The sequence below is a fragment of the Orcinus orca genome, chromosome 11 (genome assembly GCF_937001465.1).
Source record: "Orcinus orca chromosome 11, mOrcOrc1.1, whole genome shotgun sequence".
NCBI classification, from domain to species: domain Eukaryota; kingdom Metazoa; phylum Chordata; class Mammalia; order Artiodactyla; family Delphinidae; genus Orcinus; species Orcinus orca.
In genome coordinates, this window is record NC_064569.1 from 60,924,925 (window position 1) to 60,997,013 (window position 72,089).

General features: G+C 39.0%; 2 protein-coding genes and 1 pseudogene across 5 annotated transcripts; 1 reads left to right on the forward strand and 2 right to left on the reverse strand.

The window, feature by feature from the left end:
• Nucleotides 1–3,264: 3,264 nt before the first annotated feature.
• Nucleotides 3,265–13,555, reverse strand: PHLDA1 (pleckstrin homology like domain family A member 1). Its single transcript, XM_004271565.3, has 2 exons — nucleotides 8,169–13,555; nucleotides 3,265–7,726 (listed from the first exon to the last, which is right to left on the reverse strand). Exon 1 carries the CDS (start codon nucleotides 9,332–9,334, stop codon nucleotides 8,195–8,197), a length of 1,140 nt encoding a protein of 379 aa, XP_004271613.1. The 5' UTR covers nucleotides 9,335–13,555; the 3' UTR covers nucleotides 3,265–7,726; nucleotides 8,169–8,194.
• Nucleotides 13,556–20,314: 6,759 nt separating this feature from the next.
• Nucleotides 20,315–21,235, forward strand: LOC101290382 (40S ribosomal protein S15-like; annotated as a pseudogene).
• Nucleotides 21,236–23,969: 2,734 nt separating this feature from the next.
• Nucleotides 23,970–56,530, reverse strand: NAP1L1 (nucleosome assembly protein 1 like 1). Of its 4 annotated transcripts, none has more exons than XM_049695011.1 (14): nucleotides 56,394–56,530; nucleotides 46,104–46,140; nucleotides 41,750–41,835; nucleotides 39,930–40,032; nucleotides 33,069–33,210; nucleotides 32,739–32,819; nucleotides 31,876–32,004; nucleotides 30,515–30,586; nucleotides 29,539–29,678; nucleotides 28,856–29,114; nucleotides 27,223–27,345; nucleotides 26,434–26,463; nucleotides 25,873–26,199; nucleotides 23,970–24,858 (listed from the first exon to the last, which is right to left on the reverse strand). In XM_049695011.1, exons 2-10 carry the CDS (start codon nucleotides 46,118–46,120, stop codon nucleotides 28,961–28,963), a joined length of 924 nt encoding a protein of 307 aa, XP_049550968.1. In that variant the 5' UTR covers nucleotides 46,121–46,140; nucleotides 56,394–56,530; the 3' UTR covers nucleotides 23,970–24,858; nucleotides 25,873–26,199; nucleotides 26,434–26,463; nucleotides 27,223–27,345; nucleotides 28,856–28,960. The 4 variants fall into 4 exon arrangements, with proteins under 4 accessions (XP_049550968.1, XP_049550967.1, XP_049550966.1 ...); XM_049695010.1 differs by lacking the exon at nucleotides 56,394–56,530 and having other exon boundaries at nucleotides 23,970–24,097; nucleotides 24,815–24,858; nucleotides 46,104–46,135; XM_049695009.1 differs by lacking the exon at nucleotides 56,394–56,530 and having other exon boundaries at nucleotides 23,970–24,097; nucleotides 24,787–24,858; nucleotides 46,104–46,135.
• Nucleotides 56,531–72,089: the final 15,559 nt, after the last annotated feature.

Genomic DNA, 72,089 nt, shown 5'->3' on the forward strand with positions numbered 1-72,089 from the left:
GACAGTTGTAACGTTGTATTCATATGATTCCTTCCACTTAAATACAAATATAAATTTGGCTCAAGTTCTACAAAAAACTAGGGATTACTGGATGCTATTTTTCTAGTTGTGATAACATCCTATTTCTTAAATCCAAATTATTTGGATTGGAATACACGTATGTGTTTTATACACACATACAATATCTATATCTAGATATGTAAGTATAATAAATAATATAGATATCGTATCTAACCCCTCTTAAAATGGTATCCGGATAATAGTATTTTCATTTACATAATGCTTCACTGTGAGTAAGGTGGTTAAATGGTGGCTCTAGGACTTGAACTCATGTAGATTTCACTGCCACTTCACTGTATGTCCCTGATAGCTCCCCAAGGGCAAGGCTGTTATTCTCACTTACAAATGAATAGACTAGGCTCAGAGATTAATGTCAAAAGACTAGACAAAGTCAGAACTAGAATCCAAGTCCACGTTCTTCTCAATATGATGAATGCATGAAGATATTTATTGCAGGAGTGTTGAAAACAGCATGAAAACAGAAACTCACTAGATGACAACAGGCAAATGACTGAAATAATACGTCGACTCAATGGGATATTATGCTGTCATTAAAATTACCACTTTAAATAATAATGAGGGTGATAGCTACCATGTATTGAATGCTTACTTTGTGACAGGAACAGTGACAGCTCATTATGCTAACTACCTAATTTTGGATTCACAACTCCATGAGACAGGTACAATCACTGTCTTCATTTTACTCATGAAAACTGAGGCTAAATTACATCACTTGCCCAAGGGAATTCAGCTAATAAAATCAAGACTTTTTGACTTTAAAGCAGGTTTTCTCAAGCTTGGCACTACTAACATTCTGGGTTGCGTAATTCTTTGTTATGAGGACTGTCCTGAGCATTGCTGGATATTTAACAGCATCCCTGGCCTCTACCACCAGTTATGAAAACCAGTAATGTCTCCAAACATTGTCAAAGTCTCCTGGGGGAGAAAATCGCTCCAGGTTGAGAGCAACTACTCTACAGCATAAGGTTAATCATTATGCTGTAGACCCCCTTCCAACACCACCAACCTTCCTACAGAAGCATGGTGGTGGAAATACACACACACACACACACACACACACACACACACACACACACACACACAGAGTCATAGACAAGATCCCCTGAGAAACAGGTTCTTGACACTCTGATGTTTGACTGCAGGAGGTTTTGGGGGGTGTTCCTGATAGCCTCACCTGTGAAGGAGCAAGGGAAAGAGGATTGGGCAGAGGGAGAGTTGAACTACAAGGCCACCTCCTTGTTGAGACAGGCCTCAGCCACTTCTCCAGGGAGCACTGGAGCTGGGACGGCCCTTTACAGTTGTCGGACTTGAGACAACAGGGCCTGGTCTTTAGCCACTCCCCATAGACCAATCGCACCCAAGGAGGGGGTATGTCCTAGGGCAAGGTAGCTCTCCCTGAGACAAGGCTGAGGACAATTCTAGGGAAAGGGCTAACTGACATCATGACAGCCACCAACAGTCTCATATCTGGGGACTGAGTACCCTCTCTGTCCTCAGGTGGCAATCTGGGTGGAACACCACAGCATCCTCTCCAGACGCATATATGAGTATTCTGATTGTTTCATTGTAACTCACTTAAAATACATAAGCATGTGAACGGAGACTGGAAAGTGATAAGCAAATGAAAATAGTAGTACTATAAATAATGCCTTTTTTGTCTTTTTTCAAAGTTGAAAACAAGAATGTTGCCATCATACTGTTCTTACAATTTAAAAGAAGTGCTGAGGTATCAGAAAATACAATTCATAGCTTTAAAACACCATATATTATATATTCACATGGTTACAATGATCCCCAAACCTGCTTATGTGCCCTAAAACACCGGGAGCTTCCTTTCATAGCCACACCAGGCACTGTTCTAAGCACTTTTACTAACTTATTAAATCTTCTCTATAACCAGAAGGTGGGAACCTTTATTAACTCCATTTTACAGAGAAGGAAATTGAGTTTCTAAGAAGTTAAGTAACTCAGGCTCTACATGGCCTGTAAGTGGTGGAACTGGGACTTGAACCCATGTACTCACAAATCCTGACTCTTACCAACCCTGCTTTACCGCCTGCTTCACACATTTATTTCACATTGTTCCCCTGAAATTCCCTCACAACGGCAGTAATTTGTCTTCTCAGATTTCATTTCTTCTTTAAAAACAAAACCAAACAGGGGAGGAATCAAGATGGCGGAGGAGTAGGACATGAAGCTCACCCCCTCCCACAAATACATAAAAAATACATAAAAAATACATCTACAAGGGGAAGGATCCACACAGAACATCTGCTGAACGCTGGCAGAAGACCTCAGACTTCCGAAAGGGCAAGAAAACCTCCACATAACCAAGCAGGACACATGAAAAAAGAAAACAAAACCAAACAAAAACAGTAAAGTAATAAAGCTCTCAATATAAGACTATGTTAAGAGATTTAAAAAATGCCTTCAAATTTCCTATTTTAAAGTCTTTGAAGATTTAAACACTTTTCGATGTCAATGGAAATTGTAAGTAAAGATATGGCATATTCCTTTAAAGAATCGAGTCTCGGGACTTACCCGGTGGTCCAGCGGGTGAGACTCTGTGTTCGCGCTCCCAATGCAGGGGGCCCGGGTTCATTCCCTTGACAGGGGAATTAGATCCCGCATGCATGCAGCAACTAAGAGTCTGCATGCCACAACAACTAAAGGTCCCACGTGCTGCAACTAAGACGTGGCGCATCCTAAATAAATAAATATTATTTAAAAAGAAAAAAGAATCGAGTCTCCTGCTCTCAACGCAAAACAGGAAGCTTTATAGATACCCGCTTGAAAGATGATTCTCCTAGAGTCAAGGCCTCACCCTCTCAATGGACCTAGGAGGACTCAAATCTCTCCGGAACTCAAGAAGGAATTGCCTCCAAGGTAATTCACTAGGGGCCATTTCTTTTCCTCTGGGCACTATGGAAAAATTCAACTCAAATTCATTAGCATTCAAAAAGCAATAATTATTTCACCAAATAACCTGAGTGAAATTCTATACCCTATATTCAAAATGACCAGGTAATTTTTAAAATAAATTTCCAACCTCAAAAGATCATCTTTTTCTTCCCAGAGTGGTCACGGCCTTTACAATGCCCAAGCCCTTTAGAACATTGCTCCCACAGGTACACGCAGCGCACGTGACTGGTGAACAAGGCCTTCAAAAGGTCCACAGGTCAGTCATCTTGACAGATACTTTATTTGAAATGGAATGCATTTTGAAAATACGAAAAATAAATCACATCTCTCCAAAATCATTTAAGGGACATATTTACACAAATGACGACCACTTAAGTTCACAAATGTGATAGTTTGAAAGCATTTGGTACATGGTGACGCTTGCTTTTCAAAGCTCGTATTTGCATATTCTGAAATTTTAAGCAGAAGGTTGACAGGGGAATGTAACAGACAATTGTTTTATCTTTCTTCTCAAAATAAATACAATGGTCTGGAAGGACCACCTGTTGTTAAAATCTGCTTCCCCACCACCCAGCTGATCACCAGCAGGCCAGCTTCAGAACAGGTAGTTTTTATGCAGCTGCATCTAATAGTCCAGGGCCCTTCTGCTTCCTTCATTGGACAATAATGACCTTTCTAGGAAACCCTGTTGGATCCTTTACTCCATCTGAGAGATGGAGTCCTGCCAACAAAGTCACAGATCACTTTGTCATCCAATCTTATGTAAATCTGTATTGGCTGTTCGGCACCGCAGATCAAAATTCACCCTTTAGGGCTTCCCTGGTGGCGCAGTGGTTGAGAGTCTGCCTGCCGATGCAGGGGACACGGGTTCGTGCCCCGGTCTGGGAAGATCCCACATGCCGCGGAGCGGCTGGGCCCGTGAGCCATGGCCGCTGAGCCTGCGCGTCCGGAGCCTATGCTCCGCAACGGGAGAGGCCGCGGCAGAGAGGCCCGCGTACCGCAAAAAAAAGGGGGGAAAAAAATCACCCTTTAAACTGTGTCAAGAATTTAGAAAATAGTTCTTAAAAACCCATCCAACCCAATTCCACAACTAATACATCTTAGGTTGTTTTAGGTAAATAGGTGTATTTCTCTTGAAAGAATCACTGATGGATTCATCGAGCTCTATAATTCCCAAATTTAAATTTTATTCTACTGAGGGCATTTTACTGGTAAAGCAAAAACGAATTAGTTTGACATTTACAAAAAAAAGAGGAAAACGAATGTTCACAGGCCCATCGTCATCCTACAAAGCTCTATTTTCTAGAGATTGCTCCAGTTTCATTCAAGTCTTAGATCCCTCTTGTAAACCTGCCACTGAACATGACACTGTAAACACTTGGAGCCAAGCTAAAACCAAAGCACTCTCCCTGGGGACAGAAAACAAGTGATGTGTTTGAACCCACACACTGGCAACAACTCATATAGTGTCAGACTTGAATGAAGAGTCTTTAAGAGAAATAGCGTGTTTAGAATATGAGAGCAATACAGCATTAAAACGGGCCTCTCAGCTTAAGCCAGACTTCCTAACGGTGCTAATGTGTTAAGAGGAGCTCTTCTAAGCAACAACTGGGCTTCATTCTTTTTTTTTAACCTCCATTGAAAAAAATACGTGAAATGAAGTTATAAAGTTGGTTTGATTTCTACATGATGAGAGAATCCCCCTTCCTCTGAGGGAGATGTTCATTTTGAAAGGGCCCTTTATAGCCATTTGCTCTCTGACCTCAGCACTCCCCGTAGGGCATACGCAGATCCATGTGGATCTCCACTAAGAAAGTATGTCCAAGGAGTTCCGTCAGGATGCATAGCCGGTCCCAGTGGTAGCTGTCCTCAGGGAATGGCATGAGAGCAAGTAAAGAAGGAAGCACTGTGTGAGGCCACAGAAATCACCCTCCTGGGTGCTGGGGAGTTAGACATTTTTTCCTTCTTTCATTTGTCCCAACAGATAGTCATTGAACTCACTGTGTAAGAGGCTTGGTGCCAACACAAGTTCAAAGACAAAAAGTTCAGTTTCCAGATGGGACATTCCTTTTAATTGTCCAACTTTTTACATTTTATGTTTATTTAAGGGGTGGGTTTTCTACTGGACCTCTCCTCTCCTTCTTCCCTTTCTTGGGTTGAAAGAGGAATCACTTTTCTCCATGAAGGTGATTTGTCAGGCCTCAGAATACCCTAGGTGGTTTGTATCATTTTCTTACAGGTAAAATAGAGCCACCAACACATTAAATGATTTGCATTTGTATTTTGTTTTGCTGAGTATTGTTAAGTATGCTCGTTTTTTGTTGTTGTTGTGCTGGAAAAATTATTAAGCCATAATAAGTGTTAAATAAAAACAAAATCCCATCCTACTCCTCTCCTTTCTAATTTCTGAGGTTTCACAGTTAAATGCTAAGAGGGGTTCAGACTAGAGAGTCACTAAGAGGGTCAACTCAGTATAAATATCACAGCAGAGCAAGGACTAAGGGCTGTGGAAAGATAATACAAGGAACCATGATTCCGGTGGCCACATTACAAACCAGAGCCATTGTGAGAAAGAAAAAAATTCTAGCAGCCACGAGGGAGCCTGGGCATACTTTTTTTTGACAACACTACCTAGCCGGTATGTAAGCTAACAACATACAAGTGCCTTTAAAAGTCTACAAGAATCTTAATTTTAAAAGTATTTGGTATGGATTTTAATTTTTTTATAGCATGAGAATTTGAAAGAAAAATCCTACCATCTGGGAAAAAAAAGCTGTGGGTTAATTGGGGTTACATGATCTGCATGTATTAAAATGACAGTACAATGAGGCATTATTAAAAAGCACAGCAGTGGTTCCAAAGAAATCAAACCGAACTTGACTTAAGAACTCTTGAGATCTGCTCTCTGAGATGCCCATCATATATACATTTTTTCACAACTGCAACTTAGCCTCTGCAAGTGGGAGTCCACTTAAATTCTGCTTGCCATTTGGTTGACTTTTATTTCCCCCACCACTTTTTGGATTTGAGTTATGATCTCAAATTTTCATCATTTAAATATTGCACTGAGAAGTAATTTGACCTTGAAACTCCTTTTCAGATGGAGGGAGAATAAAGATATCTCTAGCATGAAATTCTATTTTCATTTCTTGACTACAGAACTTAGCAGTGGCCCAATACTGACCATTCCAATTTGGAAGCTGGAAAAATACTGATCAAGACTTTGCAGAAAAGATGATGGAAAACAGAGACCCGTTAGTAAAGCTAGGCAGATAGGAAGTGATTTTCAGCCGTAAGAGGATTTGGTAGCATCTATGGGCTCTTTTTAAACTTAAGTAGCATCTGCCCTCGTGGACTTTGACCATCCTTTTCATTTAACACAGAAGAGGGTTTGTTCTACCTTTAAAAGCACATGCTCTTCCCCCACCTCCCCCCGCCCCACCAACAACCCCCCAGACTCCTGAACAAGTCGCTGCTAAAACAAGACTGGGGTTGTTTTCTTACTGCAAATCCAGTGTTTATCCAGTCCTTCCTTTTTCAATTTCTGAGTTTAGCTAACTTAACAACAAAACATATAACCCTTGGATTTCTCACAGAGCAATAAAAAGCAAAACAGCTGGTGTCTCTGATCAACATTATTCTCAGAATGAAAACAAAAAGCTATGACTCCTAGTCCTTTGAAATATTTACAAACTGTATTTTATTTAAACTATGAGATTCTAGATAGAATATGATTCTAGAACAAAGTAAAAGGGCCAGAAAATGTGGTTCACATCAAGTGTGCAAAGCTCTTGGAGAAGGGTAATCTCTATTGTGGCTAAGAGCACAAATGTTCTCTCAAACAAGTGGAATAATTCTTTTCCCCCACTATGTTTTTTGAAATGAAACACCTAATGCATTCATACTCAGAAATCATAGAAAACTCCTTATTAAACCCTTCACACATAGATAATCTAAGAAAGCCTTTTCCTACAGCAGACCCAGCCCTCCTTTGTATATTCAGGATATGATCATCTTGCCATCAGTTGGGTTATGTTTGAAATACTCTGAATCAGCTATCATTACTACTGATTTCCTTTTAGAAAAAGCAATTCGATTTTTATAATTACACAATTCTGAACGTTTAGCTTCTTTAAACTTCCATTCTACACAAAATATATGTCGAAGGAAAAAAAACTCAAAAGAAAAAAAAAAAGAAAGAAAACTCCACGTAGTATCACAGAGTTTAATTTCAACCACCTGGTATAACATTTAAGTATCAGACCTTCTGAAAATGAATTCTTGATGTGTTCCCCTTCACCGCCCTTTTACTTTCTTCTTTCCCAAGATTAGAACTTACTAGGGAATAGGTTTTTGAAAATAAAGTTTCTTTTTTGGAAAATGGCCTACATTCAGAAATGTCTCAGAACAAGCATTTAAAAAAAACTAATAAATAATCATAAATCAAAATACATTAAAATAACATTACAGTACATCATCGCTCCTAAAAGGTCCACCATACTGGAAGATCCTCTCAAAGGTTCATAAATAAAGCCTTCTGGACTCGAAATCATTTCCTGCATTGTGATGAAGAGTATGCAGAAAAACTAAGAGGAATCGCCAAGTTATCGGTCGTATTCTGTCCAAACTACTTGGTCTGGTGCGGGCGGGGCGATTGTTTTGTTTTCAATCCAAGTGAAGATAATAGAAAGGTGCTTGTCCCACTTCCTCAAGTCCTCACAACCTGGAAAGAAATGACAAGGATTGAAGTAGCTCGGACTCCTACAAGACCCAGTTCTCTTCGGGCCTGTCCCGTGGACAAAGCGAGCTCAGAAGGACACCGGGGTCGCTCCCTCGAGTCCCCAGACACACTCAAGTGGCGCTGGTGACAAGGAGAGAAGCTGCGGCGTCGCTGGGGAGCGCACCAGTGAACACGCGTGGGTCAGCGTGGGCGGGCGGGCGGGCGATCAGGAGAACTTCCTGCGCGGCCCGAACCCCGCACCCTCCCCTCTCTGCCCCGCCTCTCCTGGCTCCAGCTTGTTCCCTTCTTTCCGCCTCCCAGAAACCTGCATTAATTTCTCATTTTTCCACCCAAGATCCGAACCAGGGAAAAGGCTTCCTACTGCTACCACCCCCAGCCCCACTCCTCGGAACCTCCCTCGGGAGCCGAGCTGCCGGGACCTTACCTCGTCTGGCTCGGGTGCTGCCCTCTTCAGGCAGAGTTCGAGGTGCTACGGAGAAGCCGGTGGCCGTGCGGCTGCGAGAGCGGTAGTGGGTGCGGGTGCGGATGTGGGTGCGAACGCAAGTGCGGATGCGGATACGGATGGAGCGGCTGCGGCTGCGGCTGCGGCTGGGGCTTGGGTTGGGGCTGCGGCTGCGGCTGGGGCTTGGGTTGGGGCTGGGGCTGCGGCGGGGCTTGGGGGTGGGACTGGGGCTGAAGCTGCGGCTGCGGCGGCTGCTGCTGGACCAGGTGCTGCTGCTTCTGCCGCGTGGACTTGACCGCCAGGATGGCCTGACGATTCTTGTACTGCACCATCTGAAGCGTGATCTCCGCGTTCCAGCCCTGGTCCTGCGGGCACCGAAAGTCGATTTCCTTGCCCTCGGCCATCACCACAGTGAAGTACATATACTTGCCTTTGCGCTCCACGCAGTCCACGGTCTTCATGTTGGAAAAGTGCAATTCCTTCAGCTTGACGGGCGGCTCGAGGCTGCCCACAGCGGGGCCTCCGGGTTGGGATGGCTCGACCGGCCCCTGCCCGGGCTGCTGCTGCTGGTGTTGCAGCTGTTTGGGCGGGATGAGCAGCAGCCCCTCCTCAGTGAGGATACAGCACTTTTTCTTCCAGAGCTGCAGCAACCCGTCGCTGCGCTTCTCCAACACACCCTCCTTCAGCGCCTTGCAGCCGCTGCTCTCCAACATCCTCCCGGCATAGGGGGGGCCGCCGCTCGGCTCGGCCTCTCCTCTTCCAGCCGCCCGGGCCCGGGGGGGCAGCAGCAGCCGCGCGCCGTCCTCGCCCCAACGGCTCCCGCGGCCGCCCGCCCGGAGCGCGCAGAAGAGGCTAACGCGCAGGAAGCAGAGCGGCGGCGGCGGCTGCGGCGGTTCCTCGGGGTCCGAGCAGCAGGGCAGCCGCGTCCTGATGCGCCACAAGGTCCGGGAGCTGCGAGCCGCCGGGCCTCTGCCGTCCTCTTGCGAGCGCTCACTGAAGGGCTCTGGCCGGGCCCCCTCGCGGCGCTTTTGAATGGGCCATCCCCCCCACCCCCGAGTGACACCCAGCGGAAAAGGCGGCTCCTGGCGCCCGCGCCGCGGGGGAAAGCCCAGCTCCGAAAGGCACTCCGCCGCCGGCGCACGCCTCATTAACTTGGGGCCTTTCCAAAGCCGGCCGCGTCCACGCCCCCCGCGTCCCTTGCTCCGCCTCTCGCCGCCCACTCGCTTCCGCGCTCCTTCCCCGGGATGGCTGCAGGGACCCGAGCCCCGGAAACTCCTCTCCTCCGCCGGGCGCCACAGCCGAGGGCGCCCGAGATGGCCAGCAAAGGATGCCGAGGCGCAGAGGGCGCTGAGAGGCCATCCCCAGCCGTCCCGCCTCTCCTCCCGGTGGGGCTTTCTGCTAACAGCCTCGGAAAATGAGGATGGGGCTGCGAGGACGGGTACAGCTACCAGACAGTGCCTGGTACGCCAAGCTGACCCTCTGCCCTCGGGAACCCAGCCCTGGGGATTCGCGCTGCCTGGGCGAGCAAGGAGCCTGGGGTTGAGGCTCGCGAGCCGCGGAGTCCCGTGGAAGCGTGCCTCCCCCGGACACTACGTAAATATCTTAGTCCACAAAGGCCGAGAGGACACGGTGTCTTTACACTCACATTCGCTTACGGTCACTAACTAGCTCTTCTTGGAGCCGAAGGGGCGATTGTTAAAGCAACAGCGCTACCGTCTGTCCCGTTTGGAAGGGATAGAGGAAGAGGACCACTTCGGATGGCATCTCGCCTTCCTTTTCTCGAGCCAGGAGCGCAGGCACTGCCTATCTTTACCCGTGACACGAGCGCTCTAGCTTCCCTCTTGACCCATCCGTACAGCCCGCAATAGCTCACAACAGTAATTCAACTCTAACGACAAATTCAGGTAATGCCCGGTCCCAACACTTTAAGGCAGTTTAGCCTTCCAAACGGCAGGCTAGCCTCCGCGGGTCCCTCTCTTTGCAAACGCCAAACGGGTCAGATCTCTTGGAATCTCATTTATCTGCAACCTGGGGAAAGTAATGCGGTACTCGCCCCTAGCTCCCTCCTACTCCATTTAAACAATTTTTACAGAAATTCTGGGAAACAAGGCAGAATAAAGAGCCTAAGCCGAGACCAAATCTCTTGGGGGAAATGTATTAAGTAAACAGAGAACCCCAACTATGTACCGACCCTGAAAATACGAAGAATTACACAAAGAAGAAATAAAGCAGGGGTGGATAAGTCAGAGTTGGCCAAGGTAAGAGGAAAGGCTGCTACTTGAACTCAAGAAGGAAGAAGGGAGAGCTTAGCTCATCTGTAGTTTCATCAGGCTGGTACAAAGAATTCAAAGGGGCAGAAGTGAGAGACGAGCTTGGAGAGCGGAGCAAGATTCAAATTCTTTGTGTGTCACGCTTAAGAAATTCCAGGTTTATCCCAAGGTAATCGAGAACAAAGGATAACTTTTAAACACGGGAGGGTCCTGAATCTTAATATAAGGAACAATGTTTCAGCAAATGGGACAATTCCAGCACAATCCTGAGACCCACTGAATTGCACTTAGTGGGCTCTCAGGGCCTTCACATTGTTGATGGATTCGTCTTTTAAGGAGAAAGGCAAAGTCATGTAAAGATTTCTTTACATGAGTACATTTTAAGAAGGTGACTTTTTAAAAAATTCTGTATACCAATGAATGACAAACACTGCACCTAACGTCTCAGTTTTTCCCCTGCCTTTGCAGGACAAGTGAGCATTCCAGAGAATTTCCACATGACCAGCTGTTCATCTTTTTAACAGAATGCCATTCTTCAGCTCACTTAGAAAGGATACTTCCTTTAAATGTGTAATTCAGAGTCTCTGAGGGCAGGTGTAGCTGGGAAAGACATTTCATATGGAAAATTGATACTATACAAACCAAACTGGGTAAAACATTAAGATGTATTCTGGAAGCCCAAGCCATTTTCTTGAGAAACGCAACATCTTAGTCCACTGCAGTTTCTATCCTTCTGCAGTTTATCAGGACGCAACAAATGCATTCTATCTAAGCTACTTCACAATGTCTGAACAACCAGCAGCACGATTTTCAAAAGCACTTGTTATAATTAGAGACTTAAAAACTCAGAATTTCCAGTTGGGTATTTCACAACTTAGTGACTTTGTGAACAGCTCAGAAGTATACAGTTTGCCTTCTCCAACCATAGTGCAACTGATTATTGGAAATCTCAGTAGTATAATATAGGAATCTTGTAGATAGGTGACAACTTTGCTTTTAATTTCACCAGTCACCACCAACTCACAAAAATGGCCGTATTACCATTTTTAAGACAAATTCGCAGAAAATGAATTACAGGAAATAACTGCCCCCCCCCAAAAAAACCCACAACTTCAGTTGTAGATAATGAAAACCTACGAATGTCACTTAAAAATTACTAAAGTTTAGAAAGCTAGCTAACAAGTCACTAACAAGGCTTAAGTCAAAGTGTATATTATGGCCAGCTGCATCAAGTTGTCTATCAGCAGCATCTGAGAGTTGATCATCTTCTGCTCTAGGACAGTTCTTCACTGGCTTCGAGGACACCACTTAGCTTTCCTTCCACCTCCCTGGTCATTGTCTGTCTCCTCTACAGGTTCCTCCTCTTTCCAATCTTTTGAGTGCCCCAAAGCTCAGCCCTTGGTTTTTATCTACACTCACTCCCTTGATCTCATCCAGTCTTATTATTTTCAATAAGATCTATATGCCCAAGACTCCCAAATTTATATCCAACTGCTTGTTGCCAAAGAATAAAACAGACTACCAAAGTTAAAAAATAATAACACCCCCAGGCAAGGGAACACATACTGGTGAAGACATGCACTGAGTAGTTCGCTAGAGGGAGAAGTCTGAGGGGATTTTCGATCATAGAAAGCAGGGTTCATGGAGCTTTTGCGAATAAAAAATAGCATGCTGGATAGGATGGAGTCCATAGGCTTATATATGACTGGTTAAAACAAATGCCTGGGTAGAACTGGTTCAGTAAGGGTCTGAAGTCAAAGTTCATGGTTTGTTAAAGAGCCTTAGCTGGTTAGAATGGCTGTAATGAAAAATACCCTTCAGTTTTTATATATTCCAGGCCACTGTTACTGTAAATTGAATTTTTTCCTTTTCCCTTTCTCTACAGTACTATTTGGATGTCTATTAGAGAACCAGAATATATGCACTCCCAAACTTACCTCCTCACCCTGACCTGTTCTACTTACCTGCAATCCCCCTCTCAGGTGATGGCAATTCTATCTGTACAGTTGTTCAGGCCAAAACCCTTGCAGCAGTACTGCCCTTAGAACAAGACAAAAGGAGCCCTGTGCTTTGAAGAGCCAGTACTACATGCCTATCTGGAACTCATACTTGTTCTAGACTATACTCCAGGTACTCACTCCAAATACCCTGCCTAAATGACCTTGGCTATTTCAGAGTATTACATGACCATTGTGTGCACTGGTGTGTAAGGCAGGTGGACAGATTTTGAACATGCAGGCTAGGAATGTCCACACAAACGTGCAGGAGGCCCCTTGCCATACAATTCAGAGGCAGGAATGGGAAGACAAGGAAAGTGGGACACAGGCAGAGGATCAGCTTCCTCACAAGGAAGCTTCTGGCACAGGAGTTTTAAGGATCTGAATTTCAAACCTGGACCTCTAGGTACTTGTGAAGGTGTATTTGGCAGGATAGTAGTGTGGGACGTATCTTCATTGAACAAAACTTTAAAATATTTAATCACTGGCGTCTCCATTGCACTCCTACCCCAGGACGGCAAATGTTTAGAAGCATGCCTGCCTTGCAAAAATCCTTTACTCGCTTTCTAGTACCCAATCCACAAACTGAGTCAAGAAATCCCAACGGTTATGCCTTCAAACCATATCTATATTCTGTCCATTTCTCGCCACTTCATCACCACCCTGATAATCTCTCCCCTGAAATACTGCCATGGCCTCCGAACTTTGCCTCCCTGATTCTACCCTTGTTGTCTTATCATCTATATTATAATCTATATAAGACATCCCAATCACTTTCTTCAAGTCTCTGCTCAAATGTCATCTCAATGAGGGCTTTCCTAATCACTCTAAAACTGCAACCACCCAATTTCCCTTAATTTTTCCCATAGCATGTATTACCTTCTAACATAACTGAATAATTTATAATTCCTATTGCTTATTTCTGTTCCCATTACTAGAGTATGTCAGTTCTTCCAAGAGGTCAAAAATCAGTTTTGATGTGTCCTGATCACCTAATACATTTCTTGGCACACAGGAGGAGCTCAACATATGTAGAAATTTTAAGACTCAAAAGCCCACATCTGTCATAAAAAGAAAATCAATGTCTTCAAATGCTTGACAGATTTTTCATAATGCATCCTACTTTTTAAAGTTTTCAAACTGTAATAAGAATTTATGAAAAGACTTCTAAAACTTGCCATACCAATACATGTATTTGGTAATAGTTTTTTTTTTTTTTAATAAGTTTACTTTTGGCTGCGTTGGGTCCCTGTTGCCGCGGTGTGTGGGCCTCCCACTGAGGTGGCTTCTCCCGTTGCGAGCATGGGCTCTAGGAGCACGGGTTTCAGCAGCCGTGGCACTAGGGGCTCAGTTGCCGTGGCTTGCAGGCTCCAGAGCGCAAGCTCAGCAGCTGTGGCACACGGGCCCAGCTGCTCTGAGGCATGTGGGATCTTCCCAGCCCAGGGCTCAAACCCGCGTCCCCTGCATTGGCAGGCGGATTCCCAACCACTGCGCCACCAGGGAAGCCCTGGTGATAGTTTTAAAAAATTGAATTAACAACTATACATGCTAGGCCTCTCTGAACTTTAAATGCTACTATAGTCTACAAATGCTATCTAAAAATACGTCCTACAAACCTTCCTTTTCCTGAGCAGCATGCAGCTTAATATTGAGAGGTATTTATACATCATCCTATTGCTTGCTAGTAAGAGTAATCAAAAAAAAAAAAAAAAAACAACACAGTAATGGAACTGAATTGATAGAATTTTCTCTTAGTTGGCAGATACCTGCTTAGAAGTTCATTAATACTGGCTTAAAGACATTTAACAGAAGTTAGAAAGTTATAAAGTGTTTACTTTCATTTACAACTTGATTACAAGATTATAAAACTTTTAATCTATAAACTTCCTAATTTGCAATATAAAGTAGAAACTCATGAAACATATCATTATTAAAGATTTGGATAGAGTTCAAATGTCTTTAAAGAAATAGTTAAAAGCCAAGTAATCATGAAAATACAAGTCAGGTCACCTTCATTAGTGCATAAAGGTCTGTGTTCAGACTGCAATTTAGACTTCTTAGCCATTCATCTCTTCATTTTTAAAAATTCTATTCAGTAAAAATATTTTATCAAGATTCTTATTTCCAAAATGCTGAGTTGAAAAGGTTAACAACTCTTCAACTGAATACAGAACTATTTTTCTTCACAGATGCGTCCCTCTAGCTGCCTTCCTTTTCGCCTGAAGTTGATGAACTGTGCCTCCTAGTGACCAATTTGTATAACACAGCTTAGAGCAACTGAGAATTGAGAAGTGTTCAAAACACGGCTATTACAACCTGTTTACAGATCACACACTGTCAATCAGTTGTCTCTGTCCTTTCTATTGTGCCAACAGCCTAACTTTAGGTTCTCATTTCTCTCATTCATGCTCTTGTAACAGCCCAACCACTTGAATACACACTATCTAATACACTGCACTGCTACCACTTCCATTCCTAAATTATGACAGAAAATTTTCGGTTTCCTCCTATTCACATAAGAGAACATCTCAACTCCTTACTCTAGCATGAAAATCCCTCCACAGAAATGTAAAGCCCTACCTGCCCTTGCACTTTAGACGCTCCTTCCACTCAACCCTAAGTGAGATCGTCACTTATCTACTTTGTGCTGTTTTTGCTTTTCCTAAACCTCAGTAACATTTGAGCAGGCAACACTGTACTGATACTCTGACTTCCGGGCCTTCAGGGATGGCAGTAGAGAAACACCAGGTACTTCAGTGACCGACAGTGGAAGCATTGGTAAACTCATTTGCAGGTTTACTTTGAGCACTGCCCTGGCAGATTTGCACCCAAGCCTCTGCCTTCCAGTAAGAGCCCATAAACACCTAATATCCTAAATCTACTTCCACTCAAACTAGGTAAATGCTCCTGTTGCTTGCAACCCAAGTATCTGACGGATAGCCAGTGGGCAAATCTCTCCTTTTAAGGGACTAGAATACATGGGGAAACTCCCTCTTTTGCAGTCTTCTTTTACAACATAGCACACAGTCTGAGAACAGACTTCAGTTTGATCATTGACACCTGCAAAAAAATGAATAAATCAGTAAATAAGCAAAGGCCTTTTTTAGGTGGTAGAGGAGGAAAAGTAAAAGCAGTGAGTATAGAGAATTCCTTCCAAAAATTCAAGGATACAGGAAAACAGGTGGTATGATAAACTTGCTTGGGTGCTGCTGTAAATGGCAAGGTTACTTAAGAAGAGGAACTCAGGTTTCAAAGACCAAGATTGCAGGGTGGAGGGTGCATCACAGATGACAGCTGACAGAGAACCAAGGAATAAAAGAGATGGAATAAAAGAATTCTGTAGGGTGGCCAGGCCCAGAAAGATGGAGGAACACTTTTTACCAAAGATAGAACCCAGGAAACCTTTTTATGGCAACCTTCCACACTGACACTAAACCTATCAGGAAAAGCAAGGCCCCAGATTAGAGGCAACAAAATCGCCACACAACTCACGACTACAAGCTATTCAACAATCGGCATCCTTTAACAGATCAGAAACTGGAACATTTAGCAGTTCTTGCTTCTAATGAGATTCTATTTACACTTTTGCTTAAGTCATTGTCTCAACTTCACTTGTGTATGCAGGGGCTCTGGGAAAGATTATCATGTAAGGAAAAGCGAAAAACCCGGAAGATGGATAAGACTCCAATCAGAATTCATCTTCAGGTTGTATTCCTAAATCACCTTTCTGGAACTGGTTTACTTATTTCTGAAATGCAGCTGTTTGCCTCCCGTTTTCCAGGATATCCTAAACCCTTTTCTAAACCTGAAGTTCTTCAGCATGCATGGCTGATGTGGCTGTGATCCCAGCCTTTGTTCTACCCAGGGTCTACAATATTAAGCAGCCCCACTTTTGTGCTGAAAGCACAAATCGTAAGCCCATCTCTAAAGATGGTTGGATGCCAGGAGTCTTTTGCGTCCTTCAGCCCCACCTGCTGCCTAAAACCTGCAAATAATGGGTAAGAGTGGCAGCAGCCATTTCAGACAATAAAGCAACTTTAAAGGTGGAAGCCATATGTCAAGGAAAACAAAGCAGAGGATGAAGCTCTCAGAGCAGGTGCGAGCACTGACAGAGGCCAAAACAGCTGACATCAAACACTTGACTCCAACAAAGATCAGCTGGGCAGCCCTGTTATTTACCTTTTACCCTTACATGTCGAGAGGGAATAATTACCATTTTCAAACAAGTATTAAGATTAAATGAAACATTATTTCTATTACCTTAAATGGCTGAATACACATTTGGGTGTTTTTCTTTAATGCTGATTAAGATTTATAATGCAAAGTCCCACCTAGTCTGAAATACAAACAGTACAGCAATGAAGCTTTCTTCTGAACCCCAAACTATGTAATATACCCAACCTTTGAAAAGAAATATGTACTTAATGGTCATCGTATACTTACCATTTAAGGTTCTTTTACTAATCAAGCCTGACATTTTAATGATCAGAGTGAGCTAATTAGGTGTACATTTGGTAATCTCAATTGTCCAGACAAATTCAAATGGTAAGATTCCAGTATGATAAAGTAAAACATTCTTTCTCCATACACAGGCATACAATATATAATTTAACCTTTCCTGATGTTTCATTTTGGGAAACTATTGTAGCCTTTGTTTTATCAATACTATTATAGCTAACTGTATTTTCCAAAGACAAACTGTGGCCACTACAAGATTCCAGTTCCTCTCACCTTCCCCAAACTTTATCATTCTTCCAGCAAGATGCAGAGTCCTCTCCCATTAAACCCTGGTGGCTTTGACTATAACCAACAGAGTACAGAAGTGATGACTTCCCAGGGTAGGATAAAACTTTGCCTAATTCTTGGAAACCAGCCACCATGCTGTGAAACAAAGTCTAGGTGGCGCTCTAGCCACAGCCCAGCTGAAGTCTCATCCAGCACTGACCACCTGTGCATGAAGAGCGATTCTAGGCCCCATCCTTCAAAGCTGCCCCTGATGCTGCTCAGTAGAGCAGAAATGAACTACCCAAGCACAGTCGGCAAAAATAAATCTTGTTGATGCTTTAAGTGTGGGGAGTGGCTTTTTTATGCAATATTAGGAAACTGCAACAATTGATTCAACTCTCCACATTCTCATAGCCCCACTGAGTTCACAGAACAATATACACGGTCCAGTTTTGTGGTTTTATTGGTTTTCCCAAAATAAGCAACTCAGTATGCAGAAATGTGACAACTACAAAGGAACTTGGAGCATCTTGGTTGACTTAGGAGATTGAAATAATGAGAATCAGTCACTTGTTACATGGCCCCATACAGTATTATGGCTGGTAAATTGGAAGGAGTCCAGATAAACCCTACTCCATCTACGCATTGGCTGTATAAAAATTTCCTGTATAGCTACCATCTTCCTGGCTCCACACTGGAAATCAGAGAATCCAGCAGTGAACGAGCATTCCTAGAGTCCTTCTTGAACTGGCAATACCAGTTCAGAACTAAAGAACCAAAGAAAAGTACGTGTTAATTCAATGAAAAAGAGACTTGAGCTAATAAGGTATGTGCACAAAAGACCCAGAAGAAGGAAGTGAAAGAAAAGACAGCCAAGCATAACTGAAACAGTACAAATGTAGGTTAAACAGGGCAGGTTGTAGATGTGCAAGTTGCTCTAAAGGTACTGGGTCCACTCACCAAGCCAACTCAACAGCAAAAGGACAACTAGCCTAATCCAGGTCTAAACCCACATCTGGCCTGAAGACTGACACGTCTCACTGTCCACCCTAGACGGTCCACCCACAATGTCCAGGGATCCAGGTTAATAAATGTTTGGGATGGAAAGGGATGGGCTAAGTAATGACAACTTGGAAGTTTTGGAGCATGAGGTATCTAAATACAGTCAAACTTCATTTGGTTTTACCCTAGATGATTTCTGGACTTCACAAAAGGAAATAAGTCAGCATTTTTTAAAAATGAAATCAGATTTTAAAGACTGATTTTAGGTAAGGGGGATCAATTATTCTTTTCTTCTATTTTTCTTATCTCTTTATAAAAAACATCAAAAACCTTCAAAATGGGGGCATAGGTTTATATTTATTATCCAGTTTTAGTCTCAGGGTTCTTTTGTACACCAAGTAGGGACACCTCTTAGCCAGGAGCCATTTTGCCTTTAGAATCAACAACAAAAACAGAACAAAAACCCCCCAACTAATTCTGAAATTAACTGCCAGAATCTATTATAAAAGGTGATCCCAACCACAAATTCTAGGTTTTCTTATGTTTAGGAAGCATGTTTACTAATTGCTCATTATATATATCAGGTTCTAAGTACTCCTCAACTACTTCAAGAACTAATGTGTTCTCTCATCAGTGCCCACTACCATCTTTGACAAGACATCAAAATAATGAAGCTAAAAGAACAAGTGGTAGATTAACTCCAAAGCTTATATTTAACCATTCTACTACCCAATGTATCAACTATTTTATTCCCATATTCATTAAAAACAGATGGTAAGGGTCGTTTGTCTAGGGCTGCCAAAGTTTCAGTCTAAAATCTTTTCCACTTTTATTCATGGTTTCTTATTCCTATAGAGCAACCTCACCTACAATTCTCAGTTGGATCAGCTACTACTAACCCCACCTGTTTGAAGGTAGTTACAAATATGTCCTGGGGTAAGGCTGGAAAAAAAATCCTATTGTGTTGGATTAACTTTGAAATATTCAGTGTGTACTCAGTTTTTAATATATTTCCTAAGTCTGTCACCTGAAAAGACCTAGAAATAATAACATCCCAAGAACAAGCAAACCCATCACCCAGACTTGATTTCTAAGTACCACTGCCCATTAAAGGGAACCAGGGATCCTTGGGGAAATAGCCAGTTTCAGAGCTGGTACAAAAAAGCCTAAGATGATCCCAGAAAATCTTTCTGAGCTATAAAGTATGCAAGAGCTCAAATGATGCAGGACACACCAAAAGCACACAGGAACCAATTGTAAAAGGATACCATTGATCAAATCTGAGATGACTGAAGCATCAAAATGAACTATGATTACACAGTAAAACCTCCTGACTTTGATTAATCATACTGTGATTCTGTAAGAATGTCTTCCTAATGAAAAAATACAGCATTTAGAGGCTAAAAGGGCACAATGTCTCCAACTCTGTCAAGTACTATAGAAAAAAGATATATGCATGAATATAGAATCATGTAGCAAAAACAATAAATGGTGATTTTGAGCAAAGGATGTACAGGAATTCTTTCAACTATTGTAATTTTAGAGTTAGAGAAAAGTTGCAATATCCATAAGGGCTTCCTTGCAAAAAGCAATCTGGAATTTAAGAGGATCCATTGCAGATAACCTTGAATCTATTATTTAAAAAACAAAAAAACCCAAAAACCTTCATCCCTTACTTTGACATTCTACCCTACTTTTAGACCCAGCCTCTAACCAGCCCCAATGTTCTTACCTACGAATGGTTGCCTCTTAGTCTTAATCATGTCTTACTTTAAAGTTATCTTCATGGAAAGGTCATCATCACTTGAAAACCCCTTTGAAAGGACTTCTACAGCTAAGCCTTCCATGGCTTCGCCCCTTATGTCATCCATTCTTTCACTGCCTTGAAAGTGCCATGGATTGTCCTACTTCAGGACCCTCATGGTGTGTCTCCTCTAAAACCTTCACCTGAACTGCTCTCTGCTCGGAGGCTCCATCCTCGCTACACAAACTCCTACTCATACGTGAATTCCCAGCTAAAAGCTCTTACATAAGATTTGAGTATTCTGGCAGAAACTTTTACCACTCCATGAAAATTTCCGAGCAACAACTGCTTAACTTCATTACGAAAGAAAAATGAATATTAATACTATGAAATCTGTCCACTTCTGGCACTCGCATTTTTCAACACATCCCCCAGTTCCTTATTTTCAAACGTAAAATACATGAAGACCTAGCCTTTCTGAAGAACCGACAAGACAGCAGAAGTGTAAAGCAGCAGACCTTCCACGAGTTCACCTACTGTGGCCTGGACCTCGACCGACCGCTGGACATATCCTAGGAGCAGCTAAGGCAGCTTCACGGCGCGCGAGGCAGTGGCGGCGGCCGCACCACCGCCTGCGGAGGAAACAGCAATGGCTGCCGAAGCGCCTGCGCAAGGTCAAGTAAGCGGCACCGCCCAAGGAGAAGCCCGAGGTGGTCAACGCACCTGCGCAATGTGATCATCCAGCCCAACGTGACGGGCAGCATGGTGGGCGTCTACAACGGCAAGACCTTCAACCAGGTGGAAATCAAGCCTGCGATGATTGGGCACTACCTGATTGGGCACTACCGAGGCGAGTTCTCAATCACCTAAGAGCCAGCCCGTGCAGCACGGGGCCACCCACCCCTCCCGCTCCATCCGCCTCAAATAGCCTGCCGGCCAATGAAGACACAGACTTCTCTTTAAAAACAAAAAGCACCCACACAGATGAAGAACTAAAAAGTACTGCTTTTAACTAACACATCCCCGAGTTTCAGAATAATAAAACTCAAAATAAGAGATCTACAAAAGCTATAAACTCTCAACATGAAAAGTAAGCAATCTGATTAACTTGTTTCCTGCTGGCAATTCATTATTTCTAAATTGTTGTGCTCCGTTTCTCGTTTACTTTACACTTAGTCAATACCTCAATTTTTTAAAAAACTGAAAAAGTATGGTATATAATATCAAATGGAAGAAACACAAGATAGCGCGTATATTGTATTTTTTGAAAATAAAATTAACTGAATACAATTTAAGTTTTCTAATAAACATTTATCCTTAAATAATTCTACACTCCAACAAAGATGTTCCCATTTCTCTGAAGTAATCCTTAATTAATCCAAAAACTTGGCTTTCTCCAAGTTATAATTTTAGCATCTGGATTTTTAAACCAGTATACAAAAATCACCACTATATAAGTTAATCTCAGTTAATTTCACCATTATCATTTACATTTATTTTTCAGCTATTAGCAACTTAGTGCTTTAAGTAGCAAACTACCTAAATTATAAACACGGATTTTCAAAACAAAATCCAGTTCACAATTACCAAGTATATATACAGTGCAGAAGATTAAAATCTATGTTAGCATCTGATTTCTCTTTCCTAAGGTTCCTATAAAGAATGTATGCTTCTTCAAAACTATCCATTAATTTTGTACATTTAAATAACATTTGGCTTGACTTAAATAGTCAAAAATATAAAGGCTAAAATTTTTATAAGACTAACTCATAAAAAAGGACTCAAATTCTAAACCAAGCCCTAAAACCAAGCAAAGAATATTTGAATATTAAATAGTTTAATATTTCTGCATGGTACAATAAGGTTTTTACAATGATTCAGTTTTATTTTTATTTTCAATGATGGGAATGGCCTAAAACTCAGATAACCCACAAATTCACTGTCTTACAAGCAGCAGAAATATACAGTTAATTCAGTTATCTTAAGGGCCTTATCAAATACACCAATGAATACCATTAACCCGTTCACAGAATAATTAAAATGTTTCTATCAAAGCTAATGTGTCCTTTTAAGGTTTACGTGTTGTTATTAAATGTGTTAAAAAGGAAACAGAGGTAGAATCCCACGTTTTAAAGCACTACTCTGTAAGCCAATTCCACACAATTAAGACATTTTTATGTCACATAAATACTAATACAGCTTCAGTGAACTAGATAAAATAACATTCAGAGATCCATGTTAATCTAAAAACCAATCAATTTATGGAACTGTTGTTCTCTGCTTATAACCATATTTGAATAAAAAAAAATTTAAGCATTACTTTACAGGTGATCATATGGGATTTTACCATTTCTAGAGAAAAATAGAGAATTTCTTGGTAGTCACTGCCTGGGCCAGAGAATACTATAAACTGAAAATGTAAAGACAAAATTCGAAGGGCCTCAAAAACATCTATAGTTAACTCAGAGTATAATCTGTAGAACTAGGGAATTCCTTTCTGTCTAGTCTTCCAATAACAAACATGATTTAGCAGAGCTTGGGAGGTTGCTCTTAAAATGACACATTTTACAGGCCATCATGGCCTAAGCATTGAATAGCCTACTCAAAACATCTCTACTCTCCACTCTTTCAAAAAAAAAAAAGTATATACTCATTCTTTTTTAAAAACCACCAAAATATCACCAGTACATTTTATAAAATTAAATGCAGTTTTATTAAGGATTTCAAATTACATATGTCAAATTTCTAGAATGGAATAGAACCATTTTGAAACTGGAAAGATGGCATAGATGAACACTGATATCCCTTGAAACTCCAACTCTATTTAAAAAAACAATTCCTCTGCAAACCATATTCCCCCTTATATAACAAGATGAAATAGTATCTACCTCTTCACTTTGGCAACAGCTATTTCCTAAAGGAATAAAAAAAAAAATAGTGATTTTGCTACTTCTTTAAGTTCATTAAAAATGGGATTCTATCTTTAGATTAAAAATTTTAAGTTCAGAAAAAGCTGTGTTCAGGTGAGCTATGGGTACAAAAGAAAAAAAAAAAGTCACAGAATGTCTAATCAAAACAACCAAAATCATTTTGAAAATAAAGAGGAAAAACAGGTGTTTTCATGGCATTTTCCCCTTTCCCCCCCATAAGCTACTGCAATTGGTTAAGGATTTCCAGTAGTTAATAATATAGAAGGAACTCTAAGGCCTTCCTATAATTACAACCCAATTAGTCCATCCTCACTGTCAAAGCTTTAAAGTTCATCCGCAAAAGTAACAGTAATTAGCCTGAGGTATTTTAAACGTGGCTCTGCAGTCTCTAATTTAATGGCATTTCCCCCCCTCTAAAAATGGTCTTATTTCTACTTTAGTCCCATGATATCTGCAGTATTTACTACAATATGGTCATAATTAAAAGAGCTGGAAAAAAAATTCTTGGACCTTTTCAAACAGTTGCTCATCCATCCACTTCTATTAAAATAGGAGCCACACAAAGATCTGCAAGGGTTGCCTGACCGGATCCAGAATAAAGGTCCTTAATCTTTGTTTTCCAGTTTAACTATCAGACCTTGGTATAAATAAAATGCTGAATATCACATACTTGTGGTACAAATAGGTCCAAACTTTTGAGCTTTTGATGAGACTGAGAAACATTTCATAAAATTTAACTTAATATGCCTTAACACATCTGTGAGGTAGTTAAGTAAACAGTACTACCCATTTTAATAGATAGTAAAACAAAAGGCGTGGGTAAATGACACACTCATACTTTAAGGAATAAGAATTGGAATTAACTGTAGAGGCTTGGGGCCTTTTGTCTAGTTCTGACCAAAAGAAATAAAATTTACCCTTTTAATCTTTCTATTAAAAACATTAAATCATTTAAGATTTTGTTTTCTTTTTTAATACTCTCTCATTAGTAGATGTAGTACCTCTTCCAAAGTTGGCACCCTTTTCAATAATGCGGTAAACTGGGTACATAATTTAAGCTAGGCCTCTGCTTCTACCTGAATTAGTACAAAATTAAGACATTATCTCTGGAGAACTAAAATTATATTTGACATTTTTATTTTAGGCTGCAAAAACAAAAACGAGCAAACAAACAACAAAAAACTTGAAATAGGCTTGTCAAATGATGTAAATTCATCCTTTCCAGGGAAGCAGAAGGTAGACCCTACCACAAAGAAAAGATGCTTAGTTAATGGAGGTTAAATTTTAAAAGTACAGTTAAAATAAAAATAATGAGACTTAACTTCTGAAAATACTAGGTTTTATTCACCTCCCTGTGGTAACCAATAACCATACTATTAGTTAATAAGATTTCTTTATAGTAACTGTCACCTGAAATACAAAAATCCATTAACAATCTAAGTTATCAGGTGTGGTCTTACTGGAAATTCTTAACCATATACTTGTCTTGACAAGTATTGTTTTTTAAATGATGAATTGTCTTAGTATAAGTCACCGTATTTCTGTAACAAAGTAATGAAAGGCACAGCTAGTGCAAGTGAACTTAAACCCATTCAACTACCCGCTGAAAAAATACTTTGGTTCTTCAGGAAAAAAATTAGCAAGACAAAAAATCTGGTTCATTTCACAGTTCTGTTCATTTTCATAACTGTAATCTAGTAGTTACAAGATAAAAATACTCCAGGAAGAACCAAATATGTAGCAATGAACAAACATGCGTGAGAGAATTTGTGCATTCAATGTATCTGGCAGAAAAACTAGTTAAAATGCTAAGTAGAACAAATTTGGTCTTTAAAATATCAGTTCCTTTCCTTTAAAAAAAAACTTGAGTCTACCAAGAAAATACAAAAACATAAGGCTGTAAGTAAATAATAGTTGTGTTTAGGCTATTACAGTGCAGGTTATCCTCAAGGCCACATACATCCTGCTTCACTGCTGCTTGCACTCTGCTGGGTTTTGATCCTTCTGTTAAAGGAAAACAACAAGTCAATCTATCTTTTTCTACCTGCTTCAATTTATTTTTCAATAGTAGTTAATATCTTAATTATCACATTATCTCACTGTTCTGTCAAAATTTCTGCCAAATTTAAAAAACTAAATGATGGCAAATTATTTATTCAAATATTACCAAGTCACAAAAATGCTAAAAAATAAAAGCCCCAATTTTACATTGTAGAATGAACTCCATAAAGTGAAAACATTAAGCTATCATCTTAAAATAGCCAAGCAATTTGTTAAGTCATATTACCAATTATTTTTGCCTTTTAATAGATCAGTTATTCTAAAATACTAATTCCATTCATATTTAGCTGTTAACCCCAATTCATGCCTATTAGAATATTTGATTTTTTTTTAACTACCCTCTGTTACCTGCTCACTAGGTTAAAGTATCTTCTGGATATTTTTACAGCACAAGCAAATGAATAAATACATTAAAGAGAAACCAGAAGTTCCAAATGAATTCTGATAACATACTAAGCATTCTGTGGGAGATAAAGTCCACATGACAACTTCCCAGGAATAAGAAACTGGGACTCTCAGATATGGAGCAAAGAGATGACTGGGAGAACCTAGGAGTATTGCTCCCCTATTCCTGTGCACTCCTGCATTCAGATGATTTAAAAACTGACCTATGTTTATTATAAGCTTTCCTTTGGGGAGAAAACAACCTAAAGAACACAAGCAATAAGTAATTTTAAGTGCTTCTAAAAAAAAACATTTAAAAAAAATGCCCAAGATAATGTGCCATTAAAATAGAACCTAGGGTTATTTCGCCTGAAACTAGGAAAAATAAAGGTCAGAACCAAAAATAAACGTTTCTTAGGAAAGGTGCATTGAAATTACATGTACTATTGAAATGCCAGTGAGGAGAGATTTATTAAAGACTTTAATAGACTAAAATAAACTTTACATTAAGAAACACTAACTCATATTTAACCTGCCTTAAATTTAACAGAAAGCAGCACTAATTTTGCTCACCTTTGGGTCATAGTCTGGATCATTTTCCTCATCTCCTTCTTCTTCCCCTTCCTATATTAAAGTTCAAAATGCATCCATGAAGTAGGTACATAATAGGAAGAAACGGCTCATAATGTAGGGAGAATTTAATACAAGTTACTCTATAAGTCAACAGATTTTCATGATTACAGAGTTTGGTGACAATGCAATTTAATTTGAAAGCTTCTAATATGAAAGATTTCCCAACACAACTTGAGACATCCAGACAGGTTTTATTGAAAAGATTTACTGCAGCCAACGTTGAAAAAGTTTACTGCAGCTTTTGACTTCTTCAAAGAGCTGATAACCCTGCAGCAGAACAGAATTATTTGAAATAAAAAAAATGTTCTGAGTTTTGCAATTTATTTATTGAAACCTCATACATACATTGTTTGGCTGTAGAATTCTAAAACCATATTTTTTTCCAAAAACTTTTTTATCCCATATCACAGAGTAATGATTTATAGCAAAGGAATACATAAGTCACTCAATTTGCTTCTCAATGTGTTAAACAGAATTATTTGCTCATTTGGTAAACATTACCTCATCCGCTTCTTCACCTTCTTCATCATACTAAAAAAGGGAAAAAAGGAGACATTTGAATGACACTAACAAACAACTGAAAGTAGCATTTAGTTAATATCCACCATTGTATCCCCTAATATCTAAAGAGAGGAAAAAATACATTCCCTATAGTGACTGATTATAAATTAAAACAAGGACAATAGCTTCAGGAATCACCCAGCTCAGTGCCATTATCTAAACCTGACACTTTAAAAAATTAAAATAAAGAACACAGTACAATCATGGATGAAGTATGATCAGATAACTATGACTGTAAATATTACTTGCCTGTACAAAAAGGACCTAAAGGCTATGTGAATGATTGCCATTTAACAAGAAAGATATACAAAATATTTGAGAGCAGCCTAATTTTACCTTAATCGTTACTTAATATTCCTATGGATAAAAATTCCATGCTTCCTAATAAAGATTTTTATCAGTAGTAGAAAATGTACAAGGTTACGTTTTGTTTGGTCAAAGATGTGTAATGGATTTACAACACTAACCCAACATAGTAAAGTTTTACTACTTCAGAGAAAGTAGCCTTCCTAATAGCAGGAAAATAAAAACTACAATAAATGAACCCAAAGATCCTAAAAGGACCTACTTAATTCAAGGAGGTTATCTAAAAGGACATAAGTAATCAGCCTAATTTTGAATTATTCTGTCTTGCTTTTTAACAATTGCATCTATTCATTAAACCTCTCACCGATTCTGACTATCACACCCTCACCAAACGATTTCACTGCTGGATTCAAATTCACTCACATCATCATCATCATCTTCAATAGCTTCTCCAGTAAAGTATAACACTGATCTTGGGATTATGCGCTCACGTAAAAAGTGACCAATTTCAAAGTCCGCAGCAAGGATAGCTTCAGCATCATCATCCTGTTAAAGAAAAATAAAAGCACAGAATTTAATAACTTATTTAATTTGGCATATGTGAGACTTGGATTTAAATCATATGCAGAAACTCTCAACTTCACTTTTAACTTTAAACTTTTAAAATTATCTTACATGTGCATGATCAAACAGTCTCTACATATGCCCTAGGTTTACAGGTTTTTAATAAAAATAAGTTTAATAAAAATAAGCAGGCCAGTATACATACTGGTTATCGCTTAAGTTTTCTCTAGCTTAAAAGTTACAAAAGCAACTTTGCTATATGACTACAACTTTCTTTTTAAAATATTAATTACTGAAAACACCAACCGGAATAACAGCAAGAAAGAATCTCAGGCTTTTCCAAATAACATTATGTATATGGCACATAAGACCAGAGAAGATCATTTCACACTTCCTAAAAGACAGCATCCAAGCGTCTGTGTAATGCCAAGTGAGATACTGTCCTACTTGATAAAGACTAAGTCAATCTAGGATTTCTACTTAATGGCAAAGTACAGCACAGAAATGCTGTTGATATTATTCAAAATTAAAATCATTCCATGATACTAAAGTTCTAGTTCTGTGATACTAAACACTGAGTAACTATTCTGTGAATTCCTGAATGTTTATTTTGATTCATCAACATAATCCACTCTAACAACAACAACAATAAAACACCAAAGGGTCGTGGGGGAAGACTTTGAAGGAAAGAATTCTAATCACAGGCAGAGGTGTTCTATCCATAACTCAAGATTGTGTTGGTACCATCAATATTTCGCAACAGACTTAAGCCAAATTCAAAACTGAACTAGCCTACCTTGCCTGTGTAGATTTCTTTAAGGCTGTTCCTCATTCCTGGCTGTGTGCTAGGCACATTTCACAGTTTTCGGCTATATGACCACATATATAAAACCAAATTTCCATCGGAATAATAACCACACAAAGAACTCTAAGTACAATCTGGTTAGTGTTTAGTAAATAGTATAAATGATTTAATACATTCTATTTTCAATAAGGAAGAAAACTAGTCTTGAAAACTTGAATCCCTCACAGCAGTATTTGCAAGTCTCAGAAGAAAGGACTCTCTTTAGCCTTTCACCATTTCTCAGTAGAAGCACCAAAAGCTATTTTTTTTTTTTTTTTTTTTTGCGGTACGCAGGCCTCTCACTGCTGTGGCCTCTCCCGTTGCGGAGCACAGGCTCTGGACATGCAGGCTCAGCGGCCATGGCTCAGAGGCCCAGCCGCTCCGCGGCATGTGGGATCCTCCCGGACCGGGACACGAACCCGTGTCCCCTGCATCGGCAGGCAGACTGTCAACCACTGCGCCACCAGGGAAGCCTCAAAAGCATTTTAAATGGAGTAATTTTTCACATGCGTAAAGGTCTTCCTCTATGCATTGCAAGCCTCAGAACAAAATACTAGTAGCAACTATTCTACTCCCTACATTTAAGAACCAGTCCTTTAATTTCATATTTAGTAAACAATTCAACAAATAAATAACAATTCAGCTTACCAGATCTCCACTCTCAGGAACTGCAAAATTGAGAAAAGAAATTCAAATGAATAAAAAGTAAACAAAGCTTACAATAAAACAACCATAAATACCCAAAGTAAAACACTATTTACCTTCAGGAGGGGCAAAAAAATTAAAGAAAGAGTCATTAGAAACTGTTTTGGTCACAGTACGAACTGTCCCACGTCCCTTGTGTTTCTGCTTCTTCTTAATGGTTTTCAAAGTGACATTCTTCCCTTTTTTCCAATCTATCTGGCACCTTCCAAAACAAAGGGGAGAGATGGTCTATCACAATTAACACATTACTTTCAATTGCTAGGAAAGCTGAGATTTTTCTAATTAAATTTCTATTTAATTTCAAATTTAGAGGGGAAATTTGTGCAGCTTTTTGTAGCAGTACAAAGAGAAAATTTTTATTTCTAAACAAACTTTTTCAATAAATATATTTACAATTACCACAAACTCACAATAAATTTAAATGTACACTCCTTTGGAAAAATATCTGTAATGGTCTATGGAGAATTCTAGGAAAATGAATAAGCCCTTCTCAGCAAACGTTTTACTGAAATGTTTAAATGTATGTATGTACTAAGCAGACACACTAGAAGATACCAAATATCACAAATCATAAGTAAAGCAAAAACAGATATAACACTCTGTTAAAGTAATAAAATTAAACTTACCCTGTACAACCCATAATTTCTGGTCCATCAAAAGAAAAAGGATCAGAATCATCTGGTTCTGACCTCATCCTATATGTCTTTGTCAATACTTCATTTGTGAAATATTCATTGGGTTCAAAGTGAAATTCTAAGACAAAACTCTTAAAAAAAAAAAAAAAGAAAGAAAAAAAAAAGAAAAATCATAAAAAGTAATTAAATTCCTACATGATAAATTTCAATGCTTCAGTAAATAAAGCTTAATCTATGATTTTTATAAACATATAAAATCTTAAGTGACAAAGTCCTACTCTGGGAAAGAAAGGGTCAGATAAATCCCGAAGTATCTTAAAAGCAAAATGTGGCACAAAATAAACTGATAAAACTTAGTTCAGCTAACACTACTATTTAGTAACATGTTTATGACATAGGTTAGGTAGAGCTGAATAAACTGACCAACCCCCCACCCCCCCCATCTCCACAGAGAGGGCTTTAAACCTTAGACTAGAACCTAGCTTGACAGAGAAAAAGCCCAACCGTATCACATGTAATATAAGAACTAATAGCCTACAGAGCCTTTGCCCATGCTTTACATAATATTGATGGTTTTGGAGAGAAGCCGTTGGCTGATCTTTCATAATGGGTAAGTGGGAGCCCTCTAACATTTTTGTTTTATTTAATTCCCAGACACATGTCTTTTAATACAGAATAAGCATTTTCTTATTCATGTTCCTTTGCTATTATTTTTATATACATTTTAATCTAGGATCAAAAATTGACTATATTTCAAAAATAGTTTACAGAGGGAGGAAAAGGAATAAATACTGCATCACAACTGTCAACATCCAAACATTTATTTCCTACCATCAATTAAGTATCAGTTTTAATTTCTTCCCACTCCCATGTCTAACCCTTGAATGTCACCTTTCTTTAGAAAGTTCCATTTATCAACTTGTAAACAGCTAATGCTACAAAATTGAAAATATTTCAAAATTTTTACCATAGGCTGACCAGCATCTGAGAACTTCACTTTAATATCTTTCAAGTGCTTCAGAATAGGTTCATCATGTTCCTTCAAATTAAAAAAAAAATTAATTTGATAAAAATAAGAAAAAAAATTAAAATGAGTATCTGAATGGCATACTAGTGTTCTGTTATTAGACAATAAGCACTTAACTGACAGACATTTTATTGTTCAGTTTTATGTACTATTATGAACCATAAAGACTTAATTCTCCAGGTTATGCCTTATACTGAAGCTAGTTTACTTAGTTCTACTTTCTATCACCATTGGCTGAAAAAAGGTGACTAAATAGAGAACTACATCATTATACAGACTGAATGGGCTGAAAAGTTCAAAATCAAGTCTAAATAGTTCATGTTTGCTTTAAAAATGTTTCCAGATCTGGACTTCCCTGGCGGTCCAGTGGCTAAGACTCTGCGCTTCCACTGGAGGGGGCACGGGTTCAATCCCTGGTTGGGGAACTAAAGATGCATATACCACACATGTCATGTGGTACAGCCAAAAATATTTTTTAAAAAAAGTTTCCCCAATCATTAATTGCTGCCTTTTCCAGCTGCTTGTTCCTTTTCTACTTTGCTAAAAAGTAGAAATGCAGTAAGCAGTCATTGTTCTGAGACAGTTTCTTTTTCTTGACATTAACGTCCAACAATCACAATACAAGGTAACAAGTACTACAATGCAGATGATAGCGGCTCAAGAAATGATTCAGATTAGGAGAGGCAAAGTTTCCCAGAGAAGGTGACATCTGTGTCAGTTTCCCAGGGAAAATGACAATTGTTAAAATAGGTAAATATTTTTACAGTATTCTTTTAAAATACAAATGTCCCTTAGAGTAGTTGTTTCAGACTGAAAAGGTCTCTGGGGTAGGACAACTGAAACTCCCCCATCCTACCACCACACTCCACATCTAAAAACAGAAGGCACAGGGATATATGACAAAGCATCATACAGTGAGATAAGCAATTACCAAAGGGACTATTTCATTATCTGATTTTTGAAAACAAATTATAATTTATTTGATTACATTAATCAGAGCTGCAATTTTCCTTCTACCAATAACAGCTCTTTCAAAACAAAGCAATCATGGGAATTCCCTTGTGATCCAGTGGTTAGGACTCCTCGCTTTCACTACCAAGGGCCCGGGTTCGATCCCTGATTGGGGAACTAAGATCCCACAAGCCGCATGGCGTGGCATGGGCCCTCTCCAAAAAAAAAAAAAAGAAGAAGAAAGCAATCATTCTATAAAAATCAATAATAAAGAGACTAGTCATCAGAGCCATTTAAACTTCAAAGGTTTACCCTTTGAGGTAAACTGGGTTTTTTATGAATAAAATTACCTGAACCATATCACTGAGCAAGTCAACATTCTTAAAAACTGTCAACCAAAATTCAGGAATTCCTTTGGGGTCTTCTTTTTCTTCATCCTTTTTCTCATCTTCAATCTTGGCCTTTTCTTTTAGCTCCTCCTTAATAAAAGACAGCATTCATCATTACTGGATACCCAGATTAGACATCTTGATAAAATTTTTCACATCCCCTTAACTTGCATGCAGTGGCAGAGAACCCAACAAACCCTCAATGACTAATTTTAACATTTAGCCAAAGAAGTTCTAGTCTAATTGTGTAAACACTGCTGTTACCCATACCAGACCTTACTTCCATAATATTTCTACTACCATACCCCTTCCAAAAAGAAAGCCACTAGGACCATGAGCTGTAGGAAAAAAAATTCAGCTTCATGGGAGAGAAGAGGAAAAAAAAATAAGACTTAAGCACAGTAAAGAGGAAAAGCAAAAGAAATATAAACCCTGTCCATTGCCTCACCCATTGGTGCTCTTAATCAAAATATATTCTCTTAATCACCAATGTTAAAACAGCAATGCTGGAGAAACAGGTCATGTAACAGAGCACTGGATTTGTATCACAGCTCTGCCATCTATAAGTTGTGGGCAGGACATTTAGAGACCTCCATTTGCACTTTAAAAATGGGAACAATCCTTTTGTATGTCATCATGAAGTTCAAACGAAAAGTTTATATGAATCTATAAACTTTAAATGCTATAAAAATGCAAGGAAAAGGTGAATTTGGGTACAGGTGGAGTTGGGCTAACAGTGGATCATCTGCACTCACTATCCATCTCACAATAAAGATAATTATTTCCAAGGTATAAAAACACACTAAATTTAAGTTAATACCAACCGAAATTTCATCTTCCTCATCTGGTTTCCATTCACATTCTTCTTCTGTAGGTTCATAAATGGCATTAATGATCTCAAATCGCTAAAATGATTAAAAACAAAAACTTGCATAAAAACACTGGCATCGAAGCTAAAAACTAGATGTCCCTCATTAAGAATGCTTAAAGATTTAATTAATTCATACAACTTGAATTGCTATTATCGATAGTTCTCCCAAATTACTCTAATAACCATTTTGCTGACAGTTCTAACAAAAGTTTGTTTATATTTCCAGAGCTTTATTATCTTCTTGAATTTTACATTAAAAAAACAAAGTATTAGAAAGCATTACCTTATCAAATAGAGGTTGATAGAGAACAGCATACTTTCTTTCAAGATCATGAACTTCCTCATAGAACTTGGCTTCTATCTGTGCACATTTAACTTGAAGGTTTTTGAGAGCATTCACGCGTCTTTTAACTACCCTAGGCAAGCTGAAAGGTTAGAAAGCACCAGTTATATAGCATCACAGTAAAACCCAAGTAACACTTCTTTTAGCATACTGAAATTGAAGCATAAAAGTTAGTAACAGCTTTCCTATTTGAAGCAAAAGGTACATTCAAAGTAATTAAAATTCAAGAGATATAAATACACAGACCTCTTGACCATAAAACATTTCAAAAGAGGAAATTTAACCAGGTACAGTAAATTGATAAGAAAATGTAAACCGCATCACCAACCCTAAATCTTTCATCGTAATTAAGTTCAACACTGGGCTCGTCAGTGCTGGCATCTCAGTTGTAAAATGCAGTCTAAAAGTTAAAAAGTCATGGACTGGGCTTCCCTGGTGGCGCAGTGGTTGAGAGTCCGCCTGCCAATGCAGGGGACACGGGTTCGTGCCCTGGTCTGGGAAGAACCCACATGCTGCGGAGCGGCTGGGCCCATGAGCCATGGCCGCTGAGCCTGCGCGTCCGGAGCCTGTGCTCCGCAGCGGGAGAGGCCACAACAGTGAGAGGCCCGCGTACCGCCAAAAAAAAAAAAAAAAAAAAAGTCTTGGACTAACCATCCTAACAATAACCTGAATAATTTTTAAAAATATGTACAATTGAGGGAATTCCCTGGAGGGCCAGCTGTTAGGACTCCGAGCTCCCATTACAGGGGGCACAGCTTCAATCCTTGGTCAGAGAACTAAAATCCCACAAGTAGCACAGCACAGCCAAATTAAATAAATAAATAAATAAATATGTACAGCTGACACTTGAAACACAAGTTTGAACTGCATGGGTCCACTTATATGCAGGTATTTTTCAATAGTAAATACTAGAGTACTACGCAGTCTGTGCTTGACTGAATCCATGGATGGAGGAATCGCAGACACAGGGGGATGACTACTGATTAACTCCTGTGTTATTCAAGGGTCAACTGCATATTCACCTGTGTCAATTATTAGGGGAAAGAAGGGGAGCATATGTGTTTTTGGAAAAAGAATGGTATCCTACACCGTTATTTTCTTTTTAGTCTCAGTATTTAATTTGGAATTTGAAATTACATTAAATAAGTATGTAAAATTTTATGAAGAGGGGACGTAGATTTTTAAAATAACAGCTTTTCTAAGATATAATTCATATACAATTCACTGTAGGGCATAGATTTTTTTTTAAAGGTTATACACACCTAGTTTATGAGCCCCTCAAAAAATGATTAAAATTATGAATCCCTCTACCACCCCAAAATGTTCACACTCAAAAGTTCCGTAAGTTCAGGGAATCTGTACAACAGATCCAAAATCCAGGTTAGAATTTCCTGCCATACACAGATTAGTGTAAAGCAAATTAATTCTCTACTTAACCACTTTAGTTAAGGTAATCAGAAGTAAAAACAAACAAACAAAAACCTAAAATACAAACTCTTATTTCTTACAATTAAAATTAAGATGTTGTCAAGGTGGTGAAATAGCTTGGTCAGCTAGCCTCCCTGCAACTCCACATCTCAAAAAAAAAAAAAATCAACCCTGGAAACTTTAGAACCATGAAGCAAACAACTATTTCTCACACACTCACACACACCATCACACCATGAGCAATTTCTGAGTAAGACTGAAGGTTGTCTTTCACTGGTACAGACAGGGTGAGCTGCAACTTGGAAGGCAGGGATGGGGGGGTAGGTGGGTGGTGGTGACCAGAGTGGGCAGCAGTGAGGACAAGGTGGAAGAAAGCTTTTTGCAGAAAAGCTTTAAAGTTCTACACTTGCCTTCAACACTCACTGCCTGTCCCCTTCACCCTTCACAGAGCCCAGTGCCATTGCTCCTAGGATAACATGAAGAGTTGATGAAAGCTGGACTGGCTCAGAGCCCATAAGCACTCACTCTTCCACCTCCTCCAATCCCGGAACAATGGATTACAACCAAAGGAGACTGGCTCCTCCCAAAGCAGCCAAGAAAACTGCCTGTAATTGTCAGCCAAGTCTGAGTCTGAGGTGACTGGAGCTCTCCTTAGGCTCAACCAGTCCCCTTTCTCTTTCGCCATGAGACTGTTACAGACGGAAGTCTAATCTCCATTCCTCCCTTAATACTTATTACTAGAGCAACTGATATCGCCCAGTGTGCTGGAGGTATAAGGCCAAAATAACTAGACACTTGAAGAGTACTATGAAAGAATGAAATATTTAGCATCTGAAGCATTATTAAACAAAGGATTTAAACAAGAATGTAAATACATTTAAAGCGTTGAAGAAAGATATATCTTAACTCTGAAACAAGACCAAGAAAGCTAAAACAAGGTGGGAATATTAAGTATGAAAAATACAGTTAACTAAAGTAACCAAAAGTTGGACAAACAAGGTATGTTCAACTGAAGAAAAAATCCATGAGGTTTAAAACCTCTTCAGAAAGGCAGCAGGAAAGACAGACAGAAAAGCTATGAGACATGGAGGCACTGGTGCCAAATGAAATAGCTGAAAAAGAGAAGGGAGGTGGATATCTGAGGAAATGAGGGTAATGAATTTCTCAGTTACAGAAACATGAAAGCCCTTATTCGAACCACTAGACACGTTAATGAGATTGATGACTATCAAAGAAAAAAGAAAATTCTAAAGATATCCAATGAAAAAGCAAACCTACAAAGGAAAAGGTATCAGAGGGATATTGGGTTTCAAAGAGAACACTGTAGACAAGAAAAACTGAATTTTTAAGATATTTAAGAACTTTGTACTTAAAATTTTCAGATATGAAGGCAAAATAAAAACTGTATTATGTATATGAGGCTGTAGGAAGTATGCCACAGATATTATATTCATGAAAAATAATTTTGAAAAATAATTTTGAGGAAGTAAAAAAAAAAACCCAGATGCTATATAACATATGGGTGAATCAAAAATATCTTGATAAATTTTATTGTTGCCTTGAAAGAAAAAAAAAGAGGCCTAGAGGAAGTATATTATTGGTGAATTTAACAGATCAATAGGGGTAAATAAACTGAGGTATTAGGTTATGATCCATTTTACCATAATAACAAAAAACAAAATGCATTAACTTTGAAACCAGCAGAAGACAACTTGATCTTTTCAATGGAAAACAGAAAAGGAGAAAAAAGTACCATAAATTAGATAATAAGAAAAGAGAAGAGCAATTAACTCCAAAACAATACCACTTCTAAGAAATGTAAAGTTTGAAATTACTAATAAAGAAGAACACGATCATACTAGAGTAAGATACAAGGATGGAAAAAGACACGCCAGATAAATAAAAACCAAAACAAAGCTGGAGCAGCTATCTTAGTATCAGACAAAACAAAATCTATGACACAATCCACAACTGACAGAATTATAGGATGAGAAAGATAAATTAAGAAGATTTTTTTATACATTCATCCCAAAAACTGTTAGATCAAGCAGTCAATCAATACGCAAAAATAAAGAGAATCTGAACAATACAACTAATATGCCTAAGCTATTGATTTCGGCATATAAATTTTCATACTTATTCACACAGCATTTATAAAAACAGTTTTGTGGCCGTAAAAGAGACACATTAATTTTTTTAAATTAAATGAACTAAGCAGGCAATTAAGAAACTGGGAAGGAAATAGAGCAAACCCACATAAGGAAATAACATTAAAGCCAGAAAAAAAAAGCAATAACAAAAAAAAATGCAAATGGAAAATCAAAACATTAAGATTGAGACAACTGGCAAAACTAATGCAGATACAAAATACAGAATATGAAAGGGAAAAATCAGATTTTTAAAAATATGAATTATACACTAATCAATTTGAAACCTAGATAAAACACATACAGTTTTAGAAGAACATAAAACTCCACAATTGGCACAAGAGAAATTGAAGAGGTCAGTTAGTATGTTATAAAAAAAGAAAAAAAAAAAGAAAAAGGATAAATTCCCCAGGACCTCTAGTTGCCAAATCCCAAAGGCCCAAGTCAATTTTTAGAAGAGTTCCACCAACTGTTGAAGGAATTCCTATCTTATACAAGTTGTTCCAGGAAACAAAGGAAAAAGTAAAAGCTATCTTGTTCATTTCTAGGCAGTTGAAATCTTGACTCTAAAATCAGGGATAGAGTGAGTGAGTGAGTGAGTGAGTGAGTGAGTGAGTGTGTGTGTGTGTGTACAGGCACACACAAGCTCTTTTCACTAATAAATAAGGACCCTAAATAAAATATTAACTGCCCAACTGAGGTTTCCAAAACCATATTTAATATACAATTAGTAGATTCAAAGAAAAAGTCAAAAGACCATCTGAATTGATAAAGGAAAAAAGGTCATAATAAATCACAAACAGACACATTAATGAAGAGATTACATACTCATTCCTGGTTAAGATAAGAAATAAGACAAGGATGCCCATTTTTAATGCTAACATTTAACACAGTATTGAAAGTCCTGGCTAATGTTACAAAGAAAGAAAAATAAACACGCAGTGTGGTGTAATGTGGAAGATTAGAGTTAAAACTGCCACTTGCAGATAAGATCTTTGGGGCTATGTGAGAAATAACAGAACAAATTACTATACAATAAGCGTAGCAAGGTTTCTGGACACAAGATCAACTTTAAAAAAATAATAATCAGTAGTACTCCTTTATCAAGAACAGCCAACCAGAAAATACAATAAAAAATACTATTCACAACAGCAACACAAATATAGAGGAATTAACCAAGAAGAAAACTTTGTAATAAAAGATACAGAATATGATCTGAATAAATACAAGGATATGGATGAGACAATCTAATACTAAAAAGATACTGGAATTCTTAAGAAAATTCTAGTTTTTTGTTATTTTGAGGGTTTTTGTTTTTTTAAGAGAACCCTGATAAACTTACTCTCAACCATACATGGGATAAAGGGCTACAGATGGTAAGATCAACCTTAAAAGTGTGTTCCATGGTGGATGAGGGGTGGTAGAAGAAAGCAACTCACCCTGCCAGATATTAAGACATACTATAAAGCCAGAGTAATTAAGTGGGACAATGACAAAAGAACAAGCAAAAAACCAATGAAGAAGAGTGCTGCTCAGAGACAAAGGTGTTTGTAAGAATTTGATATACAATAAAGGTGGTAACACAAATAAATGGGGGGAAGCATGAACTGTTTAGTGAAGCATTATAAAAACTAGCTCACCAAAAAAGAAAGGAAAGAAAGATGCCTACTGAATATGAAATACAAAGGTGATCTCTAAAGGGATTAAAGACCTAAAGGTAAAAGGTAAAACTAGTCAACAGGAAATGTAGAAGGAGTAATGAAAGACTTATCTTCAGAAGAACAAGCCGTATGTCAAAAAATTTAACAAACATAAAAATTAAGGATTTGTTTAATAGAGGACACCATGGACAAAATTAATAGAAATGACAATAGATTATTTACAAAGTCTAAAACTGATAAGGGATTAAAACCTAGAATACACAAGGACTCCTACAAAACAAGAAAAAGACAGTAAACCAGGGCTTCCCTGGTGGCACAGTGGTTAAGAATGCACCTGCCAATGCAGGGGACACAGGTTCGAACCCTGGTCCAGGAAGATCCCACATGCTGTGAAGCAACTAAGCCCGTGTGCCACAACTACTGAGCCTGTGCTCTAGAGCCCATGAGCCACAAGTACTGGGCACGTGAGTCACAAGTACTGAGCACGAGTGCCACAACTACTGAAGCCCACACGCCTAGAGCCCGTGCTCCACAACAAGAGAAGCCACAACAATGAGAAGCCCGTGCATGGCAACAAAGAGAAGCCCCTGCTCACCGCAACTAAAGTAAGCCCACGTGCAGCAACAAAGACCCAACGCAGCCAAAAATAAATTAATTTTTAAAAAAAGATAGTAAACCCCAAAATGTGAATGGGCAAAAGGGTACAAAATGAGCAACCTAAAAGGCTCACTCGCAATCAGTATGAAAGCAAGCTCAACCCATTAGAAATCAGAAAATACAAGTAAAACAAAATGAGCCTGCACCTCTTAGATTGGTAAAAACAGAAAAACTATAAAGCTGAATGATGTCAATTGTTGGCAAGGACACAAGGGTAAAGCGACCTTCACATACTGGATATAGGCATTGCAGAAAGCACCTGGAAGTACTGAAGGTCTACATATCCCATAATTAACAATTGCACTGATAAGTACATATCCCAAGAAATTCCTACACAGCTCCTTAAGAGGACATACACAAGCGTGAACAACATCACAACTGAATTCGTGTTGATGAAGCTTGGAGACAAACTGGATGACCATCAAGGAAAAAGCATATAATAAAGCATGGTGGACACACATCACAGAGTACCAGGAAACATTTAGAAGCTAGAAACTAATGACAAGAGATACATATAGACAGCAATGTGGAGAGATCTTAGAATTATAAAGTTATGTAAAAAATTATAAGCAGAATAAGATATTTGGGCTATTATTAGTGATTTATATCACCAATGAAATAAATAAGAAATCTGTATTTCTTTTAATTCTGTGCATTTCTAACAAATCTCAGAAATGATTTAAGATCAGTATACTCCCTACGGAGATGAACCAAAATAAACTTTAAAAGACCAACTCTAAACCTGTACTCAGCAAAATTTTAAACTCCCAATAATCCTATACTAGATACTAATGAACACTAGCTTTCCATTGTGACATACATTAAGTCCCAGATGGCCTTAAAAATATACACCTGCAACGTTGATTATAGAAAGATAAATAAGGACTATGAAAAAGAAGAACTTGTACCTTTCAATGTATCCTGTTGGTGTTTCTACCAGACCATCAAGTCTTTCTTGAAGGGCTGCAAGAATCTGAGGATTTTGCATCATCTGAACAGTCAGCTGACGCGCTTTGAAAAAAAAAAGGGCATTGAAAGAAGGATTTTATGAAAATGTATCATGCTATTTGAATAGGACAATCCAATCATGAAACTTTCCTGACTAGCTCATAAATCGCTGGTATGAGTTGAGACGAGCAGCAAGCTAAAGAAAATTCACTCTAGGAAAACCCAGTGTACAGGAAAAGTTCAGATTCTAATGATGTCTAACGTACACCATTTCTCAAGGCCACTGCCACAACTACTATGAACATTATCCTTTCTTTTCCTACTACCTTGTTTTACCCACCTTGTGTTTTGGGAAGCTCAAAGATTCATCCAGATGCCTATCTATGATCCTTGATAACCCTTTGAAGTCAAACAACACATACAAGAAAACTGCAAATACAGTGACAGTTTCAAGCCTGGGACAAAGATGGTCAAATGAATCTGAACGTTTTGTTGATGCTTGTATAATGTGCTTGTGGGTATCTGAACAGAGAAAGTTAACAACTGAGATAGTCAAAAGTTGTAACTAAAGCCAAACAAAATTTGGTTATTAATGGCATCTAAAAATTATATTAAATCTAAAAATAACCTAGATTTATGCAAAACAAATTATTTTGCTATCTTATTTCCTCCATCAATACAGACTTCACCAAAAAATTACGATTAATTTTCCCAATTTGTTTTTAAACATCAATTTACTTCTAATACTGATTTTATTATTGGATGATGTACAGCTGTGATAACCAACATGCTTTCAGAAATACCAATACTGGCCACTAAAGATACAGTTCTGTATCTTTTAAAAAAACGCTGCACAATGAAAGCTGAAGCTAGAAGTTCAGCAGTCTTTTCAGAATAAACCTCATTCTGTCTTAAAAATGAGAAGTTGAGGGGCTTCCCTGGTGGCGCAGTGGTTGGGGGTCCGCCTGCCGATGCAGGGGACACGGGTTCGTGCCCCAGTCCGGGAGGATCCCACATGCCGCGGAGTGGCTCGGTCCGTGAGCCAAGGCCGCTGAGCCTGCGCGTCTGGAGCCTGTGCTCCGCAACGGGAGAGGCTGCAGCGGTGAGAGGCCCGAGTACCGCAAAAAAAAAAAAAAAAAAAAATTGAGAAGTTGAGTCATCTGGTACGTTGATATTCTTGGCTCCTAAGCTACAGGGCATATCCTAAAGCAGTATAATTCCCCACTACCATTATTACCCCCTTTAAAAATAATTTGCTAAAGAAAATTTTGAAATGATTTTGTCTACATTTAATAAATGTCTCTTTTTGATCGGTTGGAATGGATTAAAAACAGACATACACACTACGTATTTTCTACATATTAAATACTAAACATTTTCAAATAAGTCTAAGCTAGTGTTATTTAGAAGCACCACTAGAAACAACTCCTACCACCACCTATAACGTACCTAAATTGAGACATATCTCACAGGCAACTGTTTGCTATGACATCACTCCAGCAGTAGAGCGTACACACAGTGACTTCTGCTAGGTCACTACATCCATTCCCTCCTCGCTTACTACCACTCCTCTCCATCTCCAGCTCCCTCTGCCCCTCCCTTCCTCCCTCCCTCCCTCCCCCTCCCCATCCCAAACATACATTTACACACAAAACTGTTACTGCAGGTTTGGCTAGTCAGTAAAGTGGACAAGTATCCAAAAAGAGAATGATATTTACTACTACCCTCCAGAAGACACGCGCCAGCAATCACTGGCTCCTGAAGGAATTTAAAATAATACCTTTGATTTTTGTTTCTTCACCAGTTTCTTCTTCTTCTACTTCTTCAACATCATCCAAATCTTGATCAAGTTCAGACTGTTCTTTGCTATAATATTATAGTATCACACCAAGGTTCAAATATACCAATTACCCAAAAAAAAAAAAAAAAAATTATAGAAAACTTCAGTTCATTTTCTAGGTGAATATTCCTCTTTCAAAAATATGAAGTAGGAAATCCAAAGGGTGATTCAGTTTTCTAACTTCATATGTAAACAAGGACAAATTGGAAATACTTAAAATTTCATTCAAAAGCATATGGTCTAATATAAAGTTTATACTCTAAGCTTTAAAAATGTGGTTTGACAGGTTGTGATTCAGAGGATGTAATGTCAGAAAGTATGTGCTTTCTACCCAAATCCATTGGTTTCATTCTTCCTAGTAACAGCACTCTGATTTTATATGAGACGGTAATAAACCAAGCTAAAAAGTCTACATAGCCCAGCCTACCTTTCAGCTAGATGTGGCTATATAACCATCTTTTGGCAGTAAGGTAAAAAAAGAGGAATGTAGAATTTTATATATATATATATAAAGCCTCCTTAATAGAATGGTAAACAGCTGGAACCCTTTTCGATATTGCTCCCTCCCTAGAACAGGGATATGATGGCTAGAGCTCCAGCAGCCATGTTGGACCATGAGGCATCCTAGAGAACAGAACTCACCAGCTAAGAATAAATTAAGGAGTCTGGAAAAACAGAAGGATCCTGGATCCCTGGTGGCTGTGGAACAACCACATCAGCCTGTACTTACTATCTTTGGACCTTCCTTTTTTCTTCACTTCATAGGGGAGATGGGGAAGAACAGTAAAAGTTAAGAAGACCTGAGTCTACTTCATGCTTAGAGTAAAGCCAGGAGGATGGACCATTGAAAGAGAAGGTAAAAAGTAATAACATTCTTCCCATTTCATCTTAAAAATCTAGTTTTTGAACATGAGATTACAATCAGCATTAAAATGGGGAATTAGGATATCTAACTCAACATACAGATCATCATACAATTCCTTGTGTTATTTTACATTTTAGTATGGTATTTGGTTAGTCTAGAAATAGCATTTGAAAAATTAATTTTTCATATAGGAACTATAAAAAAGGTCAACTGTATTCTGCTAGAAAAATCTGTTTCTGTCAACAAAGGGAAAAAAAAACAGCCTTCCCATCAGAAACAATACAGATTATTTTGGGAATATCTTTTATTCACTATAAAGTTAAGCATAAAGACAACATGGAACAGCTCTTCCTCCAGTGCCATCTCATTCAATCATTTATTGAACATCTAAAACTTAAAGCTTTAAAACAGAAGTCCACAAACTGTGTCATATGGCCAAATCCAGCCCAGTCCTATTTTTGTAAATAAAGTTTTATTGGAACACAGCCACATTAATTTATGCATTGTCTCTGGCTTCTTTCACACGACAACGGCAGAGCTGAATAGCTGCAACAGAAAACTCATGGCCCAAAATGCCTGAAATACTTACGATCAGGTCCTTTAAAGAAAAAGTCTGCGGACTCCTGCTTTAAAGAACAAGGATCTTCCTCTTCCTCCTACCCTCCTAAGAGCTCACAGGCATCCGACAGTAAATAATGGGGTGGGAAGCATAGGGCAGAATCAAGCTACCACAACCAACTTACTCTTTTTTCGAAGTTTAAGACAAAATGAATGTTAGATGACAGACTGCACATACTCATCTGATCTTAATCCTTCCAAAATCTCCACTAAAATTATGACAAAGGGGTTTTTAAACAAATACTGAAGGACAAGGAGACAAAAAGCAGCAAATTCACCGACAACTGAAATCTAAGTCAGCAGTGGTAGAGCTGAGAACGAGCCTAAACACAGAATCTTAAAAAGGACACTTCTAGAACTAGGGCTTGGGGGCGAAGGTGGATAAAATAGGGAGAACTAAGCAAAAACTAATAAACAGTTAAATCCTTAGATCCTCTTTCTCACTCTAGCAGAACAGTTTCTTCTCTGGACAGGGAACTGGAAGCTCAGACTAGAGGATCACAGATATATACATACTACTGATAGAATGCTGAACGCAGAGACCCCTCCCCAGCTGCCTTCTCCCAAGTTAGTTCCCAAATGTATGGAAGCCGTATCTTTACCCCAACACTCTTTACTGGGGTATGTGACCAGCCCAGAAAAAAATGCCATTCTGACAGTGGGGAGTCTCACAACAAATGTCTGCCCTGGTGAGCCCACATTAAAATCCTAAATTGAAAGCACTCCCCCCCTCCCAACAGTCAAATTCGCCAATTAACTTTTAAAAAACATCCTTCAACTATGCATTTCCCCCACCCAGTCTTAAAGAGCAAACAAGTATTACCTCCTATTTGAGGAAAGCCTCCTACATGGAGACCAAAACAGGAAAGAAAAATTTAAGACCAAACAGACTATACAGGGGAAAGAACATCCAGAGAAAAGATATTACAATCAGTGAAGTAAGAACAAGATGCTATAAAAATAGGAACAGAGAGCAAAGGAACGCTTGAAAACTAAAACAGAAATTTAGAAACTCAATACAAGAGTTAAAAGATAAAGTTTCTTCAGCTTTGCCCAGAAAGAAGAGCAAAGAGACAAAGATGGAAACTAGGACAAAAGGTAATCACAAGAACCAGTCCAACATATAACAGAAGCTCCAGAAATAGAAAATGGGAACAAGACAATCAACAAAATAAGTCAAGAATATTCCCTAGAACTGACAGCTATCAAGTTGCCAGACTGAGAGTCCACCACTGAATGCCTAACAAGAGATTAAAAAAAAAAAGACCTAACAATGTAAAAATTTCTGAACTCCAAAGCCAGAGTAGCTTCCAGAAATAGACATACATGTCTACGTTTTTTAAAAAGTGTTACATACAAATGATCAAGAATTATGACGATTTTGAACTTCAACACAGCAACACTAGAAGCAAGGTGACAATGGAGCAATGCCTTCAAAATTCTAAAGAAAAGTGATTCCTAAATTACAATTCTACACCCCAAATATCAAGCAGAAGGGTAAAATAGTCATCTTCAGTCATGCCATCTCAAAAGAATTTACTTCCCTTGTACTCTTCCAAGGTACTAAACCAAAGAACCAAAAAAAGAAAACATGGGATATAGCAAACAGCACCCAAGAGAGGAGAGACAAAAGGAAACCCCAGGAAGATAAAATAAATCCACAATGACAATTGGCAACCAAGGTCAAGCAATCCACACTGGAGCAGTGTGATTCAGGAGACAATCACTTTGACAGCCATTATCACTAAAATGTCTGCTGCCACTCTTCTTTTTATGCTGAAGACAGTATACATGGGAGGATTGGCCAAATTCGTATAAGTACTTGAATGTGTTGCCCTTATAAGTTTCCTGCCCTCCCACCTCCATGTTCTGCTGCCTACAACAGCTGTGGATAATCACATCATAACCCCTTCATCCTGAAATGTTCTGTTTTACCTATTCCTGAGTTGGCAGACTATTGTGAAATTACAAACAGCAACAAACAGTGCAGGTCACCTCATTCTCCTTCACCATACTTCTGCAAGACATCCATCCACACTAGAACCCTGACAGATGCCAACTTCAATAAACCTATGTTTCCAGGATGTATGACCTTGCCCAATGACTTGTCCAAAATAAGCCCTTGTAAAGACTCAGGAAAGCTGAAGCCAGTCCATGACCCAGATACTCCTTTACTTTTTATTTTCCTACCTTGGACCCTTCAACTAACACTGCTTTTTTCTTTACACAGCTAAGTTTGTAACTGCTATTCAGATTTTCAAAAGTAAACACTGATTAAGAATTTGTAGGTTGTAAAACTCTAAAGAAAAACAAAGAAGTGAATTAGACAAAAGGCAAGATAGTACTGACACCTCTGGAGAGAAAAGGAGGATGCAATTGAGAAGGGGCACACAGGGCTTCTAAAAGTAATGATCCATTTTTAAAAACTTGTACACAAGTGTACTGTTATTCTTTAAATTCTACACATAAGCTTCACACACTTTTTATCTTATATGTATGATACTTTACAACGCAAGTAGTAAAATCTTTGAGAAATGGTAAAAATGAATTCTCCAAATATTTATGACTCATTATTGTGCTCAGCACTTCCCTAAGAATAAATACTGACAAACGGTTTACTATATTTATGACAGTGATTATGTATACTATATTTTGTCTTGAATACATTGTACCCAACTTTTAAAATAGCAGGCACTAAAGCATGTCATTACCATACATTTTCATAGTACATAATTTGTACTGCTGTTAACTACATCACACGGTACAAAGTGATGCCAAATCTGAAAAAGGAACCAACTATCTGCCACTTACTTGTCGATGTCTGCCATGTTGTATGAACGCCAAATATCTATGGAGAGAAACATCAATGTTAAAAAGAAAGAGCATACGACTTATTTATAACCAATAAAAACATTTGAAACCAAAACCTTTAAATGAATATCACGTTAAAACTATTTCAAGAAAAAACACGGAACACAGACACTAGTCACTGAAGTAATTTTTCAGAGGATGCTGCTTACAAGTTACTACTTGGCATTCAGAATCTATTGGGCAAGGGTTTTTACAATAGCACTGTTGGTGAAAATCTAATGTATGCTAGAATCACAGGAAAGGAACAATACAAAGAGTCTTTATTCAAATTCCTTTAACAATCATGAATGGTCAATTTTTGCTTAAATTTCTGGGCTGCTTAGTACCTCACAGATCAAACCCAGTTGATTTTTTTTTTACTTTGACAAGTTTTCACATATATATACACCCGTGAAACCATCATCAAAGTCAAAATAATGAACATTATCCATCACTCTCAAAGTTTTTCCCCTGCCCTGTTAGAACACCTCCCTTCTCCCCTTCCTGCTTCCCACCCCAGGCAACTGTTGCTCTGCTGTCACTCTAGTTCATACTTTCTAGAATTTTATAGAAATGCCATCATACAGTATGTACTTTTTTCCCCCCAGTCCGGCTTCTTTCATTCAGAAAAATTATTGAGATTCATCTATGTTGTAGTATTTATCAAATATTCATTACTTTTTATTGTATAATGGTATTCCATAGAAAACATATATTCTATTGTACGTTTAAATATTCAGCTGCTGATGGACATCTGGGTTTTCTTTTGGCAGGGGGCTATTATAAATAGAGCTGCTATGAGCATTTGTGTATAAAAGTCTTTGTGTGGACAACTGTTTTACCTCTCTCAAACCCACTTGATTTTTACAGTATTAATTTTTATCAAATTCATGTTAAAAAGTTAAAATCTGCCACATGCTGTACTGTACTCATTATGCTCCCCCTGGAGATCTTTTTTTTTTTTTTTAGTTTAATAATTCTTGTTATCAAATGTCAGCCCTTTAAACTATTTAATGGCAGTTATAAAAAGCTCTGGTCCCAATCTATGTCAAGTAAACCTTCCTCATCTCCGCGAATGTACCTCATGTCACATCACTGAATACCACCACACCCCCAGCCTACCCCGGATATGCTGGCACACTGTCCATAATGTTCTTGGTTGTCAGACCTGAATACTGTTAGGACTGATCAGAGCATGTCCTAAGTTCTTTTGTACTATAAGATTAGTATTAATTTAGACAATACTGCTTTTAGAAAACCAAAACCTTATAAAATAGATAATAAAAACCTGCTGTACAAAAAATAAAATTAAAACAAAAAGGAAAGCCAAAACTAAGACAAAATGTGTTACACTGAGCCAGAAAAATGGCTGAATGCCATAGGTAATGCACAGATTACTTTTTAAAAAATTAAGGTTAGAATCCCACATTAAAATCAATTTTTAATCTTTTAAAAATTAAAACCTTAGTTTAACTCACAAGATGCTACAAGATGTGATTCCTCATACCAACATGCTTAATATGCTTTTCACTTAAAGAATTAAGAGTTACTGATTTTAGCAGTGAAGTGCTTTCATTTGGAATAGTATTGCTGATCCAACATCCACCCTTTAGACAATTTAGAAATATTTCTTCCTAATGTATCCTACTCTATTTTATACACTTTCTGTTTGCTGTAAATAATTTCTAACAGCATTGATAAATTTCTCTAGTGATGCTGGCTAATTAGCTAGCATTAACAAAACATTTAGCAAAAAATTATGAAGATACTAATTCAAAAATAAGAAAAATATTCAATCAGTCGAAGAAACACAAGCGGGATTCAAACTTGTCTACGAAATCAGAGTAAGGATTTTCTTTTAATGCAGGGAAAATTATGGTGAATATGCATTCTTAAATATGGCTAGTGTTCCTTTAAACCATTATCTTTCTGGAGAGCACTTTGGCCATGGGAATAACAAAAGCCTTAAATATGTCCATCTCCAGCCTTGGTTATTCACTTATGAGAACCTACCTTGAAAAAAATTAAAGGGTCTCAGGGTCTGTAAATGTTTCATGCTCACCTAATAGGTTCTTCCCAGTCCTACGCATTCTTTGGCTCTCAGCTCAAAGATTTACTTCTTCAAGACAGGACAGGCTGGCATTTACTTCTTCAGAGATGCCTTCTCCAACTTGTACATCCTGGCTAAGTAAGATTTCTGGGTTGTACACACTCCTATAAAGCTCCATTTCTTTCCATCATACGATGTCTCAAGTTTGTAATTATAAATTATTGTGATTATTTGACTAATGTCTGTCTCCCCACAACTGACCAGGCCATAAAATTCATGATTACAGGTATTATATCTGCTTTTTCCAATCACTGCATCATATCCTTCAGAGGAGTATAGAAAGTATACAAAGCAGTATACAAAAAAAAACTTAGTATTAATGTGCATACAATGGAATGCTGTGCAATAAAAAAATGAAGCAGATCTGAGTTGATATGGAAAGAGCACCAAAGCAGGGGTAAAGGATGTATGGCAAAATCCAATCTGGATATATATGAATGTGCATACTCATACATGTACATACTTTCTTATGAATAAGACATTTCTGGAAAGATACACCAGAAACCTAACAGGAGCTACCTATAAGAGAGAAAAGATTGGAAGTAAATGAGAACTTACGTTTCATTCTGCATTATTCGGTTTTCCTATACAGATACTTATTTAATAACATTTTAGAATTTGCCGGGTTGAATATACAGTGTAGTAAATCCAGCAATTATCAAAAGTATGAAACAAAAAACACCCAAAACTTCTAAATTCAAATTTTTATATCATTTTAACATGTTCACAGAAAAATGGTTACACTTCTACCCTCAGTGTCCACCTTGTGGCATTACATTTAGAATTCAAACTCTTATAATGAAATTCTTTTGATTCTTTATTACAGAGGATTCAAGATACAACAAGATGGCATTCACTTCTTCAGAGATGCCTTCTCCAATCTGCGCATTCTGGCTAAATTAGGTTTCTTGGTTGTATACACTTTTGTTTTTTAAAGAAAAGTATGCCAAATTTTGCAGTCAGATCATTTGGGTTGACACCAGCTTTGTAGCAATCTAGCTCAGGCAAACAACTTCTGGCCTTATTTCATCATCTTCAAAAAACAGGAGAAAATTTTTCCCTCATTGTATTTCTCTTATTAAGAAGCAAATTCATGTAGAAGATTCGTGTTTGACACCTAGTTAACACTCAATAAACACACACAATGTTTTTCATTCTGTCCATTTTGAATTACCCTTTACATGGGGTCAGTGTTCCTGCAAAATAATTAGCTAGAATGATGGCTAAAAAGAGCTTCTTTCAGTTTTGACAAATGCAGACTGACCAGTAAATGCACCATGGCAGTATAAGATGTTAACATTAGGGGAAACTGGGTAATGGGCATACGGGAACTCTGAACTACAACTTTTCTGTAAATCTAGAATTACAAATAAATCAAAAAACTAAAAATAAAGGAGCTATTCCCATACCCAGATTCAAAACCAAGGAGTGGACGCAAAAATCTGCATTTGAAATAAGAAACCCAGCTTCTGAGGCAGGTGGCCCTCAAACATTCAGATCACACTGAAAAACACAAGTTTAGGTTAACACCTGCATTGATTTTTTTTTTTTATTGCAGTCAACAACATTAAGTAAAATCAATGAGAATTTTATTTATCAGACATGAAATTGCTTTCTAAGAGTTCTGAAGAATTTCCACTCCTGGTAGTGACAAGTTAGATTATTCAGACCAACTCTACCAATGAAAACTAATTAAAAGTACAGAATAAAATATCTGTTAAAATCTTAAAAGCATGGGAAAATGTTAATAAGATAGTAAGAAATTACTAACACAAAACTGAAGGCAAAACAGGAAGCAAAAGGATAAGTAGAAGGAAGCCGCTTTTGCCCTGAGGGCAACTGCCAATCAAATTTGAACTACTGTCTGGTGAAACCAAAAGCCCTGGACTTATTCAAGGTAGGAAATCTTTATAGCAAACCTCCCAAATTAAGCAGGAACCTCAAAGTGCTATATTCTCAGAGATAATACACAAGTCCTCCTGTTCAAAAGCCCAAATTCACCTCATCTGCACTGCACCCAAAACCTTAAGCTATGAGCTTAAAGCCATCTCAGCATTCCTAGGCACCTGCATATCCAAATGTAAACGAAAGGTGCCTTCATCCTAGACCTTAAATAATTCATAAAGTAATTTTCGAGAACAATAGGGGCAACAGAAAAGAATACAACAGAAGCCCATCCTATGAATGGACTTAAATATTGTCAAAAAGACCACACAGAAAAAACAATCATGCTTATTAAGTTTGAAAATACAGTGTCTGTAGCAGTACCTACAAGAAACAGTCATTTACTAAATAAAGGTGATAGAGCAAATCTGGCAAAGAACTAAACAGAACTTCTAGAAATAAAAATAACAGAAATCAAACCAAATGGGCAGGTTTAACAGTAAACCAAACACAGATGGAGAGAGAATTAAGTGAGCTGGAAGTGAGCTTAGAAGAAATCTTCCAAAGTATGGCAGAGACTAGAGGATAAAAAATACTGAAAAAGCATTTTAGGACACAATAATGTCTAAAAAAGATTTAATACAAGTTCTAGGAGTAGAGGACAGAATGGGCAGAATATCTGAAGAAATAAATAGCTAAGAATTTTCCAGAAGTAATGAAAGACAAGCCCTACAAATTCCAATCAGAATAAATAAAAAACCCACACTTAGATATATGAGTGAAAATGTAAGACAATAGGGACAGAAGTCACCTCAAAAAGCACACAGAGAAAAGACTTAGATTAACTTCAAAGGCACAAAAGACTGACTACTGTTTTCTCTTCAATAGACACCAAAAGACAACAGAACGTACTGTGTGCTCAATGTGCTGAAAATAACTACGGATCTTAGAATATTACACCCAACCAAAACATCCTTTAAGAATGAAGGTGAGGGACTTCCCTGGTGGCACAGTGGTTCAGAATCCGCCTGCCATTTCAGGAGACACGGGTTCAAGCCCTGATCCGGGAAGATCCCACATGCTGAGAAGCAACTAAGACCGTGTGCCAAAATTACTGAACCTGTGCTCTAGAGCCCACAAGCCACAACTACTGAGCCCATGTGCCACAACTACTGAAGCCCACACACCTAGAGCCCAAGCTCCGTAACAAGAGAAGCCACTGCAATGAGAAGCTCACACACCACAATGAAGAGTAGCCCCCGCTTGCCGCAACTAGAGAAAGCCTGCGCGCAGCAACGAAGACCCAACGCAGCCAAAAATAAATAAATTTAAAAATAAGAATAAAAGTAAAAAGTTTCCTTCAATTAAAAAAAGAACGCAGGTGAAACAAATATCAGGCAAAAATATCTCCAGCACTCTCATTAATAAATGCTGTTAAGTATATTCTTCAGGCAGAAGGCAAGTGATCCCAAACACGAGAGCTAAAGATACAAGAAGAAATAAGAGGAAATAAGGCTATCAGCGTATACCTAAACAAATATTTTAAAAGACATAATATCACCACTGTGTAGTGTTAAATTTAAACTACCATAACACTGTCAGTGGTGAGAATAAGGGGGGGGGAGGAAATGGATTATTCTAATGTTAAGTAAGCATGTTATAATTTCTAAGGTGACTCCAAAATTTCAGAAAGAGAACATGTAGCTTCCGAAGTACAAGGAACACCAAGTAAATTATACCTATTTTTACATCAACCTAAAAGAAAAACAGGTTTTGGACAAATAAAAAGTACACACACACAAAAATCAGATTTAAACCTAATCATAGTGATTACATAAATCAACTAAAGGCTCCCTTTTAAAACTGTCAGACTAGATTTAACAAAATCCAACTGCATCCCACTTATAAGAAACACATCTACAACGTAAGAATACAAAAAGCTTCAAAGTAGAATACAATCCTTAACCAAAAGGTGGTATCACTGTTTTAAAGTTTAAAGAGGTTAAAGTTTACGACAAAAGGTTCAACCCACTACCCAAACAATATATGTTACAGAAGATCTCAGTGGAAAGACAGCTCATAACATGACTGAAGGCAAATCTTAACCCAAGAACTTGAACATGAAGAAAATCTTCCATTGGAGAAAGAGGGGGAAACAAGTGATTCAATCAGACCATCATTTGATTATTCTGTGGTCTCATAATAGCTAGATGTCCAGACATCAAATGACCTACCATTTCAGTGTACCTGATTCTGTTCTCCTTACTTTCAATGAGAAGGAAAGAAAGCTAATATTCATGGAGCTTACTCTGTAGAAAATTATTACATGCTTTCCTCTTATTTGCAGATTAGTAAGCAACTTGCTCAGCAACACACAAGTGAAAAAACTAGGAATTAAAATCTGACTTCCAATACCCATGCCAATTCCACTATTCCAAAAGCCAAGGGGCCTCCCCTATCAGCCTACTGCTACATAATTATACAGTAACCTATAGTTATATTCCTTTACAGAAAACGACTACTTCATGGTGAAACAGCCAATCATTAAAAACTACAAATGTTTTAGGAATTCCCTGGCGGTCCAGTGGTTGGTTACGACTCCGCACTTTTACTGCCCGGGGTGTGGGTTCGATCCCTGATTGGGGAACTAAGATCCCACAAGCCATGCGGCACAGCCAAAAATACAAAAGTAAGAAAATAAGAATTAAAAAATAAAAATTTTTAAAGAATTAAAAAAAAAAAAGAACTACAAATGTTTTAAAGCAAAAGAGTTCAAGGGAGCCAGTAACATCCCAAGGAAAACATTTCCCTTTACTTCAGACCTCATATCTCATTCCAAATGCATTTGAAACAAATCTGTATTTTGGACATTGCTGTTCTATTAACAATTTCGGTGGTCCAGGGGCTCAGTACTTTACTTGATTCCAGCACAACACATCTCATTCTTTATGCTTTTTTCACTTCAGGGATATCAAAAGTCAACCTAGAAGTGACTTTTGTATTACACTCCCAAGCCAAATGAACTCCTATTTGAGAACACTATCTTCTGTTCAAGGGATCAAGGGATCATCTGACCCAACAGCAGAGAAACATACTGATATTTCTTGAAAATTCACTCAGCATTAACAAACTAAAACAATTTATTCACATATCAGACATATGTTGGAAGAAATCTTCAGGATTGTAAGTGCTTGAACTTTCCCTTGAAGCCCATTGGAACCCAAGCAGGGTGCTTTTAAATTCCCAGCAGATGTATACAGTGTAAATTTAAGTCAAGGGAACTCCCTTTAAACCAATATAAAATCCTTATTATAAATCATCATTGTTCAATTATGTAACCTTGGATAAGTTCTTTAACTGCTCTGTACCTCAGTTTCCTCATCAAAATGTTGATACCAGCTATCTCCAGGAGCATTAAATGTGTTAATATACACACAGAGTAAAACATTGCCTGAATAATCATGCAAGAATATTTTCTGCCTGTTGTGCTCTTCTTATGTACCCTCTTTACCTGAGAAAATAATTCAAATTAATAAACTCTTCAAAATTATAGCCTCCTTTCCCAAAAAAAATCACAATGTACAAAACTTCTGAGCAAGTAAAAATACATCAAACTATGTAGCAGTAAAAGGCACAGTTGGTAACCAGAAGTGTAGAGGCCACTTTCCATGGCAAGCCGAGTAATGTGATCTAGTGGGCTGCAGTCAGAGTACTAAGCAACTTACTTACAAGGATGAGTGAAAGCAACCGTGCTCACCTTCTAACCCCTACTCTGCCCAACAGGGAGAGAACTTACTCAGATGAAATTAGTATGAAATGGGTCTTAATGTTGCCGTTTTAACAAATTCCTTCATGTAAAGAAGGTTATAGATACTACACTATCTCCCACTTCCCCCACTTTCTTTTTCTTCAGGGCACTCATCACAACTCAACACTTTATATCTAGACAACCAATTTGCCTGTTTGGCTCATGAAATAAGGTGTATGTCCAAACAGGAGTTAAAATATTTACTCAAAGAATCAACTAAGAACACAAGTAATTACAGGTTTGATTAGACTTGAGAATATGAATAGATTGTTCATTAGTTTTCTAAATTGATCAGGGTTCATCCCCTTTCATTAATATTTCAAATTTACAATCAAGCAGAAAATAAAGTAAGCAAAGCAGTATGTTGACATCTTCATACCTTTAAGTCAATCAGATTCTACCTTTTTTAGCCCCTTTTCCTGCAAAAGGACGCTGTATGAATACATTTTGGGGAGTTTAGAATCAGTCAGTCATCTCGAGGCAATATGGGCAAGTTGAGTAAGTAATAAAAGAAATAGCACCTGGATTAAATTAGTTCTGGTACAAGTGTTGGGTGTGTTTTTTTTTTTTATCTCTAGAGTACAAGGGTGTCACATTTAGTATTAGCTTAGTAATTTTCCCTGTCAATAGGTCCTATATCAAAAATAGGTACTTTGCAACATATACATTTTATCAAAGTTTTCAGAGTGATATAAAAGGACCAGTCTTCTTAAAAAGTAAATGGCACATTTTAGATTTGTGCCGTTAATTTGAACTCAGAAAACTTAGAAAGAAGCATGAGATTTAGCCCCAGAAGATCACTGTAAACCTCATTGACCAACGGTCAGCTTTAAATAAGTTTTTCTAAATATAAGGTTTTTCCCTTAGCCAAAGGTGTATTACTAAGTACGTATAGAAGTAGGATTAATTAAAGCCGACAAGAAAATAGGAACTAAATACTATTCTGCAAAGTTATTTTGATGCTACGTATTTTCAAAAATGGCAAATTTCATTTTCCAGCTCAGCTCTCCTGAAATCAGGCAAGCAGTTTTAAGTTGTGAGCTTTTAAAGTGCAGTCCTTACAGTATAATCAGACAGTGAGAGAATAAAATTGGGGCTCCTTGAGGACATCATGTGCCCGGTTCTTGTACTCGGAAAACCCAGCCCTCCCCTAAAGGACCTCATTACCCGTCTCCCTGCCCTGCCTCTTTTTTTGAGGGCAAAGCGGGCGCACTGACAAGGCAGCAGACTACACACTTCGCTCAGTACGTTTACATTGACGCCGCATTCCACCCCGTAATACCTCCTCCACCATAACCCCACTCACCTTAAAAACAAAACAACTGGTTAACTATCTTAGACTGGGAACGTGAACAAAGGAACTAATTTGTAAGAAAGCAATAGAAGTCCTAGAAAAATTAAAGACATTGCAGGCCAAATCCTTTACTTCCACCTTAGAACTGTTCCGGCTTAGACTGATTAGGATCAATTCTCCCCAAATAAAAAACCCTGGTCAAGATACCCATCCTAATTCTAATTTGTACTTGAGATACACAAAAGAATCTCTTGTTAATAACAGCTAACGTAAGCGCTTTACACGTGTTAATTCTTTAAAATCCTAGCAGTGGAGGTCCTGCTTCATCATTCAGCACCTAACGTTCACACTTTCCTCCGGTACCAATAAAAAGACTAAGACCAAAGAGAAGCAGGGAAGAGTTGGAAACCCAAGGGCTGGACTTATTGGCTCACTATTCATTTTCACGTCCCACCATCTCCACAACTTCCAGTAAAGTAGGGACAACCAGACAGGGGTCTCCAATCAGGCCCCGCCGGCGACCACGTGCGGAGGGAAGCCGCCGGGGGTTTCCCCTCCCAGACCCATCGCCGCCTACAGTGGGCGGGGAGCCCAGGAGCCTCGCTGCCTCCCCGCCCCCTCCCCGCCCAGGGGCCTCGTCCCCTCACAGCCCCTCCCTCCCATCGGAATTCGCAGCCTCCGCGGTTCTTTCCATCCCCCAGCGGCCTCCCTCAGAGTATTATTTTTGAGTGAGCGGGGGCGTCGAGGCGGCGGTGGGCTACAGACCTGGGCCCGGGCCGCACCCCAGGCGCCTGCCGGTCCCTAGTGGCGCAGCCGCCGCCTCCTCCGGGCGCCCGGGCGTCGCCGCGGCCTCGCTCCCGTCCGCGCTGAGAAGCTGGTGGAGCTCAAAAGCTCGGTGCAGACTAGCACGCGGGCCGCACCGACCCCCGCGCTTGTCCTGATCGGTTCCCCAGAGAAGCGCCGGCCGATCCCAAGGGCCCTCTCCGACTGCGGGGTCGAGACTCCGCAAACGGCTTGGGCTCTGGCCTCACAGGACGGCCCCGGAGGCCCGGGCGGCCAGCAGCCCCCGCTCGCGGTTCCCCGTCCCTTCACCCCCTTCCCTCCGCGCAGGCCGCCTCTACGTCCCCCCTTCCCCTTCGAGTTCCCGTCCGTTACCGGTGGGTAGCACGGGGAGCCAGGCGGCCGGAGCTGCGCAGGCAGTGACTCAGGGCGGCGGCGGGAGGAGCAGAAGGCGGCGCGGCGAGCAGATGGCGCTAAAAAAGACCCGAGAGCCCGCCGCTCGCGCTCATATACAATTAGCGTCAGCACGTAGGGCCCCCGCCACCGCCCTCCCCCTGGCCTCGCCGTCTCCTAGCAACGCGAGCGGGAGGCGGGTCCAGGGCGGGTTGCCTAGCAACAGAACCGTCCTTCTTCCCCCCCCCCCCCCCCCCCCCCGCGACCTCCAAACCTCCCGCGCCAAGCTTGGGTTCCTCGGGTTCCCGCCTCCGCCCCTTACTACGCCTCCAGCCATCTCTTTTCTACCCGCTTCGCTGGAAAGGAACTCGCAACCCCTTCCGTTCCCGGGAAGGGCCCAGACCCGCCAGCCTCGCCCCCCGCTCACCTCGTCCCCCTTGCGTGGTACTGGGAAGGGTGAGGGCAGGGGGCCAGCCACCGGGTCCCGGCTTGCCGCATCCTAACGGCGAGCGCTCCTTAGTTCCCGACGCTGTCACGGCCTAATTCCTGCAACTCTCCGGTCCCCGGTAACCATTTTCTCTCCCCGCCCATTTTTCCCCCTCAGAACAACAGTTCTTTCCTTCTAACCACTTCGGCGGCGTCTTCTACTGGTTTTGCTTCTCCTAACTCAGTGGGTATCCGTGGCTTCCGGGGATGCTCTTCATTACTACCTCTCCATCCTTCTACCAGACTTGCGATCCTTTAGGACTTTCGATGGATGAAAATAGCATGTTTGTGTATTGTCTGGATGCTTTATAATGAGGACAGTGTTGTTTCATCTTTTTGAAAAAGTAAATCCCATGTAAAGCCTCAGGGCCTGTGAAACCTCATGGCTATTTTTCAGTTGAAGCTGGATTGACTAATATTAACTCTTAAAACAGTGGTTCTCGAAGTGTGGTCTGAGGGTCCCCAGACTCTTTAAAGGGGAAAGTCAAAAGTATTTCCATAATAATACTAAAATGTTATTTGCCTTGGCACTCTCATTCTCTCATAAGTGTAGAGTGGAGTTGTACAGAGGCTACATGACATGTGATATGGAAACACTGAAAACAGAAGCAAATATTAGAATCCAGTCATCTGCTGTTCAACCAGATGTTAAAGAGATTTGCAAAAACATGAAACGATGCCACCTACTCAATTTTTTTTGTTTTGAAAAGTAGTTACGTTTCATATAAAAGATTCTTTTCTGTTAAAATGAAATGAAATAACGAATGTTTAAAATGAAATAACGAATAACTACTCTTAAAATTTCTTAATTTTAATTTCAAATATGATAATATAGGTATCTATAATACACATAAAAGTTCTTGGAGTCCTCAATTTTTAAGAATGTAAAGGGGTCCTGAGATTAAAAAGTTTGAGAACTATTCTCTCTTGTATTCCTTGAAACTTCTAACTGCTTAGAGTCATCTATTGTAATTCTCATGTTTAGCAGCAACCCCTAATCCATTTTAGAGGATATGGTTTTTTCCCTCGGCACTCCCCAACCTCATTGAAATTAGTTGCCTTTTCCACTCTGTGCTACTGAGTTTATCCATTCATTTTGGGTTTTCTTATGTGATTATTTTGTTTTTCTCAACTTTCTGTCTTCATATACATCCTACTTGACAATGATGTAAGGCTAATAAGGATTATAATCACATCAATAATGACTCCTTGGGCTTCCCTGGTGGCGCAGTGGTTGAGAGTCTGCCTGCCGATGCAGGGGACACGGGTTCATGCCCCGGTCTGGGAGGATCCCACATGCCGCGGAGCGGCTGGGCCCGTGAGCCATGGCCGCTGAACCTGCGCGTCCGGAGCCTGTGCTCCGCAACGGGAGAGGCCACAACAGTAAGAGGCCCGCGTACTGCAAAACATTAAAAATTAAAAAAAAATAATGGCTCCTCCTGAAGAATCTACAATACACAAACTAGGTAGACCAGTGCCCAAAATGTCAGTACACTTGGCACTAATTTCAATGGAGTCCTCAAGAGCACCGCAGTCTAATCAAAGGTAAATAACTTTCACCTCCTTTCCATACACGTTGGTGGTTTGAGACCAAATTGAGAAGTTAGCCTTCATGATGGTTTCCATCCCACTCCAGGGTGCCCCACCAATTTCAGGCACTGATCCGAGGCTCCTAATTTCTTCAACCCCCACTGCCATATTTAAAGGCTTTATCGTTACCAGTTTATATTCTCTCTTTCCTTTACTCCAGCTCCTTCCTCCGGCTTCCTCCTCCCTTTCTTTCAATTATCCTAGCCAATTTAAGGAATGAAACACGAATAAATTGCTAATAAGGCATGCCTTTTAATGTGATCTTTTGAACCACAGTTTGTAAATCTAAACCTCTACCATTTAAGACCCAGGAAGGGCAATCATTTATGCATTAATTCAACAAATATTTATATGTCAGGAACAACTTGACACACTGGAAATACAGCATTGAACAAGAAAGACATGGTTCTTAATTTTATTGAACTTGTGTTCTGGTGATGTGGGGCAAGTGATAGACAAGTAATGAAATAATCTTAGGTATTAGTAAGTGAAAGAGCTGTGGAGAAAATAAAATCACATAAAGGGGTAGAAGGTGACCGATCTGAGCATAGCATTGAGATTTTCTCATGGCTTAGACCCCCTTAGGCCCCCAAATCACACAATGTAGTTAACTCATGTAATTAATTTACAATAATGGTGGCTCTGGTCACTGATCGTGGATCATGCTAAACTTTTCGTTAGAGTTCCTTTTTTCTTCATTCCCCATTAATTTCATCTGGTAGATGCTTACAGCATTATAGCCCAGTGGTTTAGCAGTGTGGCCTTGAAGTCTAATAGCCCAAGTTTCATCCCTATTTCATTGTGCAATGTTAAACAGCACGTAAGTTGCTTAACCTGGCACCTGACAGATAGTAAACACTCCATAATAGTTAAATGTTATAACCCTCTTACTGAGGTTTTGTTTTTGTTTTTGTTTTGTTTAAAGGTTGAAGGGACTGCCCTGAAGTCTAATTATATCTGACTCTATTTTTTGCGAAATATTTTATCAAAGCTATCTTGTCACAAATTTGAAAACATATTTTCCTGAGCTGAAATAATCCACACTGATAACCACAAAAGTACTATATTCCACATTTCTTAGTATTGGGTACAGACACTGTAGAGCTCAACCAGAGAAGTCAGGGACAGAGATGCTGTCTTAAATATGCTTGTGTCTGTAACTGTCCTTACATGGTAGGAAAGTACATAGGCTTGAAAGTCAGACAGGCTTAGCTTAGTCCTAACACTGTGACCTTGCAAAAGTACTTACACATTCTGACACTTAGGCTTCCCTGTCTGAAAAGTGCATTAATAATTCTAATAAAATTTGCCTTTTCAGCAGCATGAAATGGAAAAATATATGTAAGCCCCCAGAGCAGTGATTGCATTTAAGTAAATAAGTATTTAAAGTAAGTAAATAAATGTTTATTTTCTCCCCTCACAATTAATCAATATGTAAAATATGGAACCAATCATAATTATTATCTAAAAAACTACACATTTAAATACCTTATCTTAGTTTTGAATCTGGTTGGTTTTCTTTTTTTCCATTTTTTTCCCAAATTATTATATGACTGCAACATAAAATCAATCAAAATTCCAGTGAGGAATTGTGGAAAAGTTGCCTTAAATCTCTTCCTCTACATCCAAAAGGAGATTTGTATATATATATATATATATATATATATATATATATATATATATAAAATATATATTTGGTTTGAAAATATCTTAATTTTGCTATCATTTTGAGTTGAAATTTTTATTAAAATGATTGTAGATTCACACACGATTGTATAAAATAACGCAGAGATCCACATAAACTTTACCCAGTTTACCACAATGATGACAACAATCCACAATCTTATTCAGATTTCCCCTTACTTCAATCCTCTTGTGTGTTTGTGTGTTTAGTTCTTTACAATGTTATCACGTGTCAGTTTCTGTATCATCATGTCAGGCAGGATACAGTTCCTTCACTGCAAGGATCCCTTATGTGGCTCTTTGATGGCTGTGTTGTTTTTTTTTCTTTTCTAACTTACATGCCAAATAAAGTTCTACTTTCCCAGATTTTACTTTTTTTCCTTGTTTCTCACACATAGACGACTTAGGGAGAAAACAAGCCATTCCTATGTTCAATATTTCTTATGTGAACTATTTGTAATAGACTTGCAATTGGTCTCCCTATTACCAATCTCATTCCTCTCTGACCTATATGCCAAAGTTATGGTTCTAAAATACAAGTCTAATAAACTCTACTTTGTTATAAAACCTTCAATGGCTCTTTGATGTCTACATGACAAAATAAGACTTGCAAAGCCCATCCCAATCAGAATCCATCCTATTTTTCTAGCCATACTTCCCACTACCCACTTTCATGGACCCCAAATTTTATAATTTTTGAACTACTCACCAGCCCTTCAACATGACAAGTGTTTTTATGCCCTCTGTTCTCCCCTTTTTTTTTTCTTTTTCTTTTTCTTGGCTGCGTTGGGTCTTCGTTGCTGCGCGCGGGCTTTCTCTAGTTGCGGCAAGCAGGGGCTACTCTTCATTGTGGAGCTCGGGCTCTAGGCATGCAGGCTTCAGTAGTTGCAGCATGCGGGCTTCAGTAGTTGTGGCTTGTGGGCTCTAGAGCGCAGGCTCAGTAGTTGTGGCACTCGGGCTTAGTTGCTCCATGGCATGTGGGATCTTCCTGGACCAGGACTTGAACCGGTGTCTCCTGCATTGGCAGGCAGATTCTTAACCACTGCGCCACCAGGGAAGTCCCTCTCCCCTTCTATTAATCCTTCAACAACTAGTTCAAATCTTTATCTCTTCTGGAGAACCTTCCCTATCTCACCAGGGCACAGCTGGCTGCACTCCCTTGCCTGTTTTTAAACAACTCTTTCCTGTATGTCTGTATGTATGGTCCCATGTTTCCTTCTCCCCCAACACACACTACACCAGATTGTCAGCTACTACAGGGTCGGGTCCTTCTTTGTTTATATCCTTGGCTTGAACAATGACTACTACAGGCAAAGACCTTCAATAATATTTTTTTGAGTGATGAAATGAAAGAAGCAAGGAGGAAAGCAAGAGAGGGAGGGAGAAAGGAAAGAAATGTTATTGAAAACAAACCAGAAGTCATAATGCTTTATTAAATAATCCTTTTTTTCTTTTTTTCTTTTTTTTTTTTTTTTTTTTGCGGTACGCGGGCCTCTCACTGCTGCGGTCTCTCCCGTTGCGGAGCACAGGCTCCGGACGCGCAGGCTCAGCGGCCACGGCTCACGGGCCCAGCCGCTCCGCGGCATGTGGGATCCTCCCGGACCGGGGCACGAACCCGCGTCCCCTGCATCGGCAGGCGGACTCTCAACCACTGCGCCACCAGGGAAGCCCTAAATAATCCTTTTTTGAAAATAACTGCATCAATTCTATATTTATCATAGAGTCTATGTGAGAAAATTTGAGGATCTAGTCTATGCAAGAAGATTTTTAGATATGGTTTGGATATTGTTTGACTGTTTGGATATTATTTTCTCTCATGTATGAAATAACTTGATGATGAAAAGAAACTAAAGAAATACTGAAATCTCTGAGATCATAATGAATAAAGAAAATAAATTTCATGGTATTATTTGGAGACAGTGGGAGTGTCTGTTATTGGGAGAATTGATAGTGAAATGTGGTAGATGCACATCATAGAGAATTATACAGCAGAACATGGGATGTAATATGGCAACAGGGATGAATCTGTAAAATTTAGTGCTTGCAAAATAAAACCACAATCAGGGAATTCCCTGGCAGTCCAGTGGTTAGGACTCCACGCCCTCACTGCCAGGGGCCTGGGTTCAATCCCTGGTTGGGGAACTAAAATCCCACAAGCCGCACATCATGGTCAAAAATAAAATAAAATAAGATTAAATAAATAAAACCAAATTAGATATCATTACACACCTATTACAACTGCTCAAATTAAAAAAAAATAACTGATGGTACAAAATGCTGGTGTATATGTGGAACAATAGGAACCTTCATTCATTGCTGGTATGAATGCAGGATGGTACAGTCATTAAGTCAGTTTAGCAGTTTCTTATAAAGTTAAATATACACTTACCATAAAGAACCAGCTTTCTCATATCTGGGTATTTACCCAAGTGAGTTGAAACACACACAAACCTAGAGGGGAATATTTATAGCAACTTTATTTGTAATTGCCAAAAACCAGAAGCAACAAAGATATTGTTCCACAAGTGAGTGGATAAATAGTGGTACAATCGAATACTACTCAGAAATAAAAAGGAAGCAGTTACTAATTTACTCAACAACATGTATGAATCTCAAATGCATTTTTGCTAAAGTGAAAGGAGCCAGATTCAAAAGGCTATATATTATGTAATTCCATTTATATGACATACGGAAAAGGCAAAATTATAGGTATGGAAAACATACCAGTGGTTGCCAGGGATTCAGGAGGAGTGAAGGGTTGACTCCAAAGGCACTGCAGAGGGAAGGGATGTTTTAGGGTAGGAACTCTTCTATACTCTACAGGTAGTGGATACCTATAGACTTGATGCATTTGTCAAAATCCATTTGCTGTATTCAAATTAAAAAAAAATCAACCAAGATGATGAGGAATCCTGGGATGGAATGAAGGCTGTGACAAATTAATCTAACTATATTATGAATATATACTATAACCTCATTGAAGGGGTAGGTAGAAAAGGAACTGACTTTGGAAAACAGTGTTTTGACTAGATATTATAAGGCTAAAGGCAAAAACTTTGTACTCTGTTTGGTAAATCTGTTTCTCATAGAGCTAAGTATTAGGAATTTCAAAACTAATTTACCTGTACACCAGAAAATCTACATTCGTTTGCTAAGGCTACCATAACAAAGTACCCAGTTGGGTGGCTTAAGCAACAGAAATGTGTTGTCTCACAGTTCTGGTTACTCACAGTTTGAAATCTAGGTGGTGACAGAGTTGGTCCCTGCTGAGGGCTGTGAGGAAAGGATCTGGTCCAGGCCTTTCTCTTTGGCTTGTAGGTGTTCATCTTCTCCCTGTCTTCACATCTTCCTCCCTCTATGCATGTGTCTGTGTCCAAATTTCCCCTATTTTTAAGGACACTAGTCATATTGGATTAGAGGCCACCCTAATGGTCTCATTTTAACTTGCTAACCTCTTACCTCTGTAAAGACGCTCTCCAAATAAGGTCACATTATGAGGTCCTGGGAGCTAGGACTTCAACATATTAACTTTGGGAGAACACATTTTAACTCATAATAGTAGGCTCAAACAAATAAGCAAATAATTGTAGATAATGGGAGCCAGGTCTCTCATTATTAGAGAAAATGTCATAAATAAGCAAGAAGAGAAGGCTAAAATGAGCCCTGGGGTGCTGGATTAGGGCCAGAGACATCAGTAGAAATTCATGTTTATAGATAGATAGGTAAATAGAAGATAGATAGAGAGGTAGATAGATAATAGATAGATGTGTGTATTCATAGGTTACTATACATACATATATTTCCTAGCTCTGTCCATTGAGAGGGCCTAGAAGCAGTGACATTCCAGCAGCAATAAGCATGCCCAGCAACCTGATTTTGATTTCTAAATACCATTTTCCTAGAAAAGGAGAAATGGCTGACTCTAGGACAGGGGAGGGAAAATATGAGTCTGGAGTGTCTTATAATGCCAAAAAGGAAGGAAGTTTGAAAAAAGATAAAATAAAATTGATGGAAGCGTGTCAAAAGGATACAGGAGCCAATCTGAAAGAGCTCCCAATGGCCAAAGCTGAAAAAATTTCAGCAAGGAAATAATTATGGTATTGGATTATAACCCAAAGAATAAAATAAATATCCATGAGTCCATAATGATACAAAAATTATTTAACAAATAAATAAATATTGGAGAAGTGACAACTTTTCTTTATAGAAGAATTCCAAAGAATAGATGTAGATACTCCTCCTTCTAGGAGGTAAAGATTAATTCTCTCCCCACACCCTCCCTTGGTTGTGCACTGGACTTAATGACTCACTTCCAAAGAAGAGTATGGAAAGGGAAAAAAGTTAACTTTATAGTGGAGAAAACTGGCAAACAGCACCAGGTTTCAGATCAAGGTTAACACCATCAGTTATAAGTCATGTCACTGTCAAGTACGCCCTGATGTGATGGGGCAGGAATTAGTACATTCATTTAATTAGTACACTGTACTAAGTGCAAACAGATATATATTAAACACATTACAATGGGGGTAGAAGGGAAGGAGAGTGTAGTACAGAAATAAAAAGGAATCAATTTATTAATCTAGAAAGGTCTTACCAGGGAGCAGGGAGGAGTTACAGGATAAGTTTTCTGTTTTTTGTTTTGTTTTGTTTTTTGCGGTACGCGGGCCTCTCACTGCTGTGGCCTCTCCCGTTGCTGAGCACAGGCTCCGGACGCGCAGGCTCAGCGGCCATGGCTCACCGGCCCAGCCGCTCCGTGGCATGTGGGATCTTCCCGGACCGGGGCATGAACCCGTGTCCCCTGCATCGGCAGGCAGACTCCCAACCACTACGCCACCAGGGAAGCCCACAGGATAAGTTTTTTTTGTTTTTTAAAGGAGTGGAATGTGGCTATGCACCTTTTGCCAAAACTAGACATTCAATATTTTTCATTTCTCAGTATTCTGTCTCTGCAGGATCAAATTGTGATTCATATTTTGAAAGCTTATTTCTTAAACTAGAAGAAGCAAAGAGCAGTAAAATTAGATTTGTATCAGTTGTAGCAGAGTAAATTTGAGCAGTTGGAGGAAACTAGAGACAAAATATGGAATTAAAGAAAAATCAAGTCGACAGCAACAACAATAATAATCACTAACATTTATTAAATGTCTTCCATGTGCCAGATACTGTTCTATAGAGTTTTACAAATATTTGCTCATTTAATCCTCACAACAACCCTGTGAGTTACTGTAGATGAGGAAATTGAGATTCATAGGGATCCAGGACCTGTCCCTGGGCTACAAAGCCCAAAAGTGGCAGAGCCAGGATTTGAATCCAGGCATCCTGGCACCAAAGCCTGAGCCAGTCATCATGTCCTTTCTAGTGAAGCGCGTAAGATGTCTCAGAATTCAAGCAATTCACTCTAAGAGAGACAGACATGTAAACAAGTAGTTGTGACTCAGTGTAAGAGAAAAGAGTATCAGAAGCGACACTGAAAACAATCTTGAAGGCAAAGTACTTCCTGTGTGACGAAAGCAGGACATCACTCCTGGCAAGAGAACAGCCATTTGGAAGAAGTTTGGGTCTAGTTGTTCAAGGTCATACAGGAAATACAGTATGGATACAAAACTGCTCAAACAAGAACTTCTGCCTTTGGCCAGGCATGGATTTTGCAAACAGAAAAACTCCCATGTAGTCATGAAATATGTTCGTTTCAGGTATTTGTCAGTTCCATTTGGGCTAACTTTCAGTTGTCAAACTGAATCTCTACTTAACTCCAGAAACGTGATTTCTTAGCAATAGAAAATGCATTTACATATTTCCACACAGTTAAGGTGGAGTCTTTACAGGTCATGAGCCAAATTAAATCTATTTTCTGAAATCTTATGAAGCCATCAATTTTACAAATAGTTTTGAAAAATATGTCACAGAAATCCAGAAAAGATAACAAAGAACAGGGGCTGAGAAGCAAACACTGTGGCTTACTCTGTGTTGGGCATTGATCTAAGTTACCTACATATTTTATCTCATTTAACCCTCACAACAACCCTGTGAGGTAGCTACTATAAATATCACTATTTTATAGATGAGGTCACCAAGGTACAGAGAGGTTGAGTAACTTATGCAAAGATGCAATTAGTTTAGTACCTGGGGGAACCAGGATTTAATAAAATCAAAAGAGTGATGCTATTTGATTCTTTGATATTTTTCTTAATTCAGCACATGGTATAGTGTGGCCTAGACCATGGTCACAAACTCAAACATCTACAGTTGCTAGGCCAGAACATATTGTGTGAAGTCAGCCAGGTATCGGACAAAGGGAGAGGTAGGGACTGTGAACAACTCCTCAGCTCCAGCCAGCTGTAGTCACATGGACTCGGTATTATAAGATTTTCCAATTTTTCAACAGAAGCTGACTTTTATATGGAATCATCCAATATTAGGAGAATGAGTGCACAAAATGAGTTCAGTTCTGGACATGCCGTGTTTCAGACAGCTGTGATGCCTCAAGCAGTTAGAAATCTGAAAATGTGCACACAGTTCAGGAGAATAACTCAGGAGAATAACTCCTGAATGGGAAGTACAGATTTAGAAATCCTCAGTGCAAGGAGTATAGATGAGGATGCCCAGAGACAAGGTAAGAAGAAAATAAGAGGACCAGGAACCCCAGCATTTGAAGAGTTGGCAGAAGAGGAAGAGCCAGCAAGGAAGAACTAGAGCAGGAGGAAAGGGAGAGGAGAGCAGAACCTGAGATGCCAAAGAAGGAAGGTGAATCAGGCAATTTCTACCAGCCTAATCTTGTTCAGAGTTGATGCACTACTCCCTTTGGTGAAAGAGATCCCAGACCTCAGTAAGAGATATGACAAGTTCAAAGAATCATTATTTAAAGCCCAAGTGGGCTAAGACTTTCTGGTATCAAAATTAGCACCAGAAGAGGATCCCAGAACATTCCTACTGCTAATCACTTTGATGGCTCTAACTTAAAAGGTAGAAGGATTTAAGAAAACACTCCTATTTACCATTGCAACAAAAAGAATAAAATATCTAGGAATAAACCTACCTAAGGAGACAAAAGACCTGTATGCAGAAAAGTATAAGACACTGATGAAAGAAATTAAAAATAATACAAATAGATGGAGAGATATACCACATTCTTGGATTGGAAGAATCAACATTGTGAAAATGACTATAGTACCCAAAGCAATCTACAGATTCAATGCAATCCCTATCAAACTACCAATGGCATTTTTCACAGAACTAGAACAAAAAATTGCACAATTTGTATGGAAACACAAAAGACCCTGAATAGCCAAAGCAATCTTGAGAACGAAAAAAGGAGCTGGAGGAATCAGGTTCCCTGACTTCAGACTATACTACAAAGCTACAGTAATCAAGACAGTATGGTACTGGCACTAAAACAGAAATACAGATCAGTGGAACAGGACAGAAAGCCCAGAGATAAACCCACGCATATATGGTTACCTTATCTTTGATAAAGGAGGCAGGAACGTACAGTGGAGAAAGGACAGCCTCTTCAATAAGTGGTGCTGGGAAAACTGGACAGGTACATGTAAAAGTATGAGATTAGAACACTCCCTAACACCATACACAAGAATAAGCTCAAAATGGATTAAACACCTAAATGTAAGGCCAGAAACTATCAAACTCTTAGAGGAAAACATAGGCAGAACACTCTATGACATAAACCACAGCAAGATCCTTTTTGACCCACCTCCTAGAGAAATGGAAATAAAAACAAAAATAAACAAATGGGACCTAATGAAACTTAAAAGCTTTTGCACAACAAAGGAAACCATAAACAAGACGAAAAGACAACCCTCAGAATGGGAGAAAATATTTGCAAATGAAGCAACTGCCAAAGGATTAATCTCCAAAATTTACAAGCAGCTCAATAACAAAAAAACAAACGACCCAATCCAAAAATGGACAGAAGACCTAAACAGACATTTCTCCAAAGAAGATATACAGATTGCCAACAAACACATGAAAGGATGCTCAACATCATTAATCATTAGAGAAATGCAAATCAAAACTACAATGAGATATCATCTCACACTGGTCAGAATGGCCATCATCAAAAAATCTAGAAACAATAAATGCTGGAGAGGGTGTGGAGAAAAGGGAACCCTCTTGCACTGCTGGTGGGAATGTGAATTGGTACAGCCACTATAGAGAACAGTATGAAGGTTCCTTAAAAAACTACAAATAGAACTACCATATGACCCAGCAATCCCACTACTGGGCATATACCCTGAGAAAACCATAATTCAAAAAGAGTCATGTACCAAAATGTTCATTGCAGCTCTATTTACAATAGCCAGGAGATGGAAGCAACCTAAGTGTCCATCATCAGATGAATGGACAAAGAAGATGTGGCACATATATACAATGGAATATTACTCAGCCATAAAAAGAAACGAAATTGAGTTGTTTGTAGTGAGGTGGATGGACCTAGAGTCTGTCATACAGAGTGAAGTCAGAAAGAGAAAGACAAATACCGTATGCTAACACATATATATGGAATCTAAGAAAAAAAAATCATGAAGAACCTAGGGGTAAGACGGAAATAAAGACACAGACCTACTAGAGAATGGACTTGAGGGTATGGGGAGGGGGAAGGGTAAGTTGTGACAAAGTGAGAGATGTATACATATGTATATGTATATGTATAACTGATTCACTTTGGTATAAAGCAGAAACTAACACCATTGTAAAGCAATTATACTCCAATAAAGATGTAAAGATGTAAAAAGATGTAAAGATGTAAAAAAAAAAAAAAAGGTACAGATGTAAAAAGATCTAAAAAAAAGATCTAAAAAAAAGATGTAAAAAAAAAGATGTAAAAAAAAAATGTAAAGATGTAAAAAAAAAAAGGTACAAGGATTTCACTTCCATTTTTCCAACTTTAGTGATATTTTATTAGTATTATAATTATTATTTCATTTCTTCAGGTGTTCTTTTCTAGTAACTAGTTTGCTCTTATGACATATTGAAAGTTCTGAAATACTTAGCAGCAGAACCACGAATAAAAACTGTGATTTTAGTGGAAAAGCAATACCCATTTAGATTTATAATTACATAAAAACATTTCACACCTACAAGTTAAAACTTGGTTCACACATCAAAAATTATGTATAACTTTGCTCAGACACATTTTTTCCCAATGAATTTAGGACACCTGCTCATATAACAAGGAAAGCAAGTTGAGTTCCAGGGAGCCAGTAAATAAAACCCATTTTCCCTGCCTGAGTTTAGAACCAACTGAAAGACAGATGCAGGAGGCAACCAAAGGGAGATCAAAATAGTACGGATAGGGTAAATTGGAGAACATGGCTTTGTACTTGCAGTGGATTTCCTCAGACCTCACCTCTAACACAGGCCCCCCGCCTCCCTGCAGGCACAGGCCCTCCTGTACCCCCAGCGAGGTAGAAGACAGACCTGGACAATGAATTCTGAATTAAAGGGAACCCAAGAAGGGACTGGGCTTTGTTTGCCCAGTTCCTTCTCCCAAACTCCCCAATCAGGTACATCATGCCTTCTGCCCTGGGGATAAATTATCCAGTCAGAAGGAATAAAGCAGGTTTCTCTGGTGGAGGTTCTTCTACAAGGAAACCTGACGCCAGGGAAATGGAGGCCCCTTTGTAATACTCCCTACTGCCTTATCTCCTTCCAAGCTCATCCCACAAGGCGGGTTCCATTATACCCACAGAACAGTAAATGACTAAACCTGGACTCAGTCCCAGGTTGTGGGATTTTAGAACACTGACCTTCATATTACCCTGAAGGCTATGCCCCAGAGGTCTGTGGTTAAATTGAATAATCCCATTTAAATTCATTGGGTGGGCAGTTAGAGAAGAGGCAGTAATGATATAGCCCAAAAAAGGCACTGTAATGAGACTCAGAAGACCTAGATCATGGTTGCAACAATGTTCCCAAATGGTTGCTTGGCCATGGTCAAATCACTAAATTCTTTGTTACTTAGTTTTTTGATCTGTGAAACTAGTTTATCAAGTCCTGCCATCCTACTGTCTAGACCATCAAATGAGATATTTCATAAAAGCACTTTGAACCAGCATCATGCTACTGTAAAAAAGACAAATTATTTGCAGTGAAACTATTATTTAAATAATCTTAAATAAAATTGGAAAAGCAGACTTTTTCTGAATGTTTACATTATAAAAGCAGAAGCTATAGAGGCTGACAGAGGCGGATTTAAATCCCAGAATCCTCCACTCACTACCCGAGTACACCTGGACAAGTAATTTAATCTCTCTGAACACTGAAGAGGATCAGAACACTATGCCACCCAAAATATGCCCCTTCGGCAAAAGGATTATTTTGAGCTGAGACAACTGAAAGTCAACAGATGCAGGGAGAGCTCTCTGCCCTCCCCTCATTGCCTGAAAGCAGGATATAAATTTCCCTTTGAGGAAGGTACCTCCCCTATGCATCCAGGGAGAGAAGAGTGACTCCTATCATCAAAGATGGAGAGTCAGCACCAAGATGAGTTTGCATAAGCAGAATTTACTAAAATAGCCCTCATCTTCTATTAGTTTCCCCCATATATTACTTAGTCACTTCCCCACAATTTATCATCCCTTTAATCTCAAGTTTTCTTTCCTTAGTTAAGAAAAGTATAAAAGGTCCGGAATATAATTGCTTCTTTGAGTTTCACTTATTTTCTGTAAACTCCTGTGCATGTAAATATAATAAAACTTCTGTCTTTTTTTTTCTTGTTAATCTGTCATTTGTTTTTTTGTTTGTCTGTTTTTACTTTGGGCTGTGCCGCGCAGCTTGTGCGACCTCAGTTCCCCGACTAGGGATTGGGGTGAGGGTTTGATTCCTGGTCAGGGAACTAAGATCCTGCATATGCTGCGTGGCTCCACCAAAAAAGTAAAAAAATTTTTTAAATGTCAAAATAATTTACCTATGTAGCAAGAAGTCTTCTTCTCTTAGTTTCAAGCATCAGCACATAAATATATGTTAATCATTAATTCAGTCATTCAACTAACAAAGTTCTACTAAGCAATTGGTATGTTTAGACGTTGAATTTTGTAACACTGGGGATACAACTTTATGATCTAGTTGCGGACATATCCCAAATAAACATAATAAAAGGAAAATGTACTATAATAAGGAATAAAATTCTATGAAAGTTACATAACCCAATGTCTCAATTTCCTTATCTGTAAAATGGAGGTAATTTTGATCCCATAGGACTGTTATAATCATTATATAAAATAATGAAGTTGAAATTAGAAGAATGATTTCCACACTCATAGCCCAGTCAGCCTGGGGAGGAGAATACCCCTTAGTGGAGACTTTTCCTTACCCACGAATATCCAGTCTTGTTTCCTTCCAGGGTACATGGCTACTGTCCTAGACTAAGTTCCTCAGCCCCCTGCACATTGAGTTATGACTGTGTTACCAAGTTCTTGTCAATAGAACATGAGCAGAAATGGCATGTGCTGCTTCTAGGCTTGGATTTTAAGACATTTGATTTGCCTTCTCCATATTCTCATTGACTTTCTAGCTATAGAGCCTGGCTTGGTGGCTAAGTATCTTCAGCAATGCAGATGAGGACATGCCCCAGGAGGTGATGGAGAAGCCTAACACCTACCTCTGATCTGGATTGATCACCCTCTTCATAATAATTACATGACAGAGAAATAGACTCTATACTCTTTAAGCTTCTGTAGTGTTGTGCCTCTGTTATAGTGGTTTGGTCTCATCCAAGTCAATACAGCTGTGGTCGAAGGATTCAGCTGGGCTTACATCTTTCAGATGTGTCTTAGTGTAACTAGGAGTATGGCCATAAGAAGTAAGTGGCTCAGTGATGAGTTGGCTTCTTATTTCTGGCAGCCCTAAACAGATAAAACTGGAAACCGGGAGGTAAAAAGATGAAGGAAAGGAATGAATACT

What these genes read in the sequence shown, in the direction of transcription:
- PHLDA1 (XM_004271565.3), bottom strand. Translation starts at nt 9,334, where the DNA reads ATGAGGCGTGCGCCGGCGGCGGAGTGCCTTTCGGAGCTGGGCTTTCCC.
- NAP1L1 (XM_049695011.1), bottom strand. An exon ending in ATGAGGAAGATGAAATTTCG is followed by an intron (nt 32,005 to 32,738) that starts GTTGGTATTAAC and finishes TCTTTTATTAAG; the next exon opens with GAGGAGCTAAAAGAAAAGGC. An exon ending in CAGATGCTGGTCAGCCTATG is followed by an intron (nt 29,679 to 30,514) that starts GTAAAAATTTTG and finishes TTTTTTTTTAAG; the next exon opens with AGTTTTGTCTTAGAATTTCA.